At 46.4% G+C, this 72,089-nt stretch overlaps 1 protein-coding gene and 3 long non-coding RNA genes across 7 annotated transcripts; 1 reads left to right on the top strand and 3 right to left on the bottom strand.

The window, feature by feature from the left end:
* Window positions 1-44,146: 44,146 nt before the first annotated feature.
* Window positions 44,147-48,668, bottom strand: LOC109757087 (uncharacterized). Of its 4 annotated transcripts, none has more exons than XR_012182282.1 (7): window positions 48,300-48,627; window positions 48,107-48,209; window positions 47,326-47,671; window positions 46,493-46,883; window positions 46,258-46,382; window positions 45,977-46,086; window positions 44,147-44,506 (listed from the first exon to the last, which is right to left on the bottom strand). It is a non-coding gene; the product is annotated as an uncharacterized lncRNA (long non-coding RNA). The 4 variants fall into 4 exon arrangements; XR_012182284.1 differs by having other exon boundaries at window positions 46,258-46,328; XR_012182283.1 differs by lacking the exons at window positions 47,326-47,671; window positions 48,107-48,209; window positions 48,300-48,627 and adding an exon at window positions 45,164-45,246 and having other exon boundaries at window positions 46,493-47,026.
* Window positions 48,669-49,298: 630 nt separating this feature from the next.
* Window positions 49,299-50,418, bottom strand: LOC123493780 (uncharacterized). Its single transcript, XR_012182281.1, has 2 exons — window positions 50,297-50,418; window positions 49,299-50,198 (listed from the first exon to the last, which is right to left on the bottom strand). It is a non-coding gene; the product is annotated as an uncharacterized lncRNA (long non-coding RNA).
* Window positions 50,419-52,237: 1,819 nt separating this feature from the next.
* Window positions 52,238-57,388, top strand: LOC141021336 (uncharacterized). Its single transcript, XR_012182280.1, has 2 exons — window positions 52,238-52,489; window positions 57,000-57,388. It is a non-coding gene; the product is annotated as an uncharacterized lncRNA (long non-coding RNA).
* On the bottom strand, window positions 53,088-56,223 carry LOC120963034 (protein FAR1-RELATED SEQUENCE 5-like). The gene is made up of 6 exons (XM_073497288.1): window positions 55,919-56,223; window positions 55,076-55,865; window positions 54,653-54,953; window positions 54,389-54,585; window positions 53,839-53,932; window positions 53,088-53,182 (listed from the first exon to the last, which is right to left on the bottom strand). Exons 1-6 carry the CDS (start codon window positions 56,221-56,223, stop codon window positions 53,088-53,090), a joined length of 1,782 nt encoding a protein of 593 aa, XP_073353389.1.
* Window positions 57,389-72,089: the final 14,701 nt, after the last annotated feature.

Raw genomic sequence — 72,089 nt, 5'->3', positions numbered from 1 at the left:
ATGACGTGATTGACTTGACCCATTCCGTTAGCTTAGCACCCGATCGTTTAGTATGTTGCTATTGCTTTCTTCATGACTTATACATGTTCCTATGACTATGAGATTATGCAACTCCCATTTACCGGAGGAACACTTTGTGTGCTACCAAACGTCACAACGTAAATGGGTGATTATAAAGGTGCTCTACAGGTGTCTTCAAAGGTACTTGTTGGGTTGGCGTATTTCGAGATTAGGATTTGTCACTCCAATTGTCGGAGAGGTATCTCTGGGCCCACTCGGTAATGCACATCACTATAAGCCTTGCAAGCATTGTGACTAATGAGTTAGTTGCGAGATGATGTATTACGGAACGAGTAAAGAGACTTGCCGGTAACGAGATTGAACTAGGTATTAAGATACCGACGATCGAATCTCGGGCAAGTAACATACCGATGACAAAGGGAACAACGTATGTTGTTATGCGGTCTGACCGATAAAGATCTTCGTAGAATATGTGGGAGCCAATATGGGCATCCAGGTCCCGCTATTGGTTATTGACCGGAGACGTGTCTCGGTCATGTCTACATAGTTCTCGAACCCGTAGGGTCCGCACGCTTAACGTTACGATGACAGTTTTATTGAGTTTTGATGTACCGAAGGAGTTTGGAGTCCCGGATGAGATCGGGGATATGACGAGGAGTCTCGAAATGGTCGAGACGTAAAGATCGATATATTGGACGACTATATTCGGACTTCGGAAAGGTTCCGAGTGATTCGGGTATTTTTCGGAGTACCGGAGAGTTACGGGAATTCGTATTGGGCCTTAATGGGCCATACGGGAAAGGAGAGAAAGGCCTCAAAAGGTGGCCGCACCCCTCCCCATGGTCTGGTCCGAATTGGACTAGGGAAGGGGGCGCACCCTTCCTTCTTTCTCCTTCCCCCTTCCCTTCTCCTACTCCCACAAGGAAAGGAGGAGTCCTACTCCCGGTGGGAGTAGGACTCCCCCCTATGGCGCGCCTCTCCCCTTGGCCGGCTGCCTCCCCCTTGCTCCTTTATATACGGGGGCAGGGGGGCACCCCAGAGACACAACAATTGATCCTTGAGATCTTTTAGCCGTGTGCGGTGCCCCCCTCCACCAAATTACACCTCGATAATATCATTGCGGAGCTTAGGCGACAACTATGGAGTGCGAAGACATAGTTGTTTTGTAGTTTCCTTTTCTTCTTTATAGAGTCATAGGAACCACCGTACTGTTAAGTGGGGTCCAAGTGAACAAAGTCAGAGTGACTGAAGTGATGCTCAACCAAATCCTATGTCTTCGAGCGATGACAATGAGAGCAAATCTTATCCAGAGTTGGATGAGTCAGCTTTACTTGTAGCCCAAGTCAAGGTTCTGCGTGTGTTTGAAATCTGACCGTTGGAACACGTGTCAGTTCCTTAGTGACCCAGGGTCATTTCGGACAAATCAGGTCGGGTTGCCTAGTGGCTATAAATAGCCCACCCCCTACACCATAAATTGGCGGCTGCTCAGAGTTAGTGCACGGCTTTTGTCGTTTGAGAGCAACCCACCTCGAAGCTTTTGAGAGAGAGAAATCCTTGCGAGGACAAAGCCCAAACACCCAAAGCCAAAGAGTGTTAGGCATCATTGAAGTCCTTCTATCTGCGTGACCTGAAGACTTGTTACACTTGAGGACTGTGAATCCTCCAGCCGGTTAGGCGTCGCGTTCTGAGCATCCAAGAGTCATTGTGGATCGCCGGTGAACGAAGTCTGTGAGGGTTTGGAAGTCTACCTTGAAGACTTACCAGAGTGACTGGGCGAGGACTGGGTGTCTTTAGCTCAAGGGGAATAAGGTGAAGACGCAGTCTTCTGAGTTAAATCTCAGCCTCCCTAGCCAGACGTACAGTTGTCACAGCAACTGGAACTGGTCCAACAAATCCTTGTCCTCACCAAGCAATTGGTTCTATCTTCTCCCTCTCTTTATTTACAGTTTGTCTTCGTGAAGTCATTGTCTGCCTGTGTTAGCTGTTTGACTTCACTGTGTGACTTCTATTGTTGTTTGGCTTCATACTATCTTCCAACCTGATCATTACTACCTAGCTGCTATTAGTCTTCATGCTTTCACTTCATTGAATACTTGACTATCGCTTGCCTAGTGTAGTCTACCTTCCGCTGCATGTCAATAGGTTCATTTCTATTGTTTGTCTTCGAAACTCCCATGTTTTGAAGACGTTCATAAAAATCGCCTATTCACCCCCCTCTAGTCGGTAACCAGCACTTTCAAAAGTTGTGGCCGTTTCAATTTTACCGGTTCCCGCTTTTCTCTGCCTAGTGCGGGTGCCCGGGGTCACCCGAGCCCCTCCTTAGTGACCTCTCTGGCCGGCCCGGGTGCTCGGGGTTATCCAGGGCGCTCCCTCACCTCCTCTGATCACCCCGGGTGCCCGGGGTCTTGGACCCGGTGCCCGGGCTCCTCCGCCTCCTCCTCTCGGCCCCCTCCGGGCGCCCGGGGTTGGGACCCCGGGTGCCCGGCCCCCCTGCCGCTGTGCTTCCCTTGTTCGTCCGGGTGCCCGGGGTTTTCCCCTCGGGTGCCCAGAGTTTAGTGGCTTTTTCTCTGGGTTGTCCGGGTGCCCAGACCCCTTTTGTCCGGGTGTCCAGGGTACAACGGTCATATTTTTCTTGGGGGTATTTATACCCCCTTCTTCCTCCTCCAACCCAAGAAAAATCTGAGCAAGTTTTCCCCCCACCATTGTTGACCTCTTGGATCTTGCTATCTGTCAATCCCTCCATGGATTCTTGCTAGTTTTTTGGGGGAAAGAGAGAGGAGATCTAGATCCACATTTCCACCAATCGCTTTCTCCTCTATGTGAGGGGAACCCCTTGGATCTAGATCTTGGAGTTCTTGATGTTCTCCTTCTTGTTCTTACTCTCATTTCCCTCCCTAGCATTAGTTGCTTTGGTGGGATTTGGGAGAGAATGACTTGGGCACTCCGTGTGCCCTTGCCATTGCATTTGGTGCATCGGTTTGAGTTCTCCACGGTGATACATGGAAGTTACAAGTTGAGAAGCTTATTACTCTTGGGTGCTTGGTACCCTTGAGCATGTTCCTCTTGGGTGCTTGGGCGCCCTAGACGGTTGGTGGTGTTCGGAGCTCAATCATTGTGGTGTAAAGCTCCGGCCAAGCGTCGGGGTCTCCAATTAGGTTGTGGAGATCACCCCGAGCAATTTGACGGGTTCCGGTGACCGCCCCCAAGGGTTGCCAAAGTGTACGGGTTCGGTGACCGCCCCCAAGGGTTGCCATTTGTACGGGTTCGGTGACCGCCCTCAAGGGTCCCTTAGTGGAATCACGACATCTTGCATTGTGCGAGGGCGTAAGGAGATTATGGTGGCCCTGTGACGCCCTCGATTCAATTGTACACTAATCATACACGCAAATATGTACGTTCAAGATCAAGGACTCACGGGAAGATATCACAACACAACTCAAGACACAAATTATAATAATACAAGCTTTATATTACAAGCCAGGGCCTCGAGGGCTCGAATACATCAGCTTGAATACAAATGAGTCAGCGGAAGCAACAATATCTGAGTACAGACAAGAGTTAGACAAGTTTGCCTTAAGAAGGCCAGCACAAAAGCATCTACGATCGAAAAGGGGAGGCCTCCTGCCTGGGAGCCTCCTAACTACTCCTGGTCGTTGGCGATCTCCACGTAGTAGTAGGCATCGGCGGTGGCATCTGGCTCCTGGGATCCGACATCTGGTTGCATCAACCGGAAAGAAGAAGAAAGGGGAAAAAGGGGAGCAAAGCAACCGTGAGTACTCATCCAAAGTACTCTGAAGCAAGGATCTACACTACATATGCATCGGTATCAATGAAATGGGTTGTATCTGTGGACTGAACTGCAGAATTCCAGAAGAGAAGGGGGAAAGCCTAGCCTATCGAAGACTAGCATCTTCAAGCGTCTTGCAGCATCAGAAGAGATAAGAGTAGCATAAAGTAAAGTAGTGGTAGTGTTAACAACCTCGGCCAGAGATCCTTTCTCGACTCCCTGCGAGAAAGCAATCCCAGAGCCATACTATCCAATTATCACCTCAAGTATCCAGTTCTAGTTGTACCGATCGGGATACAACTCCAAGTGTCCGTTACCGTAGGACATGCTATCGATAGATGTTTTCTTCCCTGCAGGGGTGCACCAACTTACCCACCACGCTCGCTTAACTCCGGCCGGACACACTTTACTGGGTCATGCCCGGCCTCGGCCAAACAATACGCCGCAACCCGACCTAGGCTAAATAGAGAGGTCAGCACGCCGGACTAAACCTATGCCCCCAAGGGTCATGGGCCATCGCCCCAGGATCTCCTGCACGTTGCGAACGCGGCCGATGAGCAGACCTAGCTACCTCCTTAAAAAAGGTAGGTGCTTACGCAGTCCAACCCGGCGCGCGCCGCTCAGTCGCTTACGTCTATTAAGCTTCGGCTGATGCATACGACACATAACGCCCATACTATGCCCACGTGATGGTTAGTGCTATCAGGCCATAGGCCCCTCGGATCAAATATCCAAATCATAGTGGATTAGGAGCACGCGGTAACGAGCAGAGACTCACGATCGATGTGACCCCATTGCCCCGTCTCGAGGACTTGCGGCAATGGCTAAGAATGCCTGGCAACGCCTCGTAAGTAACTCGCGGGCACCTTCCAGGTCAACCCGTCTCCACATCACTCGCGGGTACCCCTCAGGGTCGACCCGCCTTTCCAAGTAACAGTTGTAAAGTCCAAGTATCCGTGTGTCCAAACATCAAGGGGAAAACCCGAGGAATCACCCTCGCTGAATTCCACTCGATGTAATCATCAAGGTGAACGTAAGAGGAACCACCCTCGAGGTTCACACTTGAGGGGTTGCACGACAGAGTCGTATCGGAAGTGGTTAAGGAGGAAATCACCCTTGATGACCACGACCGAATAACTACACTACAGAGATCTCATCAGGAGTGATGTATGAGGTTCCACCCTCGGCACTCGATGGTAACTCTGCAGAGTCGAGCAACAAAAGGGGTGTGATGTGATGTGCAGTGTCGGGCTCTGGTCGTCGATCACATTGACCGAGTCATCGATGATGAAGTAGGGGCAACAAGGACAACGTGGGGGTCACTGATGGATCACTAACCAACCAATACTAAGCAGTTTAGGATAAGCAGGTTACAAAAGCAGGCTATGCATCAGAATAGGAGCAAACAATAACAGAAGCAAAATCTAATGCAAGCATGAGAGAATGGAATGAGCGATATCGGGATGATCAAAGGGGGGGCTTGCCTAGAAGCTCTGCTGAAAAGGAAGAAGTGTCGTCGTCGACGTAGTCGATCACAGGGGCGGCATCGGTCTCGGGGTCTACCAGAGAGAAGAGGGGGGAGAAACAATAAATATAAAGCAAACAAAGCATCACAAAGCATAACATGGAAATATGCTGTGCCGGGTGTGACCTAACGTATGGCTACACGATATAGGTGAAGGGGGGATTCAACCGGGAATGTATTCCCGGTTCCGGACCTGTGTCAGATAGATGACCGGAGGGGAATGTTCCATGTTCAGATAGTTAGAGGCATTTGACAAGTAAACGGACTGTGTATCCGGATTCGTTGGATTTTTCTGAGCAACTTTCATGTAGAAAACATTTTCATCCGAGTTACGGTTTATTTACTACGAATTTCTACAGATTTTAGCATTTTCAGAAACTATTTAAAATAACAGAAATGGAATTATGACGTCAGCAAAGTGTCAGCATGACATTAGCAGGTCAACAAACCCGTTGACTGGTCAAACTGACCAGTGGGTCCAGTGGGACCCACATGTCATAGACAGAGAGCTAACAGAGTTTTAAAACTAACTAAACAGAGTTATTTAGCAGGAAGTCCCCACCTGTCATAGACTAATTAGCTAAACTAATTAGTTTTAATTATTAAACATTTTAATTAGAGGATTAAGCGGTGGGGCCCGCACGTCAGTGGCTGGGGCCTGCCCAGTCAGCATAGTTGACTAGGTCAACCGGTCAACAGGGGGCCAGGGGCCCCACTAGCAGTGACCCAGGGGGCGGTCCCAGGTGTGCCAGCTCAGCGCGGCCGGCGGCTTGACGCCGGCGCCCTCCAGGCGCGGCGGAGGACGCGGCCTGGCGTCGGAAACGCGCTACGAAGCGCCAAACCGCGCGCGACAACTTGCGTTCGAACCGTGGAAGCGTTCCGCGTCGACTGGTGGTGGTGCCGGACCAAAAGGTCGCCGGAAAAGGGACCGGCAACGAGCTACGGCAGCCGCGCGTACGGGACCTCAACGGAAACTACGCTAGGAGTCACGTGCTCGGGCTTGTTGCGCTCCTGGGAGCTCCAGGAGTTCGACGGTGGCCTCAGGCGGCGGCGACATCGACAACAGTGATGACCACAAGCTCATCGGCGGCGAGCAGAGCACGGATGCGGCGACAGCTGGCTACGGTGCGTGAAGAGGCTGAAAGGAGGGGAGCAGGATATGAGGAGCTCACCTAGCGGCACGCACGATGGCCCTTGGAAGGTTAGGAGCAGCAGGAGCGTCGGAGAGAAGGGAGATCACCGGCGACCGAGGCGGAAGGGGGCGGCTCGATCCGCCGCCTGCGGTGCTCCCCGGCTTGCGCTCGTGGACGGGGACGAGGTAGTCGACGACGGCGGAGCTGCTGGACAGGTCGGCGAGGCGAGGCGAGGTTGGTAGCCGCGAGGACGGGCGAGGCATGGCGGTGACCGCGTCGGCCTTCTCTCCAAAACAAAGGAGAGGGAGAGAGAGAAGGGGATCTGGAGAGCGAGGGGCGAGGTGAGTGGGGTGGCAGACGAGTGGGAGACGAGGGGGCCGAGGCGTCGGGGCGGTGGAGGCCTTATCCTCTCGCGGGGGTCGTCGCCGACTAGGTGGTTCGGCGGGAGCCAGCCCCTGTAGCGACACGGCTCGGGGAACAGGAGAAGGCGACCGGGGGGAAAAGTGGGCTGGCTGGGCCGGCCTGTTAGGCCAAGGCCCAGTGGGGTGGAACAGGGGAGGTTTTCTCTTTTTCCCTTTTTGCCTTTTCTTTTACTATTTCTTTTTTCAATAGCTTTTGCATTTTCTTTTAGCCACAAGTGACTTTGCAAAAATATGCCACTGGCCAAAACAATTTCAAAGAATTATTGGGCACTGCCACAAAAGATTGTGAGGCTTTTGAAATAGTTTGCAATTTTTATAAATTAAAAAGGCATTTAATTTAATTGCTTTAGCCACAGTTTTAACTAGTTTAGGGCACTTGGACATTTTGGAAAAATGTTAGTTCACCTCCAATATTAACAAGTGATTATTGGCCACAAGATGAACATTTTAGTTTTCAAGTTTGAGCATTTGAATTTCACTCAGAATTTGAAATTGAATTCAACTGGAATTTGAAATGGAATATTGATTAAAGTGACTAAGCACTGTTATAGCAAAATGATTAGCTTGATCTCAGGGATTACTGTAGCATCATTACACCGGGGTGTTACAGGCCCTAGTGGCTTCTTGAGGAGCATTGTGCCTCCACACCGCTCCAAACAGAGATTAGCATCCGCAAGGGTGTGAACTTCGGGATACATCATCGTCTCCACGTGCCGCGGTTATCTCTTACCCGAGTAATTTACTTATGCACTTTACTTTATGATAGCCATATTGTTTCTTGTCATATATCTTGCTATCACTTAGTTGTTTCTCTTGCTTAGCATAAGTTGTTAGTGCACATAGGTGAGCCTAGTTGTTGTAGGTTTTGTGCTTCACAAATTAACCGCTAGGTTTATTCCACATTTGTTCAAGCCTAAACCGTAATTATTTTAAAGTGCCTATTCACCCCCCCTCTAGGCGACATCCTCGATCTTCCAATTGGTATCAGAGCCCTGGCTCTCTTTATTAGGCTTAACGACCTAGAGAGTAAATATGTCGACTAGGGGATTAGGATTCTCTGACACTCTTAGTTTCGATGGCACAAATTTTAATGTTTGGGTAATTCGCATGCTTAATCTCTTTAGGGTCATGGACCCAAATTTAGAGCGAATTGTAGATATGGGTTTTTTCTCCTCCAAAGGATCCCCAAAGATTATCTTTAGAGGATGAGAAAACCTCTTATCTCAATGCTCAAGCTTCTAATGTGCTTGTCGATGCTTTGAGCAATGTAGTTATTTTTTAACTCATGCCGTTTCGGGATGCTCATGAGTTGTGGACAAAGCTTCAAGATAAATATGGCGTGTCCAAGTTTTGTGGGGATGATTGTTCTCCCTCCACCTCCGGCCATGTTGCTTTCTCAACTTCTTCTACTTCACCTACATGTGGATTGCCACAAGGTAATGATATGGTGAGTAGTGGTGTTCATTGCAATGATGATAGTGTGCTTATCATTGATGATTCCTCATCACTATCTTATTGCGATGCTCCATCTTTGGACTTCAACACTTCGATCTCTCTAAATGTTTCACATGCTTGTATTGATAGTCCTTGCATATCATGTAGAAATTGCTTTACTAAATCTCATGATGATATGCTTGCTATGTCTTGTTGCCATGATAAAAATGCATCTATTTCCTCGAATTGTTGTGCTAACAATGTAGAGGAAACCCAACACCCCATGAAACAATATGTGGTCTTGAATGGTGCCTCAAGGGATCCTACATCGTCATCAATTGCGTTTTGCCTTATGGCTAAGGCTTCAAAGGTATCTCCCACTTTGAATCCCAATATATCTTGTGATGATATTGATGATGACAAGAATGATGATGATGATGTTGATAGTGATGAAGAGAATGATAATGTTGCCTCCTTAAAAATTAAGGGGGAAATATTTTTAAAGCTCTTCGTAAGAATAAAATTGCTCGTTCCAACTTCATGGAAATCATGTCTATTGCTATTGAGGGCAAGAAATATATTGATGAGTTGGAATCTTGTCTTGAGGAGCATGATGTCACCATTGAGAAAATGGAAGGTCATGAGCGTGATTACGCTAACGAGATTGCGGACCTCCCCCAAGCTCTTGAACTTGAACAAACCACCAAGGAATCTCTTGAGGAGACTTTTGCTCTAGAATTATCTAGAGTGAGGGAATCTCATGATAGAGCTCTTGATGTGGCCAATGTTTTTGAAACTAAAAATGAGAAGCTTGAAGTTGCGCATGCGAAACTCCTTGAGGACTTTGGGCACCTCGAAAATGGCTCAAGGGTCATTAAGAGTGAGCTCATCAAACTCACCGAGTCTCATGCACAACTTAAAGCTTCATATTCAAATGAGCTTGTAAAGTTGCCTTCTCTTCTTGCTATTATTGATGATGCTTGTGCTAGTAACTCTCTTACTTGTGAAGCATCCATTTTGAAGGAGAATGTTGAGCTACGGGCTCAACTTGAGTTGCTATCTAGCAATTATGGGAAATTGGAAGAAAGCCATGAAAACTCTCAAGCTCTCATGATGATCTTCTAGTATCCCATAATGTGCTAAAGATAGCTCATGAGGCCATGATTTCTAAGGTAACATCTAGTGAGCCTCATGTGGATACTAGCACTACTTTTAGTCAAAATGCTATATTGCCTTGTGCTAGTCCTCGTAATTCATCCATGCATAACATTGGTACATCTTGTGATGAATTGCTTTCCTTGCCTTGTTGCTGTAACGATGAAGCTTATACTTCCTCTAGTTCTTGTGTTGAGACTAACCATGTAGATGAAATTAAAGAGCTCAAGGCCCAAGTCACTTCTTTGAATAAAGACTTGGAAAAGTGTCATGAAGGGAAGGCCACCTCAACAATATCTTGAGTGTGCAAACCCCCCCCCCCCCAATGACAAAGGTGGACTTGGATTCAAGTCCTATAAGAAGAAGAAGTCCAAGAGCAACAAGAAGAAGGGCCAAGAACAAGTCAAGAATTCGGCCAAGATTGTTTGCTTCAAGTGCAAAATTGAAGGGCATCATGTTAGATCTTTCCCATTGAAGAAAGAAGGCCATTAGTGGCAAGCAACAAGGGAAGCGGCCACAAGTTCATTCTCATGCTCAACCACAAGTTGAAGAAAGGCCTCTTCCCAAGAAGACTCAAGCTAATGCTTCTCAAGTTGAGAAGAAAGTGAAAAGTAGACGTTGCTACTTATGTCGTGAGAAAGGTCACCTCTCTTCTTCATGCACTAGTGGTAACTTATCCAACCCAATTATTATTAATGATATCTATTCTCTTGGGAAGGATAAGGTTGGCAATGTGTTTGCCAAGTTTGTTGGTACTCAAAGTGGTTTCAAGCAAAGAACCATTTGGGTTGCCAAGCTTATTGTGACTAACCTCTTAGGACCCAACTTGGTTGGGGACCAACAAGCTCAAACTTGATCAATAGGTATTGTTGGAGGGCATTGGAGACTTGGCTACAAGAATTAAGGGAACTTCATCATTCTTATTGTCTCAAGCCAAGTCAATTGGGTTATCAAGTTTCTATACTATATCCAATGTGCCTCCTTCCGGTAACTTGTACTTAAATTGTTTACATTGAAAGTTACTTGCCCCTTTGCATGTTTTGGTTTTTTTCCTAGCATGTGCTTGTATATGATGTGCTTCCAGTTTTTTTGTCTTGAGTAATCAAGTATGCGTATGTTGGTTTGAACATCTTGTACATGTGTGTCGTACGTTGAGCCTTTGTGCATCTTGTTTGTATCTTAGTTGGTTCTTGTGGGAGATTAATGGAATATCCCGTTGTGGGGGAGTGATGTGCTTTGTGCACCTCACAATCCTATAAATGTGTGTACATGAGGAATACCATCTAGTATTGATATTACAAGATTATCTAGTCGCTATGTGGTATGTCTTCTCATGAGAAATTCAAATTCTAAATAGTCCATTAATTATCTCTTGTATGATCCTCTTATTGCCCCTTGTTAAGTTTTTATTGGTATCACATTATGGGTGAGTAATATGCTATGTGCATATTACAAGCCTAGAAAATGTGTACATTTGAGATATTGTCACCTCGAATTGATATTGTAAATTGTCTTGTTCCTAGGTGGCATGTTAGCTCTACAAGTTGCAATTTGCTTGTGTTTGGTGTGAAGATGATGTTGGATATCCTTGCTATCTACCAACGGGAATTATTTCCAAATACTTCTTGTCTTTTGACAATTGGTACTCACTTATGTGTGGTAGAAATTATTGATCATCTTTACATTGGCCTTTGCTTTTATTTGCCTTATCTCTTGCCTAGGATTGTGTCAACTCCCATTGTATTCAATACCACTTGTGGATCTTGGTATTTCCTTGAGCTTGTCTAGTGTTTGTATAGATATAGTGAAAGTGGTGATCCCATCTTGTGTTTTTTGTATTCAAATGCAAATTCTCTATAATGCACAATGCTTGGGGGAGCTATCCTATTTTTCTTAGAACGCTCACCTTGTGATCCTTATAAAGTGTGTGTTGGTGGAATGCAAACCATTTCTTTTTGGTACTTTGTGCCATAATGAAATTTTGTAGAGAACTTGGTTTGTTTGGAACCATTCTCTATTTTGGGAGTTTGACATCTTTCTTTTTGCGTGTATCAATGGATATCTCATTCCTTGATGTATCTTTCTATTGATATCTTCCAAGTGATGATTTCTCCACTGGGTATCCTATTTTCACTTGGTATTTATTCTTAATTTAGTATCATTTCTTGAAAGTCTTGAGCATGCATAGTTACTTCATGTATTTTCTTTGGCATGCTTTGTTTCTTTGACCCAATATATAAGGGAAACTCCACCAAGTCTCAATTTGGATGAGATGTGCATGAAATTCATTTTCATATATACATGCATATATATATATATATTATATATATATATGGAGTTTTCCCTATGTATTGGTGTTTCTAACTCTTTGGTCCCAATGAGTTTGGGTACCATTTTGTTTGTGTTGTTGTTCTAGGAACAATTGGAGATGCATTGGATGCTCGGCTCACTCACAAGGAAGGTGGTGTCACCATGTGCTTATTGGAGTCAAGCTAGGATGCTCAACGAACTACTATCTACTACCTTCAATTGGTTTCTTCTACATCCTTCCAATGCCATCTCGTTAACAAGTATCTATTCATGCATTCTTTTCTTGCATTCAACCTTGTGTGGGTTGCATCTTGGCATGATATTCATTCCATGTTGTGTTACTTGTTTCCTTTCTCAAAGCATCTCAACATTGATCTCATGTTGCTAGTTGTGATGTTTTTGATGGTTGTGTGGTAGGAATTCATTTATATACAAGAAGACCATATCTAGCCATGTGCTATGCTTTCAAGCAAATATCTTATTGGTATATTTATGGCTTCCTTTGGATATCTTGTTCTTTCTTTTTTATAACTATTTCGTGTGTACATCCTTCTGTGTGGATTGATATCATCATGATTAATCTACCTAGAATCTTATACACTTGAGAGAAGTTACATCTCTAATTGATATCCTTATTCTTTCATGTCCACCTTTTTCGTGGTGGTTTCGTGAAAGGATTTATCGTTGAGTGCGGGTCTTATATCGTTGAATCTTGATGCACTCTTTTGTGGTGAAGATTGTTTCCCGCATACTTGTCTTGACGAGCTTTGCCATTTCGATTGGTATCCCACTTCTTGACAATGCTATCATTTTCTATCTTCACCATGGGTTGTCACAAGCCTTAGTTATTCATTTGCATTCTAGTAAGATTGTGAACCTATTTACCTTTTTTGTATGTGTGTGGGAAGGACATGTCTTGCACCTTGTATCTCATTTATTCAAGACTATGTTGATGCTTAATGCTCATCCTTATTTTAGTCTTCTCAAGTGCTTTGGCATGACTCACACACATCATTTTGGTTGAGCCTATTTCTAAGTTGCCTCTTTTATATGTTGGTCAACCATTTGTTTGTTGCAAGTGCTAGGCTTAGTTTCCTACATGCCTGCTTGCACTTGTTGTGAGGTTCTATTGGTTTTGGGGGAGCTATGATCCTATTTTGCGCACTTTGTATCCAAATACAAAAATTCTTATTTGTGCACAAATCATGGGGAGCTTCTCTAGTTTCTTTAGAACACTCCTATGCTCGTATCATAATATCTTTTATTCATGTGGCTCATAGGATCATTGGTCGAGTTGGTCCAATTAGTATGTTTTGATTGCTTGCTTTAATTGGTATCTTTTGATTGCTTGTTTCTCTCTTTGTTATGTCTTTGTGGCATATCATTCTTTAGCTATCTTTGTGCCTCAATATAGTTTGTCTTCCTCCAAGTATTTACCTTTGGATATCTATGGAAGAACACAATTTATATTGGCCTTCTAAGCTTTTTCGCCCATTTTGGCAATCGATGCCAATGGGGGAGAAGTTTCAGAGAGTTTTTGTGGAGAAGTTTACAGAGTTATTTCTTCTTGCTTTGGTTTTGTTCCTAAGGATTTGCATCTCATACACATGCATCATTGGTTGTTGCATTGCATGGTGATGCATAATTCCTTATATAAACTCTCTTGAAAGTGATTGTCATCAATTACCAAAATGGGGGAGATTGAAAGAACATGTGGTGCCCCCATGTGTGGTTTTGGTAATTGATGACATTCTCTATGGACTAATGGTTGCATTGAGTTATATTTGAAGGATTTGTCCATAGGCTTTTCTTGAGTTCCATTTGTTGGTTTCAAGGATAGTATGTGATGATCAAGGTGCTATTCAAGGAATTATCTAAAGATTGGTCATGTGAGAGGTTGAGTCAAAGAGTGAATCAAGTTGATCAACTCAGAAAGCGTGCAAGATGTACCGAGAGGGATCAAGTGATCCCATGGTATGGTAAGCATTGTCTGTTACGCTTTGTGAACTAACCCATGGTCTACGTGGGATTTCTATGTGGGGTTAGGTATGTTTCCATGGGCTTGCGTCAAGAGGAAGATATCATACAACCCATGGAGAGGATGACATCAAGTGGTGATCGTCATCAAGATTGCGGTGTGCAAGTTCAAGTGGAGCATCATGAAGAGATCACGTCTTTGATGCTTGCCATCCATTGTGGTGACAATGGACTTGTGAAGATGCGCCAAGGAGTGGCTCACCCATAGTGTAGTATGGGGGAGCAATCTACTAGTCTTCATCAAGCTAGTGCAATCAAGAAAAGTGGTCCACCTTAAGGGAGTCAAGACCGTCATCATCTAGCTCAAGTGGACTATGTGCAAGGAAAAGGTTTGTTCTTGATAGGTTTCCTATTTTACCGGTCTCATGGTGTTAGTTGGGAGACCGGGTTATAGGATCGATAGCCGTACTATCAAGGGGGGCTCTCGAGTGAGTAGCTTGATCGTATCGTTCGGTGAGAGCTCAAACCATTGCATTCTTGGCACCATCGTATTTCTTGGTTCTTGTTTGGATTTTCTCTTCGTGAGGTTTTAGAGCTTGTGGTTATCTTCGTGACAAGCTCTAGTTCATCCAAAACCGATTTCCTATGCATCTTCTTTTGCGTTTTCGGTGTTGGAGCTTTTACCGATCTTATTTGAGAAAGGGTTCTCACCATTTTATTTTGGGTATTTTCTCAATTGCTATTTCTTGATATTTCTATCAAGATTATGTTAGCCCTTGTCTTTAGCTTTCCAACAAACTTGGTTTCATCAAATTTGGAGTTCGTTTGCAAAAGTTGTGGCCGTTTCAATTTTACCGGTTCCAGCTTCTCTCTGCCTAGTGCGGGTGCCCGGGGTCCTTGACCCCCGGGTGCCCGGGGTCACCCGAGCCCCTCCTTAGTGACCTCTCTGGCCGGCCCGGGTGCCCGGGGTCTCGCCCCCTGGGTGCCCGGGGTCATCCGGGGCGCTCCCACACCTCCTCTGATCACCCCGGGTGCCCGGGCTCCTCCGCCTCCTCCTCTCGGCCCCTCCGGGTGCCCGGGGTTGGGACCCCCGGGTGCCCTGCCCCCCTGCCGCTGTGCTTCCCTTGTTCATCCGGGTGCCCGGGGTTTTCCCCTCGGGTGCCCGGAGTTTAGTGGCTTTTTCTCTGGGTTGTCCGGGTGCCCGGACACCTTTTGTCCGGGTGTCCAGGGTACAACGGTCATATTTTTCTTGGGGGTATTTATACCCCCTTCTTCCTCCTCCAACCCAAGAAAAATCTGAGCAAGTTTTGCCCCACCATTGTTGACCTCTTGGAGCTTGCTATCTGTCAATCCCTCCATGGATTCTTGCTTGTTTTTTGGGGGAAAGAGAGAGGAGATCTAGATCCACATTTCCACCAATCACTTTCTCCTCTATGTGAGGGGAACCCCTTGGATCTAGATCTTGGAGTTCTTGATGCTCTCCTTCTTGTTCTTACTCTCATTTCCCTCCCTAGCATTAGTTGCTTTGGTGGGATTTGGGAGAGAATGACTTGGGCACTCCGTGTGCCCTTGCCATTGCATTTGGTGCATCGGTTTGAGTTCTCCACGGTGATACATGGAAGTTACAAGTTGAGAAGCTTATTACTCTTGGTGCTTGGTACCCTTGAGCATGTTCCTCTTGGGTGCTTGGGCGCCGTAGACAGTTGGTGGTGTTCGGAGCTCAATCATTATGGTGTAAAGATCCGGCCAAGCGTCGGGGTCTCCAATTAGGTTGTGGAGATCACCCCGAGCAATTTGACGGGTTCCGGTGACCGCCCCCAAGGGTTGCCAAAGTGTACGGGTTCGGTGACCGCCCCCAAGGGTTGCCATTTGTACGGGTTCGGTGACCGCCCTCAAGGGTCCCTTAGTGGAATCACGACATCTTGCATTGTGCGAGGGGGTGAGGAGATTACGGTGGCCCTAGTGGCTTCTTGGGGAGCAATGTCCCTCCAAACCGCTCCAAACGGAGATTAGCATCCGCAAGGGTGTGAACTTCGGGATACATCGTCGTCTCCGCGTGCCTCCGTTATCTCTTACCCGAGCCCTTTACTTATGCACTTTACTTTGTGATAGCCATATTGTTTCTTGTCATATATCTTGCTATCACTTAGTTGTTTATCTTGCTTAGCATAAGTTATTGGTGCACATAGGCGAGCCTAGTTTTTGTAGGTTTTGTGCCTGACAAATTAACCGCTAGGTTTATTCCGCATTTGTTCAAGCCTAAACCGTAATTATTTTAAAGCGCCTATTCACCCCCCTCTAGGCGACATCCTCGATCTTTTACGCTGCCTACCTACACTCACTCTTTCAACAACGCTGCCCCGCCGATTGTTGCCAAGAGCGAGAGCTGGAGGAGGGTGAGAGCTTTTGGGGAGAACTAGTTCTGTTGACGCCAGGTAGGTTAACCGAGTGACATCTAACGCACTTCTCGTCTCGCCATTACATCATGCCACATGGCCCTAACGAATGGGCCCGCTATCAGTCTTCATGTCAAAATGTGGTTAAACGTGGTTTTAGTGCTTTCAGCAAATGACTTACTCAAAATCATTTTTTTGCAAATTATTAACAAAACAGTGCTTTTCTGATAAAACATGTGCAATTGTTATAACTTTTGGTAGTTAACTCCAAAGTCCGAGAGGCGTCTAGCAAAGTGCACCCGAAGGGAGATTCGCTGCACTAGACCTCTAATCTGAAGTGATAGTAACAACAAAAATACTAAACTTAGGGAAGAATGTCTACAAATTGGATCTACGTGATAAGGACAACTCCAACAAGCCGACCCAAATGGATGCGGAATTTGTCCGTTTAGGTGGTCATGAGATCAGGCGTCCGCCCCATGACCGCCTTTTCCTGGCCATGTCCAATGGGCCGACCCATTTGTTCCGCCCTGTCCATTTTTAATCAAATTGTCATTTTGCAACCAAATAAACAACAAAATGAAACATTGCACATTATTAAACAAACAAGTCGCATAGTTTACAACAAAAAAATTAAAAATTACATAGTTTACAACCAAATAAATTTAAAATTGTAGCTAATACATTAGATGAAAAAGAGCACATACAGTTGGGGAACGTTGCATGGAAAATAAAAAAAATTCTACGCACACGCAAGGTCTATCCATGGAGATGCATAGCTACGAGAGGGGAGAGTGTGTCTGCATACCCTCGTAGACTGTAAAGCGAAAACGTTTATCAACGCGGTTGATGTAGTCGAATGCCTTCGCGATCCAACCGATCAAGCACCGAACGTACGCCACCTCGCGTTCAGCACACGTTCAGCTCGATGACGTCCTCGCCTTCTTGATCCAGCAAGACAGGCGAAGTAGTAGATGAGTTCCGGCAGCACGACGGTGTGGTGACGATGGTGATGCAACTATCTCCGCAGGGCTTCGCCGAGCACTACGAAAATATGATCGAGGATGAACTAGAGGGAGGAGCGCCGCACACGGCTTGGGGATCATGGTGTCTGTTACCCCTCTCCCTCCACACATATATATAGGTGGAGGGGGGAGAGGAGGCAGCCCCTAGGGCGCTCCCAAGTGGTCGGCGGCTGCCTTAGAGGCCTGCCTAGCCGCGCCCCCTTCCATATATGGACATGGTGAAGCAAATATGCCCTAGAGGCAATAATAAACTTATTATTTATTTCCTTATATCATGATAAATGTTTATTATTCATGCTAGAATTGTATTAACCGGAAACATAATACTTGTGTGAATACATAGACAAACAGAGTGTCACTAGTATGCCTCTACTTGACTAGCTCGTTGAACAAAGATGGTTATGTTTCCTATCCATAGACATGAGTTGTCATTTGATTAACGGGATCACATCATTAGGAGAATGATGTGATTGACTTGACCCATTCCGTTAGCTTAGCACTCGATCATTTAGTATGTTGCTATTGCTTTCTTCATGACTTATACATGTTCCTATGACTATGAGATTATGCAACTCCCGTTTACCGGAGGAACACTTTGTGTGCTACCAAACGTCACAACGTAACTGGGTGATTATAAAGGTGCTCTACAGGTGTCTCCGAAGGTACTTGTTGGGTTGGCGTATTTCGAGATTAGGATTTGTCACTCCGATTGTCGGAGAGGTATCTCTGGGCCCACTCGGTAATGCACATCACTTAAGCCTTGCAACTAATGAGTTAGTTGTGGGATGATGTATTACGGAACGAGTAAAGAGACTTGCCGGTAACGAGATTGAACTAGGTATTGAGATACCGACGATCGAATCTCGGGCAAGTAACATACCGATGACAAAGGGAACAACGTATGTTGTTATGCGGTCTGACCGATAAAGATCTTCGTAGAATATGTGGGAGCCAATATGAGCATCCAGGTTCCGCTATTGGTTATTGACCGGAGACGTGTCTCAGTCATGTCTACATAGTTCTCGAACCCGTAGGGTCCGCACGCTTAACGTTTCGATGACAGTTATATTATGAGTTTATATGTTTTGATGTGCCGAAGGTTGTTCGGAGTCCCGGATGTGATCACAGACATGACGAGGAGTCTCGAAATGGTCGAGACATGAAGATTAATATATTGGAAACCTATATTTGTATATCGGAAGTGTTCCGGGTGAAATCGGGATTTTACTGGAGTACCGGAGGGGTTACCGGAACCCCCCCGGGGTTAATGGGCCATAGTGGGCCTTAGTGGAGAAGAGGAGAGGCGGCCAGGGCAAGGGCCGCGCGCCCCTCCCCCCTAGTCCGAATAGGACAAGGAGAGGGGGGCGGCGCCCCCTTTCCTTCTTCTCCTCCACCTCTTTCCCCCTCTTCTCCTAATCCAACAAGGAATAGGGAGGGAGTCCTACTCCCGGTGGGAGTAGGACTCCTCCTGGCGCGCCCCCTCCTGGCCGGCCGCACCTCCCCCTTTCTCCTTTATATACGGGGGCAGGGGGCACCCTAGAGACACAATTGATCGTTTGATCTTTTAGCCGTGCGCGGTGCCCCCCTCCACCATAGTCCACCTCGATAATACTGTAGCGGTGCTTAGGCGAAGCCGTGCGTCGGTAGAACATCATCATTGTCACCACGCCGTCGTGCTGACGAAACTCTCCCTCAACACTCGGCTGGATCGGAGTTCGAGGGACGTCATCAGGCTGAACGTGTGCTGAACTCGGAGGTGCCGTGCGTTCGGTACTTGATCGGTCGGATCGTGAAGACGTACGACTACATCAACCGCGTTGTGCTAACGCTTCCGCTTTCGGTCTACGAGGATACGTAGACAACACTCTCCCCTCTTGTTGCTATGCATCACCATGATCTTGCGTGTGCGTAGGAATTTTTTTGAAATTACTACGTTCCCCAACAGTGGTATCAGAGCCTGGTTTTATGCGTTGATGTTATATGCACGAGTAGAACACAAGTGAGTTGTGGGCGATATAAGTCATACTGCTTACCAGCATGTCATACTTTGGTTCGGCGGTATTGTTGGATGAAGCGGCCCGGACCGACATTACGCATACGCTTACGCGAGACTGGTTCTACCGACGTGCTTTGCACACAGGTGGCTGGCGAGTGTCAGTTTCTCCAACTTTATTTGAACCGAGTGTGGCTACGCCCGGTCCTTGCGAAGGTTAAAACATCACCAACTTGACAAACTATCGTTGTGGTTTTGATGCGTAGGTAAGAACGGTTCTTGCTAAGCCCGTAGCAGCCACGTAAAATTTGCAACAACAAAGTAGAGGACGTCTAACTTGTTTTTGCAGGGCATGTTGTGATGTGATATGGTCAAGACATGATGCTAAACTTTATTGTATGAGATGATCATGTTTTGTAACCGAGTTATTGGCAACTGGCAGGAGCCATATGGTTGTCGTTTTATTGTATGCAATGCAATCGCCCTGTAATGCTTTACTTTATCACTAAGCGGTAGCGATAGTCGTAGAAGCATAAGATTGGCGAGACGACAACGATGCTACGATGAAGATCAAGGTGTCGCGCCGGTGACGATGGTGATCATGACGGTGCTTCGGAGATGGAGATCACAAGCACAAGATGATGATGGCCATATCATATAACTTATATTGATTGCATGTGATGTTTATCTTTTATGCATCTTATCTTGCTTTGATTGACGGTAGCATTATAAGATGATCCCTCACTAAATTATCAAAGTATAAGTGTTCTCCCTGAGTATGCACCGTTGCGAAAGTTCTTCGTGCTGAGACACCACGTGATGATCGGGTGTGATAGGCTCTACGTTCAAATACAACGGGTGCAAAACAGTTGCACATGCGAAATACTCAGGTTAAGCTTGACGAGCCTAGCATATAACACATATGGCCTCGGAACACGGAGACCGAAAGGTCGAGCGTGAATCATATAGTAGATATGATCAACATAGTGATGTTCACCGTTGAAACTACTCCATCTCACGTGATGATCGGACATGGTTTAGTTGATATGGATCACGTGATCACTTAGAGGATTAGAGGGATGTCTATCTAAGTGGGAGTTCTTAAGTAATATGATTAATTGAACTTAAATTTATCATGAACTTAGTACCTGATAGTATCTTGCTTGTCTATGTTGATTATAGATAGATGACCCGTGCTGTTGTTCCGTCGAATTTTAATGCGTTCATTGAGAAAGCAAAGTTGAAAGATGATGGTAGCAATTACACGGACTGGGTCCGTAACTTGAGGATTATCCTCATTGCTGCACAGAAGAATTACGTCCTGGAAGCACCGCTGGGTGCCAGGCCTGCTGCTGATGCAACTGACGACGTTAAGAACGTCTGGCAAAGCAAAGCTGATGACTACTCGATAGTTCAATGTGCCATGCTTTACGGCTTAGAACCGGGACTTCAACGACGTTTTGAACGTCATGGAGCATATGAGATGTTCCAGGAGTTGAAGTTAATATTTCAAGCAAATGCCCAGATTGAGAGATATGAAGTCTCCAATAAGTTCTACAGCTGCAAGATGGAGGAGAATAGTTCTGTCAGTGAGCATATACTCAAAATGTCTGGGTATAATAATCACTTGATTCAACTGGGAGTTAATCTTCCGGATGATAGCGTCATTGACAGAATTCTCCAATCACTGCCACCAAGCTACAAGAGCTTCGTGATGAACTATAACATGCAAGGGATGGATAAGACGATTCCCGAGCTCTTCGCAATGCTAAAGGCTGCGGAGGTAGAAATCAAAAAGGAGCATCAAGTGTTGATGGTCAATAAGACCACCAGTTTCAAGAAAAAGGGCAAAGGGAAGAAGAAAGAGAACTTCAAGAAGAACAGCAAGCAAGTTGCTGTTCAGGAGAAGAAACCCAAGTCTGGACCTAAGCCTGAGTGCTTCTACTGCAAGCAGACTGGTCACTGGAGCGGAACTGCCCCAAGTATTTGGCGGATAAGAAGGATGGCAAGGTGAACAAAGGTATATGTGATATACATGTTATTGATGTGTACCTTACTAATGCTCGCAGTAGCACCTGGGTATTTGATACTGGTTCTGTTGATAATATTTGCAACTCGAAACAGGGGCTACGGATTAAGCGAAGATTGGCTAAGGACGAGGTGACGATGCGCGTGGGAAATGGTTCCAAAGTCGATGTGATCGCGGTCGGCACGCTACCTCTACATCTACCTTCGGGATTAGTTTTAGACCTAAATAATTGTTATTTGGTGCCAGCGTTAAGCATGAACATTATATCTGGATCTTGTTTGATGCGAGACGGTTATTCATTTAAATCAGAGAATAATGGTTGTTCTATTTATATGAGTAATATATTTTATGGTCATGCACCCTTGAAGAGTGGTCTATTTTTGTTGAATCTCGATAGTAGTGATACACATATTCATAATATTGAAGCCAAAAGATGCAGAGTTGATAATGATAGTGCAACTTATTTGTGGCACTGACGTTTAGGTCATATCGGTGTAAAGCGCATGAAGAAACTCCATACTGATGGACTTTTGGAACCACTTGATTATGAATCACTTGGTACTTGCGAACCATGCCTCATGGGCAAGATGACTAAAACGCCGTTCTCCGGAACTATGGAGAGAGTAACAGATTTGTTGGAAATCATACATACAGATGTATGTGGTCCGATGAATATTGAGGCTCGTGGCGGATATCGTTATTTTCTCACCTTCATAGATGATTTGAGCAGATATGGGTATATCTACTTAATGAAACATAAGTCTGAAACATTTGAAAAGTTCAAAGAATTTCATAGTGAAGTTGAAAATCATCATAACAAGAAAATAAAGTTTCTACGATCTGATCGTGGAGGAGAATATTTGAGTTATGAGTTTGGTCTTCATTTGAAACAATGCAGAATAGTTTCGGAACTCACGCCACCCGGAACACCACAGCGTAATGGTGTGTCCGAACGTCGTAATCGTACTCTACTAGATATGATGCGATCTATGATGTCTCTTACTGATTTACCGCTATCGTTTTGGGCTTATGCTTTAGAGACGGCCGCATTCACGTTAAATAGGGCACCATCAAAATCCGTTGAGACGACGCCTTATGAACTGTGGTTTGGCAAGAAACCAAAGTTGTCGTTTCTTAAAGTTTGGGGCTGCGATGCTTATGTGAAAAAGCTTCAAGCTGATAAGCTCGAACCCAAATCGGAGAAATGTGTCTTCATAGGATACCCAAAGGAGACTGTTGGGTACACCTTCTATCACAGATCTGAAGGCAAGACTTTTGTTGCTAAATTCGGAATCTTTCTGGAGAAGGAGTTTCTCTCGAAAGAAGTGAGTGGGAGGAAAGTAGAACTTGATGAGGTAATTGTACCTGCTCCCTTATTGGAAAGTAGTTCACAGAAACCGGTTTCTGCGATGCCTACACCAATTAGTGAGGAAGTTAATGATGATGATCATGGAACTTCAGATCAAGTTGTTACTGAACCTCGTAGGTCAACCAGAGTAAGATCCGCACCAGAGTGGTACGGTAATCCTGTTCTGGAAGTTATGTTACTAGACCATGACGAACCTACGAACTATGAAGAAGCAATGGTGAGCCCAGATTCCGCGAAATGGCTTGAGGCCATGATATCTGAGATGGGATCCATGTATGAGAACAAAGTGTGGACTTTGGTTGACTTGCCCGATGATCGGCAAGCAATTGAGAATAAATGGATCTTCAAGAAGAAGACTGACGCTGATGGTAATGTTACTGTCTATAAAGCTCGACTTGTTGCAAAAGGTTTTCGACAAGTTCAAGGGATTGACTACGATGAGACCTTCTCACCCGTAGCGATGCTTAAGTCTGTCCGAATCATGTTAGCAATTGCCGCATTTTATGATTATGAAATTTGGCAAATGGATGTCAAAACTGCATTCCTGAATGGATTTCTGGATGAAGAGTTGTATATGATGCAACTGGAAGGTTTTGTCGATCCAAAGGGAGCTAACAAAGTGTGCAAGCTCCAGCGATCTATTTATGGATTGGTGCAAGCCTCTCGGAGTTGGAATAAACGCTTTGATAGTGTGATCAAAGCATTTGGTTTTCTACAGACTTTTGGAGAAGCCTGTATTTACAAGAAAGTGAGTGGGAGCTCTATAGCATTTCTAATATTATATGTGGATGACATATTGCTGATTGGAAATGATATAGAATTTCTGAATAGCATAAAGGGATACTTGAATAAGAGTTTTTCAATGAAAGACCTCGGTGAAGTTGCGTATATATTGGGCATCAAGATCTATAGAGATAGATCAAGACGCTTAATTGGACTTTCACAAAGCACATACCTTGACAAAGTTTTGAAGAAGTTCAAAATGGATCAAGCAAAGAAAGGGTTCTTGCCTGTGTTACAAGGTGTGAAGTTGAGTAAGACTCAATGCCCGACCACTGCAGCAGATAGAGAGAAAATGAAAGATGTTCCCTATGCTTCAGCCATAGGCTCTATCATGTATGCAATGTTGTGTACCAGGCCTGATGTGTGCCTTGCTATAAGTCTAGCAGGGAGGTACCAAAGTAATCCAGGAGTGGATCACTGGACAGCGGTCAAGAACATCCTGAAATACCTGAAAAGGACTAAGGATATGTTTCTCGTTTATGGAGGTGACAAAGAGCTCATTGTAAATGGTTACATTGATGCAAGCTTTGACACTGATCCGGACGATTCTAAATCGCAAACCGGATACGTGTTTACATTGAACAGTGGAACTGTCAGTTGGTGCAGTTCTAAACAAAGCATCGTGGCGGGATCTACGTGTGAAGCGGAATATATAGCTGCTTCGGAAGCAGCAAATGAAGGAGTCTGGATGAAGGAGTTCATATCCGACCTAGGTGTCATACCTAGTGCATCGGGTCCAATGAAAATCTTTTGTGACAATACTGGTGCAATTGCCTTGGCGAAGGAATCCAGATTTCACAAGAGAACCAAACACATCAAGAGACGCTTCAATTCCATCCGGGATTTAGTCCAGGTGGGAGACATAGAAATTTGCAAGATACATACGGATCTGAATGTTGCAGACCCATTGACTAAGCCTCTTCCACGAGCAAAACATGATCAGCACCAAGGCTCCATGGGTGTTAGAATCATTACTGTGTAATCTAGATTATTGACTCTAGTGCAAGTGGGAGACTGAAGGAAATATGCCCTAGAGGCAATAATAAAGTTATTATTTATTTCCTTATATCATGATAAATGTTTATTATTCATGCTAGAATTGTATTAACCGGAAACATAATACTTGTGTGAATACATAGACAAACAGAGTGTCACTAGTATGCCTCTACTTGACTAGCTCGTTGATCAAAGATGGTTATGTTTCCTAGCCATAGACATGAGTTGTCATTTGATTAACGGGATCACATCATTAGGAGAATGATGTGATTGACTTGACCCATTCCGTTCGCTTAGCACTCGATCGTTTAGTATGTTGCTATTGCTTTCTTCATGACTTATACATGTTCCTATGACTATGAGATTATGCAACTCCCGTTTACCGGAGGAACACTTTGTGTGCTACCAAACGTCACAACGTAACTGGGTGATTATAAAGGTGCTCTACAGGTGTCTCCGAAGGTACTTGTTGGGTTGGCGTATTTCGAGATTAGGATTTGTCACGCCGATTGTCGGAGAGGTATCTCTGGGCCCACTCGGTAATGCACATCACTTAAGCCTTGCAAGCATTGCAACTAATGAGTTAGTTGCAGGATGATGTATTACAGAACGAGTAAAGAGACTTGCCGGTAACGATATTGAACTAGGTATTGAGATACCGACGATCGAATCTCGGGCAAGTAACATACCGATGACAAAGGGAACAACGTATGTTGTTATGCGGTCTGACCGATAAAGATCTTCGTAGAATATGTGGGAGCCAATATGAGCATCCAGGTTCCGCTATTGGTTATTGACCGGAGACGTGTCTCAGTCATGTCTACATAGTTCTCGAACCCGTAGGGTCCGCACGCTTAACGTTTCGATGACAGTTATATTATGAGTTTATATGTTTTGATGTACCGAAGGTTGTTCGGAGTCCCGGATGTGATCACGAACATGATGAGGAGTCTCTAAATGGTCGAGACATGAAGATTGATATATTGGAAGCCTATATTTGGATATCGGAAGTGTTCCGGGTGAAATCAGGATTTCACTGGAGTACCGGAGGGGTTACCGGAACCCCCGGGGGGTTAATGGGCCATAGTGGGCCTGAAGGAAATATGCCCTAGAGGCAATAATAAAGTTATTATTTATTTCCTTATATCATGATAAATGTTTATTATTCATGCTAGAAATTGTATTAACCGGAAACATGATACATGTGTGAATACATAGACAAACAGAGTGTCACTAGTATGCCTCTACTTGACTAGCTCGTTAATCAAAGATGGTTATGTTTCCTAGCCATAGACATGAGTTGTCATTTGATTAACGGGATCACATCATTAGGAGAATGATGTGATTGACTTGACCCATTCAGTTAGCTTAGCACTCGATCCTTTAGTATGTTGCTATTGCTTTCTTCATGACTTATACAAGTTCCTATGACTATGAGATTATGCAACTCCCGTTTACCGGAGGAACACTTTGTGTGCTACCAAACGTCACAACGTAACTGGGTGATTATAAAGGTGCTCTACAGGTGTCTCCAAAGGTACTTGTTGGGTTGGCGTATTTCGAGATTAGGATTTGTCACTCCGATTGTCGGAGAGGTATCTCTGGGCCCACTCAGTAATACACATCACTATAAGCCTTGCAAGCATTGTAACTAATGAGTTAGTTGCGGGATGATGTATTACGGAACGAGTAAAGAGACTTGCCGGTAACGAGATTGAACTAGGTATCGAGATACCGACGATCGAATCTCGGGCAAGTAACATACCGATGACAAAGGGAACAACGTATGTTGTTATGCGGTCTGACCGATAAAGATCTTCGTAGAATATGTGGGAACCAATATGAGCATCCAGGTTCCGCTATTGGTTATTGACCGGAGAGGTGTCTCGGTCATGTCTACATAGTTCTCGAACCCGTAGGGTCCGCACACTTAACGTTACGATGACGGTTATATTATGAGTTTATGTGTTTTGATGTACCGAAGGAGTTCGGAGTCCCGGATGAGATCGGGGACATGACGAGGAGTCTCGAAATGGCCGAGACGTAAAGATCGATATATTGGACGACTATATTCGTGTTGGGAATCGTAGCATAATTTTAAAATTTTCCTACGCTCACCAAGATGCATCTATGGAGTATACTAGCAACGAGGGGAAAGGAGTGCATCTACATACCCTTGTAGATCGCGAGCGGAAGCGTTCCAATGAACGTGGATGACGGAGTCGTACTCGCCGTGATCCAAATCACCGATGACCGAGTGCCGAACGGACGGCACCTCCGCGTTCAACACACGTACGGTGCAGCGACGTCTCCTCCTTCTTGATCCAGCAAGGGGGAAGGAGAGGTTGATGGAGATTCAGCAGCACGACGGCGTGGTGGTGGATGTAGCGGGATGCCGGCAGGGCTTCGCCGAGCATATACGAGAGAGAGAGGTGTTGCAGGGGGAGAGGGAGGCGCCCAAGGCTGTGATCTTGCTGCCCTCCCTCCCCCCTTTATATAGGCCCCCTTGGGAGGGGGGGCGCCGGCCAAACCCATCTAGGGTGGGGGGCGGCGGCCAGGGGGGTGCCTTGCCCCCCAAGGCAAGTGGGAACCCCCCCACCCTAGGGTTCCCAACCCTAGGCGCATGGGGGGAGGCCCATGGGGGGGCGCCCAGCCCACTAGGGGCTGGTTCCCTTCCCACTTCAGCCCACGGGGCCCTCCGGGATAGGTGGCCCCACCCGGTGGACCCCCGGGACCCTTCCGGTGGTCCCGGTACAATACCGGTAACCCCCGAAACTTTCCCGGTGGCCGAAACTTGACTTCCTATATATAATTCTTCACCACCGGCTATTCCGGAACTCCTCGTGACGTCCGGGATCTCATCTGCGACTCCGAACAACTTTCGGGTTTCCGCATACACATATCTCTACAACCCTAGTGTCACCGAACCTTAAGTGTGTAGGCCCTACGGGTTCGGGAGACATGCAGACATGACCGAGATGCCTCTCCGGTCAATAACCAACAGCGGGATCTGGATACCCATGTTGGCTCCCACATGTTCCACGATGATCTCATCGGATGAACCACGATGTCGAGGATTCAATCAATCCCGTATACAATTCCCTTTGTCAATCGGTATGTTACTTGCCCGAGATTCGATCGTCGGTATCCCAATACCTTGTTCAATCTCGTTACCGGCAAGTCCCAACGGATTTCGACGGAGCCCTATTTAAAGTGAATGCGGCAGTCTCTAAAGCATAGCCCCAAAATGAGAGCGGTAAATCGGTAAGAGACATCATAGATCGCACCATATCCAATAGAGTGCGATTACGACGTTCGGACACACCATTTCTCTGAGGTGTTCCAGGCGGCGTGAGTTGTGAAACTATTCCACATTTCCTTAAGTGTGTACCATACTCGTGACTTAAATATTCTCCACCACGATCTGATCGTAAGAATTTTATTTTTCTGTCACGTTGATTCTCAACCTCACTCTGAAATTCCTTGAACTTTTCAAAGGTTTCAGACTTGTGTTTCATTAGGTAGACATACCCATATCTACTTAAATCATCAGTGAGAGTGAGAACATAACGATATCCTCCGCGAGCCTCAACACTCATTGGACCGCACACATCGGTATGTATGATTTCCAATAAGTTGGTTGCTCGCTCCATTGTTCCGGAGAACGGAGTCTTGGTCATCTTACCCATGAGGCATGGTTCGCACGTGTCAAATGATTCGTAATCAAGAGACTCCAAAAGTCCATCTGCATGGAGCTTCTTCATGCGCTTGACACCAATGTGACCAAGGCGGCAGTGCCACAAGTATGTGGGACTATCGTTATCAACTTTACATCTTTTGGTATTCACACTATGAATATGTGTAACATCACGTTCGAGATTCATCAAGAATAAACCATTAACCAGCGGGGCATGACCATAAAACATATCTCTCAAATAAATAGAACAACCATTATTCTCGGATTTAAATGAGTAGCCATCTCGAATTAAACGAGATCCAGATACAATGTTCATGCTCAAAGCTGGCACTAAATAACAATTATTGAGGTTTAAAACTAATCCCGTGGGTAGATGCAGAGGTAGCGTGCCGACGGCGATCACATCGACCTTGGAACCATTCCCGACGCGCATCGTCACCTCGTCCTTCGCTAGTCTCCGTTTATTCCGTAGTTCCTGTTTTGAGTTACAAATATGAGCAACCGCACCGGTATCAAATACCCAGGAGCTACTACGAGTACTGGTAAGGTACACATCAATTACATGTATATCACATATACCTTTGGTGTTGCCGGCCTTCTTGTCCGCTAAGTACTTGGGGCAGTTCCGCTTCCAGTGACCACTTCCCTTGCAATAAAAGCACTCAATTTCAGGCTTGGGTCCATTCTTCGACTTCTTCCCAGTAACTTGCTTACCGGGCGCGGCAACTCCCTTGCCGTCCTTCTTGAAGCTCTTCTTACCCTTGCCCTTCTTGAACTTAGTGGTTTTATTCACCATCAACACTTGATGTTCTTTTCTGATCTCCCCTTCCGCTGATTTCAGCATTGAATATACTTCAGGAATGGTCTTTTCCATCCCCTGCATATTGTAGTTCATCACAAAGCTCTTGTAGCTTGGTGGAAGCGATTGGAGGATTCTGTCAATGACCGCGTCATCCGGGAGATTAACTCCCAGCTGGGATAAGCGGTTGTGTAACCCAGACATTCTGAGTATGTGCTCACTAACAGAACTATTCTCCTCCATTTTACAGCTGAAGAACTTGTCGGAGACTTCATATCTCTCGACCCGGGCATGAGCTTGAAAAACCAGTTTCAGCTCCTCGAACATCTCATATGCTCCATCTTTCTCAAAACGCTTTTGGAGACCCGGTTCTAAGCTGTAAAGCATGCCGCACTGAACGAGGGAGTAATCATCAGCACGTGATTGCCAAGCGTTCATAACGTCTTGGTTTTCTGGGATTGGTGCTTTACCTAGCGGTGCTTCTAGGACATAATCTTTCTTGGCTACTATGAGGATGATCCTCAGGTTCCGGACCCAGTCCGTATAGTTGCTCCCATCATCTTTCAGCTTGGTTTTCTCTAGGAACGCGTTGAAATTGAGGACAACGTTGCCCATTAGATCTACAAGACATAGTGTAAAGATTTTAGACTAAGTTCATGATAATTAAGTTCATATAATCAAATTATTTAATGAACTCCCACTCAGATAGACATCCCTCTAGTCATCTAAGTGAAACATGATCCGAGTTAACTAGGCCGTGTCCGATCATCACGTGAGACGGACTAGTCAAGATCGGTGAACATCTCCATGTTGATCGTATCTTCTCTACGACTCATGCTCGACCTTTCGGTCCTCCGTGTTCCGAGGCCATGTCTGTACATGCTAGGCTCGTCAAGTCAACCTAAGTGTATTGTGTGTGTTCCGAGGCCATGTCTGTACATGCTAGGCTCGTCAACACCCGTTGTATGCGAACGTTAGAATCTATCACACCCGATCATCACGTGGTGCTTCGAAACAACGAACCTTCGCAACGGTGCACAGTTAGGGTGAACACTTTCTTGAAATTATCATAAGGGATCATCTTACTTACTACCATAGTTCTAAGCAAATAAGATGCAAAAACATGATAAACACCACATGCAATCAAATGGTGACATGATATGGCCAATATCATCATGCTCCTTTGATCTCCATCTTCGGGGCACCATGATCATCTTCGTCACCGGCATGACACCATGATCTCCATCATCATGATCTCCATCATTGTGTCTTCATGAAGTCGTCACGCCAACGATTACTTCTACTTCTATGGCTAACGCGTTTAGCAACAAAGTAAAGTAATTTACATGGCGTTTATTCAATGACACGCAGGTCATGGAAAATAATAAAGACAACTCCTATGGCTCCTGCCGGTTGTCATACTCATCGACATGCAAGTCGTGATTCCTATTACAAGAATATGATCAATCTCATACATCACATATATCATTCATCACATCTTCTGGCCATATCATATCACATAACACATGCTGCGAAAACAAGTTAGACGTCCTCTAATTGTTGTTGCAAGTTTTTACGTGGTTTGTAGGTTTCTAGCAAGAACGTTTCTTACCTACGTATGACGACAACGTGATTTGCCAATTTCTATTTACCCTTCATAAGGACCCTTTTCATCGAATCCGTTCCGACTAAAGTAGGAGAGACAGACACCCGCTAGCCACCTTATGCAACTAGTGCATGTCAGTCGGTGGAACCTGTCTCACGTAAGCGTACGTGTAAGGTCGGTCCGGGCCGCTTCATCCTACAATGCCGCCGAAACAAGAAACGACTAGTAGCGGCAAGAAGAATTGGCAACATCAACGCCCACAACTTCATTGTGTTCTACTCGTGCATAGTAACTACGCATAGGCCTGGCTCATGATGCCACTGTTGGGAATCGTAGCATAATTTTAAAATTTTCCTACACTCACCAAGATGCATCTATGGAGTATACTAGCAACGAGGGGAAAGGAGTGCATCTACATACCCTTGTAGATCGCGAGCGGAAGCGTTCCAATGAACGTGGATGACGGAGTCGTACTCGCCGTGATCCAAATCACCGATGACCGAGTGCCGAACGGACGGCACCTCCGCGTTCAACACACGTATGGTGCAGCGACGTCTCCTCTTCTTGATCCAGCAAGGGGGAAGGAGAGGTTGATGGAGATCCAGCAGCACGACGGCGTGGTGGTGGATGTAGCGGGATGCCGGCAGGGCTTCGCCGAGCATATACGAGAGAGAGAGGTGTTGCAGGGGGAGAGGGAGGCACCCAAGGCTGTGATCTTGCTGCCCTCCCTCTCCCCCCCTTTATATAGGCCCCCTTGGGAGGGGGGGGGCGCCGGCCAAACCCATCTAGGGTGGGGGGCGGCGGCCAGGGGGGTGCCTTGCCCCCCAAGGCAAGTGGGAACCCCCCCACCCTAGGGTTCCCAACCCTAGGCGCATGGGGGGAGGCCCATGGGGGGGCGCCCAGCCCACTAGGGGCTGGTTCCCTTCCCACTTCAGCCCACGGGGCCCTCCGGGATAGGTGGCCCCACCCGGTGGACCCCCGGGACCCTTCCGGTGGTCCCGGTACAATACCGGTAACCCCCGAAACTTTCCCGGTGGCCGAAACTTGACTTCCTATATATAATTCTTTACCTCCGGACCATTCCGGAACTCCTCGTGATGTCCGGGATCTCATCCGGGACTCCGAACAACTTTCGGGTTTCCGCATACACATATCTCTACAACCCTAGCATCACCGAACCTTAAGTGTGTAGACCCTACGGGTTCGGGAGACATGCAGACATGACCGAGACGCCTCTCCGGTCAATAACCAACAGCGGGATCTGGATACCCATGTTGGCTCCCACATGTTCCACGATGATCTCATCGGATGAACCACGATGTCGAGGATTCAATCAATCCCGTATACAATTCCCTTTGTCAATCGGTATGTTACTTGCCCGAGATTCGATCGTCGGTATCCCAATACCTTGTTCAATCTCGTTACCGGCAAGTCTCTTTACTCGTACCGCAATGCATGATCCCGTGACTAACGCCTTAGTCACATAGAGCTCAATATGATGATGCATTACCGAGTGGGCCCAGAGATACCTCTCCGTCATACGGAGTGACAAATCCCAGTCTCGATCCGTGCCAACCCAACAGATACTTTCGGAGATACCTGTAGTGCACCTTTATAGTCACCCAGTTACGTTGTGACGTTTGGCACACCCAAAGAACTCCTACGGTATCCGGGAGTTACACGATCTCATGGTCTAAGGAAAAGATACTTGACATTGGAAAAGCTTCTAGCAAACGAAACTACACGATCTTTTATGCTATGCTTAGGATTGGGTCTTGTCCATCACATCATTCTCCTAATGATGTGATCCCGTTATCAATGACATCCAATGTCCATAGTCAGGAAACCATGACTATCCGTTGATCAACGAGCTAGTCAACTAGAGGCTTACTAGGGACACGTTGTGGTCTATGTATTCACACATGTATTACGATTTCCGGACAATACAATTATAGCATGAACAATAGACCATTACCATGAACAAAGAAATATAATAATAACCATTTATTATTGCCTCTAGGGCATATTTCCAACAGTCTCCCACTTGCACTAGAGTCAATAATCTAGTTACATTGTGATGATTCGAACACCCATTGCGTCCTGGTGTTGATCATGTTTTGCTCTAGGGAGAGGTTTAGTCAACGGATCTGCTACATTCAGGTCCGTATGTACTTTACAAACATCTATGTCTCCATTTTGAACACTTTCACGAATGGAGTTGAAGCGACGCTTGATATGCCTGGTCTTCCTGTGAAACCTGGGCTCCTTCGCAAGGGCAATAGCTCCAGTGTTGTCACAGAATAGAGTCATCGGGCCCGACGCATTGGGAATCACCCCTAGGTCGGTAATGAACTCCTTCATCCAGACTGCTTCCTGTGCTGCCTCCGAGGCTGCCATGTACTCCGCTTCACATGTAGATCCCGCCACGACGCTTTGCTTGCAACTGCACCAGCTTACCGCTCCTCCATTACAAAATATACACGTATCCGGTTTGTGACTTCGAGTCATCCAGATCTGTGTCGAAGCTAGCGTCGACGTAACCCTTTATGACGAGCTCTTCGTCACCTCCATAAACGAGAAACATATCCTTAGTCCTCTTCAGGTACTTCAGGATATTCTTGACCGCTGTCCAGTGTTCCATGCTGGGATTACTTTGGTACCTTCCTACCAAACTTACGGCAAGGTTTACATCAGGTCTGGTACACAGCATGGCATACATAATAGACCCTATGGCCGAGGCATAGGGGATGACACTCATATTTTCTATATCTTCTGCCGTGGTCGGGCATTGAGCCGTGCTCAATTGCACACCTTGCAATACAGGCAAGAACCCCTTCTTGGACTGATCCATATTGAACTTCTTCAATATCTTGTCAAGGTATGTACTCTGTGAAAGACCAATGAGGCGTCTTGATCTATCTCTATAGATCTTGATGCCTAATATATAAGCAGCTTCTCCAAGGTCCTTCATTGAAAAACACTTATTCAAATAGGCCTTAATACTTTCCAAGAATTCTATATCATTTCCCATCAATAGTATGTCATCCACATATAATATGAGAAATGCTACAGAGCTCCCACTCACTTTCTTGTAAACACAGGCTTCTCCATAAGTCTGTGTAAACCCAAACGCTTTGATCATCTCATCAAAGCGAATGTTCCAACTCTGAGATGCTTGCACCAGCCCATATATTGAGCGCTGGAGCTTGCATACTTTGTTAGCATTCTTAGGATCGACAAAACCTTCCGGCTGCATCATATACAACTCTTCCTTAAGGAAGCCGTTAAGGAATGCCGTTTTGACGTCCATCTGCCATATCTCATAATCATAGTATGCGGCAATTGCTAACATGATTCGGACTGACTTCGGCTTCGCTACGGGTGAGAAAGTCTCATCGTAGTCAACCCCTTGAACTTGTCGATAACCCTTAGCGACAAGTCGAGCTTTGTAGATGGTCACATTACCATCCGCGTCCGTCTTCTTCTTAAAGATCCATTTGTTTTCTATGGCTCGCCGATCATCGGGCAAGTCAGTCAAAGTCCATACTTCGTTTTCATACATGGATCCTATCTCGGATTTCATGGCTTCAAGCCATTTGTCGGAATCCGGGCCCGCCATCGCTTCTTCATAGTTCGAAGGTTCACCGTTGTCTAACAACATGATTTCCAGGACAGGGTTGCCGTACCACTCTGGTGCGGAACGTGTCCTTGTGGACCTACAAAGTGCAGTAGTAACTTGATCCGAAGCTTCATGATCATCATCATTAACTTCCTCCCCAGTCGGTGTAGGCACCACAGGAACATTTTCCCGCGCTGCGCTACTTTCCGGTTCGGAAGGGGTGACTATCACCTCATCAAGTTCCACTTTCCTCCCACTCAATTCTTTCGAGAGAAACTCCTTCTCTAGAAAGGACCCATTCTTGGCAACGAAGATCTTGCCTTCGGATCTGAGGTAGAAGGTGTACCCAATAGTTTCCTTAGGGTATCCTATGAAGACGCATTTCTCCGACTTGGGTTCGAGCTTTTCAGGTTGAAGTTTCTTGACATAAGCATCGCATCCCCAAACTTTTAGAAACGACAGCTTAGGTTTCTTTCCAAACCATAATTCATACGGTGTCGTCTCAACGGATTTCGACGGAGCCCTATTTAAAGTGAATGCGGCAGTCTCTAAAGCATAGCCCCAAAATGAGAGCGGTAAATCGGTAAGAGACATCATAGATCGCACCATATCCAATAGAGTGCGATTACGACGTTCGGACACACCATTTCTCTGAGGTGTTCCAGGCGGCGTGAGTTGTGAAACTATTCCACATTTCCTTAAGTGTGTACCAAACTCGTGACTTAAATATTCTCCACCATGATCTGATCGTAAGAATTTTATTTTTCTGTCACGTTGATTCTCAACCTCACTCTGAAATTCCTTGAACTTTTCAAAGGTTTCAGACTTGTGTTTCATTAGGTAGACATACCCATATCTACTTAAATCATCAGTGAGAGTGAGAACATAACGATATCCTCCGCGAGCCTCAACACTCATTGGACCGCACACATCGGTATGTATGATTTCCAATAAGTTGGTTGCTCGCTCCATTGTTCCGGAGAACGGAGTCTTGGTCATCTTACCCATGAGGCATGGTTCGCACGTGTCAAATGATTCGTAATCAAGAGACTCCAAAAGTCCATCTGCATGGAGCTTCTTCATGCGCTTGACACCAATGTGACCAAGGCGGCAGTGCCACAAGTATGTGGGACTATCGTTATCAACTTTACATCTTTTGGTATTCACACTATGAATATGTGTAACATCACGTTCGAGATTCATCAAGAATAAACCATTAACCAGCGGGGCATGACCATAAAACATATCTCTCAAATAAATAGAACAACCATTATTCTCGGATTTAAATGAGTAGCCATCTCGAATTAAACGAGATCCAGATACAATGTTCATGCTCAAAGCTGGCACTAAATAACAATTATTGAGGTTTAAAACTAATCCCGTGGGTAGATGCAGAGGTAGCGTGCCGACGGCGATCACATCGACCTTGGAACCATTCCCGACGCGCATCGTCACCTCGTCCTTCGCTAGTCTCCGTTTATTCCGTAGTTCCTGTTTTGAGTTACAAATATGAGCAACCGCACCGGTATCAAATACCCAGGAGCTACTACGAGTACTGGTAAGGTACACATCAATTACATGTATATCACATATACCTTTGGTGTTGCCGGCCTTCTTGTCCGCTAAGTACTTGGGGCAGTTCCGCTTCCAGTGACCACTTCCCTTGCAATAAAAGCACTCAATTTCAGGCTTGGGTCCATTCTTCGACTTCTTCCCAGTAACTTGCTTACCGGGCGCGGCAACTCCCTTGCCGTCCTTCTTGAAGCTCTTCTTACCCTTGCCCTTCTTGAACTTAGTGGTTTTATTCACCATCAACACTTGATGTTCTTTTCTGATCTCCCCTTCCGCTGATTTCAGCATTGAATATACTTCAGGAATGGTCTTTTCCATCCCATGCATATTGTAGTTCATCACAAAGCTCTTGTAGCTTGGTGGAAGCGACTGGAGGATTCTGTCAATGACCGCGTCATCCGGGAGATTAACTCCCAGCTGGGATAAGCGGTTGTGTAACCCAGACATTCTGAGTATGTGCTCACTAACAGAACTATTCTCCTCCATTTTACAGCTGAAGAACTTGTCGGAGACTTCATATCTCTCGACCCGGGCATGAGCTTGAAAAACCAGTTTCAGCTCCTCGAACATCTCATATGCTCCATCTTTCTCAAAACGCTTTTGGAGACCCGGTTCTAAGCTGTAAAGCATGCCGCACTGAACGAGGGAGTAATCATCAGCACGTGATTGCCAAGCGTTCATAACGTCTTGGTTTTCTGGGATTGGTGCTTTACCTAGCGGTGCTTCTAGGACATAATCTTTCTTGGCTACTATGAGGATGATCCTCAGGTTCCGGACCCAGTCCGTATAGTTGCTCCCATCATCTTTCAGCTTGGTTTTCTCTAGGAACGCGTTGAAATTGAGGACAACGTTGGCCATTAGATCTACAAGGCATAGTGTAAAGATTTTAGACTAAGTTCATGATAATTAAGTTCATATAATCAAATTATTTAATGAACTCCCACTCAGATAGACATCCCTCTAGTCATCTAAGTGAAACATGATCCGAGTTAACTAGGCCGTGTCCGATCATCACGTGAGACGGACTAGTCAAGATCGGTGAACATCTCCATGTTGATCGTATCTTCTCTACGACTCATGCTCGACCTTTCGGTCCTCCGTGTTCCGAGGCCATGTCTGTACATGCTAGGCTCGTCAAGTCAACCTAAGTGTATTGTGTGTGTTCCGAGGCCATGTCTGTACATGCTAGGCTCGTCAACACCCGTTGTATGCGAACGTTAGAATCTATCACACCCGATCATCACGTGGTGCTTCGAAACAACGAACCTTCGCAACGGTGCACAGTTAGGGTGAACACTTTCTTGAAATTATCATAAGGGATCATCTTACTTACTACCGTAGTTCTAAGCAAATAAGATGCAAAAACATGATAAACATCACATGCAATCAAATGGTGACATGATATGGCCAATATCATCATGCTCCTTTGATCTCCATCTTCGGGGCACCATGATCATCTTCGTCACCGGCATGACACCATGATCTCCATCATCATGATCTCCATCATTGTGTCTTCATGAAGTCGTCACGCCAACGATTACTTCTACTTCTATGGCTAACGCGTTTAGCAACAAAGTAAAGTAATTTACATGGCGTTTATTCAATGACACGCAGGTCATGGAAAATAATAAAGACAACTCCTATGGCTCCTGCCGGTTGTCATACTCATCGACATGCAAGTCGTGATTCCTATTACAAGAATATGATCAATCTCATACATCACATATATCATTCATCACATCTTCTGGCCATATCATATCACATAACACATGCTGCGAAAACAAGTTAGACGTCCTCTAATTGTTGTTGCAAGTTTTTACGTGGTTTGTAGGTTTCTAGCAAGAACGTTTCTTACCTACGTATGACCACAACGTGATTTGCCAATTTCTATTTACCCTTCATAAGGACCCTTTTCATCGAATCCGTTCCGACTAAAGTAGGAGAGACAGACACCCGCTAGCCACCTTATGCAACTAGTGCATGTCAGTCGGTGGAACCTGTCTCACGTAAGCGTACGTGTAAGGTCGGTCCGGGCCGCTTCATCCTACAATGCCGCCGAAACAAGAAACGACTAGTAGCGGCAAGAAGAATTGGCAACATCAACGCCCACAACTTCATTGTGTTCTACTCGTGCATAGTAACTACGCATAGGCCTGGCTCATGATGCCACTGTTGGGAATCGTAGCATAATTTTAAAATTTTCCTACGCTCACCAAGATGCATCTATGGAGTATACTAGCAACGAGGGGAAAGGAGTGCATCTACATACCCTTGTAGATCGCGAGCGGAAGCGTTCCAATGAACGTGGATGACGGAGTCGTACTCGCCGTGATCCAAATCACCGATGACCGAGTGCCGAACGGACGGCACCTCCGCGTTCAACACACGTATGGTGCAGCGACGTCTCCTCTTCTTGATCCAGCAAGGGGGAAGGAGAGGTTGATGGAGATCCAGCAGCACGACGGCGTGGTGGTGGATGTAGCGCGATGCCGGCAGGGCTTCGCCGAGCATATACGAGAGAGAGAGGTGTTGCAGGGGGAGAGGGAGGCACCCAAGGCTGTGATCTTGCTGCCCTCCCTCCCCCCCCCCCTTTATATAGGCCCCCTTGGGAGGGGGGCACCGGCCAAACCCATCTAGGGTGGGGGGCGGCGGCCAGGGGGGTGCCTTGCCCCCCAAGGCAAGTGGGAACCCCCCCACCCTAGGGTTCCCAACCCTAGGCGCATGGGGGGAGGCCCATGGGGGGGCGCCCAGCCCACTAGGGGCTGGTTCCCTTCCCACTTCAGCCCACGGGGCCCTCCGGGATAGGTGGCCCCACCCGGTGGACCCCCGGGACCCTTCCGGTGGTCCCGGTACAATACCGGTAACCCCCGAAACTTTCCCGGTGGCCGAAACTTGACTTCCTATATATAATTCTTTACCTCCGGACCATTCCGGAACTCCTCGTGACGTCCGGGATCTCATCCGGGACTCCGAACAACTTTCGGGTTTCCGCATACACATATCTCTACAACCCTAGCGTCACCAAACCTTAAGTGTGTAGACCCTACGGGTTCGGGAGACATGCAGACATGACCGAGACGCCTCTCCGGTCAATAACCAACAGCGGGATCTGGATACCCATGTTGGCTCCCACATGTTCCACGATGATCTCATCGGATGAACCACGATGTCGAGGATTCAATCAATCCCGTATACAATTCCCTTTGTCAATCGGTATGTTACTTGCCCGAGATTCGATCGTCGGTATCCCAATACCTTGTTCAATCTCGTTACCGGCAAGTCTCTTTACTCGTACCGCAATGCATGATCCCGTGACTAACGCCTTAGTCACATAGAGCTCAATATGATGATGCATTACCGAGTGGGCCCAGAGATACCTCTCCGTCATACGGAGTGACAAATCCCAGTCTCGATCCGTGCCAACCCAACAGATACTTTCGGAGATACCTGTAGTGCACCTTTATAGTCACCCAGTTACGTTGTGACGTTTGGCACACCCAAAGAACTCCTACGGTATCCGGGAGTTACACGATCTCATGGTCTAAGGAAAAGATACTTGACATTGGAAAAGCTTCTAGCAAACGAAACTACACGATCTTTTATGCTATGCTTAGGATTGGGTCTTGTCCATCACATCATTCTCCTAATGATGTGATCCCGTTATCAATGACATCCAATGTCCATAGTCAGGAAACCATGACTATCCGTTGATCAACGAGCTAGTCAACTAGAGGCTTACTAGGGACACGTTGTGGTCTATGTATTCACACATGTATTACGATTTCCGGACAATACAATTATAGCATGAACAATAGACAATTACCATGAACAAAGAAATATAATAATAACCATTTATTATTGCCTCTAGGGCATATTTCCAACAATTCGGACTTCGGAAAGGTTCCGAGTGATTCGGGTATTTTTCGGAGTACCGGAGAGTTACGGGAATTCGTATTGGGCCTTAATGAGCCATACGGGAAAAGAGAGAAAAGCCCCAAAGGGTGGCCGCACCCCTCCCCATGGACTAGTCCGAATTGGACTAGGGAGGGGGGCGCCCCCTTCCTTCTTTCTCCTTCTCCCTTCCCTTCTCCTATTCCAACAAGGAAAGGAGGAGTCCTACTCCCGATGGGAGTAGGACTCCCCCCTTGGCGCGCCCTCCTCCTTGGCCGGTGGCCTCCCCCTTGCTCCTTTATATACGGGGGCAGGGGGCACCCCATAGACAACAATTGATCTATTGATCTCTTAGCCGTGTGCGGTGCCCCCCTCCACCATATTACACCTCGATAATATCGTAGCGGTGCTTAGGCGAAGCCCTGCGTCGGTAGAACATCATCATCGTCACCACACCGTCGTGCTGACGAAACTCTCCCTCAACACTCGGCTGGATCGGAGTTCGAGGGACGTCATCGAGCTGAACGTGTGCTGAACTCGGAGGTGCCGTACGTTCGGTACTTGATCGGTCGGATCGTGAAGACGTACGACTACATCAACCGTGTTGTGTTAACGCTTCCGCTTTCGGTCTACGAGGGTACGTGGACAACACTCTCCCCTCTCGTTGCTATGCATCACCATGATCTTGCGTGTGCGTAGGATTTTTTTTGAAATTACCACGTTCCCGAACAGGGCCTTAGTGGAGAAGAGGAGAGGCGGCCAGGGCAAGGGCCGCGCGCCCCTTCCCCCTAGTCCGAATAGGACAAGGAGAGGGGGGCGGCGCCCCCCCCCCTTTCCTTCTTCTCCTCCACCTCTTTCCCCCTCTTCTCCTAATCCAACAAGGAATAGGGAGGGAGTCCTACTCTCGGTGGGTGTAGGACTCCTCCTGGCACGCCCCCTCCTGGCCGGCCGCACCTCCCCCCTTGCTCCTTTATATATGGGGGCAGGGGGCACCCTAGAGACACAACAATTGATCGTTTGATCTTTTAGCCGTGTGCAGTGCCCCCTCCACCATAGTCCACCTCGATAATACTGTAGCGGTGCTTAGGCGAAGCCCTGCGTCGGTAGAACATCATCATCGTCACCACGCCGTCGTGCTGACGAAACTCTCCCTCAACACTCGGCTGGATCGGAGTTCGAGGGACGTCATCGGGCTGAACGTGTGCTGAACTCGGAGGTGCCGTGCGTTCGGTACTTGATCGGTCGGATCGTGAAGACGTACGACTACATCAACCGCGTTGTGCTAACGCTTCCACTTTTGGTCTACGAGGGTACGTAGACAACACTCTCCCCTCTCGTTGCTATGCATCACCATGATCTTGCGTGTGCGTAGGATTTTTTTTGAAATTACTACGTTCCCCAACAGTGGTATCAGAGCCTGGTTTTATGCGTTGATGTTATATGCATGAGTAGAACACAAGTGAGTTGTGGGCGATATAAGTCATACTGCTTACCAGCATGTCATACTTTGGTTCGGCGGTATTGTTGGATGAAGCGGCCCAGACCGACAATACGCGTACGCTTACGCGAGACTGGTTCTACCGACGTGCTTTGCACACAGGTAGCTGGCGGGTGTCAGTTTCTCCAACTTTAGTTGAACCGAGTGTGGCTACGCCCGGTCCTTGCGAAGGTTAAAACAGCACCAACTTGATAAATTATCGTTGTGGTTTTGATGCGTAGGTAAGAACGGTTCTTGCTAAGCCCGTAGCAGCCACATAAAATTTGCAACAACAAAGTAGAGGACATCTAACTTGTTTTTGCAGGGCATGTTGTGATGTGATATTGGTTCCTACATATTGGTTCCTACATATTCTACAAAGTAGAGGACCTGGATGCCCATATTGGTTCCTACATATTCTATGAAGATCTTTATCGGTCGAACCTTTATGACAACATACGTAATTCCCTTTGTCTGTCGGTATGTTACTTTGCCGAGATTCGATCTTCGGTATCTTCATACCCAGTTCAATCTCTTTACCGGCAAGTCTCTTTACTTGTTCCATAATACATCATCTCGTAACTAACTCCTTAGTCACTTTGCTTCCAAGCTTCTTGTGATGATGTATTACCGAGAGGGCCCAGAGATACCTCTCCGTTACACAGAGTGACAAATCCCAATCTCGATCTATGCCAACTCAACAGACACCTTCGGAGATACCTATAGAGCATCTTTATGATCATCCAGTTACGTTGTGACGTTTGATAGCACAGAAGGTATTCCTCCGGTATCTGGGAGTTGCATGATCTCATGGTCGAAGGAATATGCATTTGACATTTAGAAAGTTGTAGCAATAAACTGAATGATCATATGCTACGCTAACGGTTGGGTCTTGTCCATCACATCATTCTCCTAATGATGTGATCCCGTTATCAAGTGACAGCTCATGCCTATGGTTAGGAAACCTTAACCATCTTTGATCAAAGAGCTAGTCTAGTAGAGGCTTACTAGGGACACGGTAGTTGTTTATGTATTCACACATGTATTTAAGTTTCCGGTCAATACAATTCTAGCATGAATAATAAACCTTTATCATGAATAAGGAAATATAATAATAACAACTTTATTATTGCCTCTAGGGCATATTTCCATCACATACAACTATTGGTTTCCTATATGAGTCCACATATGCTCAACTAAATCATCTTGAAGTCGAATGTGGGTTACCCGATCACGCATTTCATGATGAAATTGAATGAATTGTGCATACGTTGTTGCTCAACTGTGCATATGATGATGAACATATGATATAATTGTAAAAAAAACTCAGTCGAGCTACCCGCCATGATCCTCCAGAGTGATGAATCTGTACCTCACTAGACATCAGCGGGCGTGGACGAGTCTCGGCGGTGAAGGGGCCCGTCCTTGGCCCGTTTAGGTATCAGGGTCGTCGAACGCCGCGTCCTTTGGTGGTGACTGTGGAGGTGGCGGTGGTGAGCCGAGGACGTCGACGACCCTGGGCAGCAAGCTACGCCATTGGCGGCAAGAAGCGGCCACAACAATGGCGGTGGGGGAGTCGATGGATGAGGCGGGGTGGGGGCGTCGATGGATGCTGCCGCGGCAGCTAGGGCAGGTGGCGAAGTGGCCGGAAGCCGGGCGGCGGCGGCGAGGATGAGAAGGCCGGGGAGGGCGAACACAGTTGGGTGGGAATGATCTGTGTGCCACCGACCGACAAGCCAGGGGAGGACGTCCCGACGCCGTGTCCCCACGGACGCAAATCCAACCCAAATTTGGGCTGAAAATGGGTCCAGGCGAACAACAAAAACAGACATCCATCTATTTGCATCGACGCATTGGGACGTGTTTTTTGTTCGCACGTATCCAAACGGACGTGGACGGACTAAATGCATCGGCCCCTTGAGTTGCCCTAAGGTGTCCTCTTCTCCACTAACCTCAACTCGATTTTCACTGTTGGGGCATCTCCAATGCTAGTCCCTAAACAGACACTGCAAATGTCATTTTTTTCCGTCCGAACATGAGGCGGGAGGGAGCCATCCAATTCTTAATCACATAAAAATCTCTATTTGTCCGTTGGGAGAAGAGTAAGGGGACAGGGGATCATGCATGCGGTGGATGTGTATGTGATGTGCGGTTGGAAGGAGAGAGAGAAAATATAGGAGGAGTACGTGAGTTTTTTTCCTTTGTCAAGTGGATGTCTGGACACTTATAATCTCTCTCCCTCAAATAGGTTTTGATTTACGGAAAAAAGATATTTGGGCGGTCACGTTATAAATGTTAACAAAAATTGCGAACCAACATGTGGTTGAATGGTTAGATGGATTGTGGTATCCGCAGTCCACCAGGGTTCAAATTCCGGTGCTCGCATTTATCCTGGATTTATTTCAGGAATTCCGACGATACGCGTTTAGTGGGAGGAGATGTTCCCGTTGACTACGAGACGCCTACAGTGATTTCGTAAAATCTCAAGATGATATGTCGACTCAGTCTCTCGGAGGTGCTTATAAAGGTGGTGTCTGTGTGCGCGTTCATAAGAGTGAGTGTATGCGTGTATATATGAGTGCTTGCGTCTGTACTGCATTGAAAAAATAACAAAAATTGTATGTGCACCACAATCGGAATATATGCCGGAGTTTTGAGGGTCTCATCGGAGATGGCCTTAGGCAACTACGTCGAGCCTTCAAAGAACCTCGGTGACCGGTGTTGGGTGTGATCCGCTGTCCGCCGAAGATTCTGTCAAATTCGCCGAAGAAAGCAACGATGGGAGTGGAGACTCGCTGAGGCGATCAGAGAACGTGCGTGATCAGGGCCTCGAGAAACCAAGTTACAGCGCGTCCTATACGATTGACACCGCGCATGTAACGCAACAGAGCCTTTGCTCGCCGTGACCACTGACCAGCACACTGTTAGGAGCGCCCACTCCCAGCAATTTCCTACGCAGCAGTACAGGCTAGACAAAGAACACGTGAGCACTGAATTATGTGCATGACCCCGCGCCGTGCCCAAGCCATCGTCCCTACGAACCTCTCTGAATTATTATTACTAGCAAAAGGGCCCGTGTGTTGCACCGGGTGAACGAAATCACATGCCCCTAACCCAATAAGAATCAATCTTAGAAATAGTCATGTAATAAGAGTCAATCGGTACACCCACCAAAGCTTCTGATCATGGTGTTTTAAACATAGTGGTACACTTAATTCAGAAGCCGCAACAACTATCAAGAAGGCAACCATCTCGTATGAGGTCTTCCACTGTGTTACAGGTGTCAAATTGTCTAAAAGGTTGCCACCTCACAACCGATGCCAAATGAAAAAGTTATTATACCGGCTTCACATCATATGGCACCGCCCAGTCTAAAAGAAGGAACCCAGGTTTAGATAAAACGCTATATAAAATCATCACTGGAGCATCTGGAGCGAGTTCTTCGTCCGCCGAAAATTCCCTTTGTTCTCCAAAACAATTCTTTCTGTGGCTGAAACCACCACCCCATCATATTTTTATGTTTAGTTTAGCACACATAGTTTAGTAGTACAACAAAGAGAAAAGCACAAATGTATTTAGAACTGAAAGTAAATATAAAAAGCATGACCATACTGTTGGAGATTATTAATCCAAGTCATATAGAAAATAGAAGTGTTGAAGCAGACTGTACACAAAGTTGCAAACCCATCCGGATGAAGTAGTCTATAAGTAGTTACGGATTGTAACGAGCTGACGTTAAAACTGAAACCAGAGCAGACACACAATTTCTCTCTAAAAAGAAAAAAAATATGATTATTATAGCCGACTACATGACTTTATAAAAAGAGAAGTGAAAAGAAAATCAAGTTACAGGTGAATAAATTACAACTACAGATTTAACAGTACCTGCGCTGCGTGTAAGGTCAAATTGATTCAATTGATACTAACATTCAGCATTTCTTATGAAAATGTCTAACACTTATAGCCCGAAAGCTGAAAAATTCTTTGCATATTGTTTTATTTTCTGGCGCTTATACATGTATGGGTGGGTGCCTTAGTTCAGGATTTAACTAAGTAAACATCTTAATGTTGAAACTTTTGGTGAAATCTTATCACAAAGAGGAATACTTATGCAAATTTCATCAGTGTAAAGTGCCTTACTGCTGACCTTTCCGCTATGATTGCAAGAATCAATTTGCCACCAAAAAGAAAACCCCAGAGGCATATGTATTTAGACGATGCTGATGTGCACTGTATAATGGTAGAATAAAAATCATCTCAAAATTAGGTTCAACAATACATTAATTAGGTTTCTTTTAGGAGCAATTACCTACTCACGTCCATGTTCACAGTAGTGGAAAAAAGGAATATAATTTCTACGAAAGCAAACTACTATGCTTCCTGTACTAACCTTGGGCATTGCTCGAATGTTTTAGCGTCTGCTTATTATTCTTAGTTGCAAAATGCAACCAAAAGTGCAGTATTTAGAAGCAACGGGCGTAACTTGCAACAAAAATAACTATCTGTATAGTAAATGGCCTAGTTCACTAATCAGGTAGAAACTGTTCAGGCAGGTTGTCCTTGAAGTTCTCCATGTCGTGAGCATAACTTCATTGGTTGAAAAAACTGATGGTACACTTAAAATTAACAACCAACACTATGCTAGTATAAAAAAACAGTAAGTCTATCTGTTTCACACCAATGTTTCTTCCAACGAAGGATCACTCCATTGCTATACCAAACTGAGGCTCTTTCTCTTTGCTCTACAGAATAACGAAAAGGGCTCTACGCCCCGCTTTATAAATAAAGCATCACACCACACAATCTTCCAAGGATGCTATACAGAATAAAGCATTACCTTACGAACAATTTTAGAGGAGGACACTGACCAACAAATATTGCAGTTAAAAATTTCAAGTTGTGACCTCTGGCACTCCCCGGCTTGGTTGTGATGGTTGTGCACAAGAGAAGACCAAATTACCTGTAGTAGATCGGACAGATCATGTGAAATATTTTCTTCTTTCTCGAGCCAGAGTGGTTTCGGGGGGCTGGTTTTAAGCTTTCCAATACTCCTTTTATCTCCTCTTTGTACTACACACACATGAATCAAGAAATCAAAATCAATTGAAATTGGAGGAAGCAATGATATTGGTATGTAAAATAATGACAGTTTATGTGCCTTAGATTGAAAAACAACATAAAGCCTTGAGTAGCCCATATGTTCGAATATTATGGAAAGAGGCACCCTCATGCTTGCATTACCTCATAGTGTTGTTTTTATACTCATTCAGAAAGTTGGCTGGAATAACTGTCCAAAAAGATCCAAATTTCTCCTGAAACATAATGGAAACACTGCTGGCACCCTGATCTTTACTGGAAAAAAAATTCTGAAACAACATTTTAATAGGGTCACCTCCATCATTTCCTAACGGATATATGGGCAGCTCATCCGCTTAAAATGTATAGGAATTCTAGAGAACAAAGCAAGTATCTATACCTGAAGGTGTGTATGAAACTAAGAAATTCTTCAAGTTCGTGTATTTGGAGATGGTTGTTGGTATGTTAGACTGTCAGGCCATCCAAGTTCATCAGCTTCAGAACCCCCTTTTAAGTCACATCTGCAAGTGTTGGATGCCATGATGAAAGAGTGACATTCCATGGAACATGCCAGCGGAAAATTGTGTTGGACGGTGCTCGTCAAAGATGACGACGAAGCAGCGACGCCGCCGACCCTCGATCATCTTCTTGCATAGTCACGAACAACCATGACTCTGCCCATGATGAATAATTGTTTTTTGACGTGAAGTCAACAATGAAAAGTTGGGACTGCAGGAACCATGCTGAATCCATTTTCAAGTGTCTTCTATAATATACAGGCACCAATTTAGCTGCAAAGTTCTCAAATAGACATTTACAAGAAACATGGTAAAAATATTATTAATATATCAAGCTGAAAACATAACTTCATATGGAATAGAAAGTTTCCGGAAAATACTGATCCATTGACTATTTGTTGAATGTGCACTAAATCATAATGCATATTCAAGTGTTGATAAAATACAATATTCAAGTGTAGATAACGTCAGTACATATTTTGATTTACTGAGAGCTTAAGGCAAGTGGCATTCTTTTAAAACTAAAAATACTAATACCATGCCATTTTAGATGCAGTAGTTTTATGCATCAGTACCAACACTCCAGAACAAAACAAAACGCAATCTGTTTTAGAAACAAAACTACAGAACACCCCAGGTAGTAAAATAAGTTGGCTAAGTAAATGTGAAATAAATAAGTAAATGAGAAATAAAAAGACAACAATTTTCGACATACTTGACATCGACAGCACTACGAAATGTCACCTCACTGTCACCATTGTCTATTGTCTTACTGGAACCGTCGAGCTCGGAGCATAGACGGATGGGGACGTCGACCGGGGAGACTCACGGTGGCCGTTGGGACCATGCTGGTGGCGGCGGCGCATCCCGTAACTCTAGAGAGGGACGGGGTATCGAGAGCGAGCGAGACGGGATTTTGGAATTAGGCATCGACGACATTAATAGATGGCTTCTAAATATCATGATAGAGACGGAGATAGAGATAATTGAGAAAGAGGCGTCCCCAGTAGCTAGCTCAACCAATGTCGAACCCTGTCGTCGCTTGTCGATGCCTCAAACACCTGCAACATGCAGCAGAAAAATCTGAGAAGGAAGCGCAGTGTTGGCTACCGTCGCCGGGGGGGGGGGAGGGTGGGATGCAACAGAGCACGGATCAATTAACATACCAAAAAATGAGCTCAAACAGTAGCAAGTTGGTGAGCACGGGAGGCACATGGACCTCAAACAGTACCATTTTTTTTCATCTTTCAGTAGCAGCTCCCTAATTCAAGATTGAACAATTCAACTAACAACTGCAGTTCAGTCAGGCATCAATTCAACTTACAAATTTATGGTTAACCTTGCTGTTCAATTCAAGGAACAATCAACACATAACAGTATAAACAAAATTGACCTCAAACAGTAGCCAATTGAGCCCAAACAGCCTGTAAATCCTAACCAAGAGCAATGCCTCAGTGGCCACGAACAAGAGCAGAGTGAGGAGGGGGCGAAATCACCTGAAGACAGAAAGGAGGAAGCTCCATGGGTGTTGCGTCCCGAGCTGCAGCAAGGCAAGGTCGACCCCTCCTTCCTCAAACATCCAATCCTTGCCCTACACATCTACCATGGAGTATCAAACCAGATATTAGAGAGAGGAAGGGGGGGGGGGGGGGGGGGGGGGGGTTGAGATAGGGGAGGGGATGAACTCACCCCATGGCCACCGGGAGGAGGAGCATCATCCTAGAGAAGGAGCTGCGTGTGGGGGCGTGGTGGGCGTCGGAGAGGAGCGGCCAGAGGCGCCGGAGCCATGCCAGTATGGAGGCGCCCGAAACCCTAGCCATGGTGAGGGGGCCTCGCCGCCGCCGCCCCCATGCGTCTCCTGGACTTGGGAGGGGAGGAAGGTTGCCGGGGAGGTCGAGGCTCGAGGGAGAGGGAGGAGTTGGAGAGATGGAGACCGCTGCTCCCGGCGTGGAATTTGGCCGCGGACTCCACGAGGAAGGCGGCGGCGCCGCCGGCAGGGGTGCGCCCGCTCGTGCCTGGGGAGGATGAAGGGGATCTTGCGTGCGGATGATGAAGGGTGATGCGTTTTTTGAAGGACCGCGGGGTGAATATACAAAACTATAGGGAGTTTAATGCAAAATCGAAACGTTTTTCCAGATTCACTAAAATAGGGACTGCGGGTTCAGTTATCAAAAACTACACGGGTTTTTCTGTAAAAACTCCACGACGGTCAATCCGTTCTTCATTATTGGAGAAAGACTTGCAAAGCAAGCTGGCCATGTTTAGCTAGGTGTAAACCTCCAGTTCTAACATCAAACGAGAATCGCATGGAGACCTTGAAAACGATTGGGTCGGTTGTGGGGAGCGTGTGAGCACCTGATTAGCACCAACAACCTGGTGCCATTATTTGCCATCGACCTGAATTATATGTACCTATAATGGTCCTGTTGCCATGGTCGATAGCCGTGCTGATGCCTTCGTAATGCCGCGGTTTGGCCCTGGTTTATTAAAGCTGTGACTCGTGCGAAACGAGCCGGATGGTTGGGTGCACACTCAACCTGCACTGTACTCCAACCGTTTTTTCGAAACGGAGGCAAAAATTTTGCCTCATCGATTAATTAAGAAGAAGAGAATTGTCCAGTTAATTTAAGAAAAACTGGGCGAAAACCTACACAAATAGAGCACGGATTAACTACTCGCACGGCAAGAAATCCCCCAACCGCACAGTCGGCCCTTGCCAAACTCTCCGAATGCACAACATCCACAAACCCTGACACTACTACTACGCCAAGTCAATCCCAACAAGAACACCACGACACAAGACACCATGCACCTCCCAATCCAAGAGGACAAGCCGAGAGACCGAAGATCATCCATAAAGCAACCAGAGACGCCTTGCCTATGACACCACTCTTGTCTTTGCCCATTTTCTTTTGTTTGCCCCTTATTGGCGTTCCCGTCAGGAGGCAAGCAATCGACCTGCCCAAACCAGGTCTAGCAACCTCCACGCTAGCGAGCAAGTCACAAAGTTCCTTCGCAAACAGAGCATTTGAATTTGGAGTTGGAGTAGGTGCCAACACACTTGGCTCAATGGCCATGCCACTCACAGTCATCACCTGCTCGATGGTTGCATATGAGGGAAGGGCAACAACATCTGAAACTCCGCGCTCGATGACTAACGCCTGACGCCCAATGGACTTGGGCGAGCGAGAGATCGCACCGTCCAAATCACTACTCTCCTCAGCATCAACTATCTGGCTCGACTCCAGGAGTGATGTTGGTGGCAAAGCCACACTCGAGATCTCGGGAGGGTCTACCTGCAGTTGCTCGACGCACAAAGGCAAAACCGGGCTCCCACACAACTCCGAAGCTCGGGCATGATCTGTGACACCGGAGTCACAATCACATCATTGTCAAGTCCCTCAGAGGCTAATGGCGGTGAGCTGGCCCTAGCACGAGGGGAGAAACGACCATGGAGCTCGTCTCCCTTCTCAGCGTCGAAGTTGCCATCGGGCACAACCAAAGGGCGCAACACAGGCGGCGCCAGGGAGAGCCCGCCCAGTGCAGCCTCAGCTCGCTCCATGAAGCTCTTCATCCGCAACATCCAACCTTTCATAGAATCAACGACATCACGCAGAGGCTGGACCGTTTTCTCAAGTTGAAAGGAAGCCATACCAAGGAGCTCAGAGCGCAGCAGCTCGGCCTACCTCTCCAAAGTGGGCCGCATCGAGATATCCGTCGGGGCCATTGAGCCAGCAGGAGCAGAAACGATCGATGCCCAAGAATCACAACAAAATGTCTTCGGGAGGGGTGGGGCTTCTTTCTGGACCTTGTATGGAGATGGAGCTTGTTGGTGCTTGACGGGGAGGCGGGGCAGTGGCGACACAGTAGCTCTTCCCAAGGAGCTAAGGGGATGCCAGGCATTGCGGCACTCACGCGATCGATGACCGTTCTCAAGGCATCGATAACATCTAAAAGGATCTCGACAATCCGCTGCACAGTGTCCAGGAAAGAGACATCTGCAACATCTACCATGAAGCCAAGCGGGGACGGGACGGGGAGCCAAAGCAGGGGCTTGTGACGCCTGGAGTTGCACATCGCGCCGCGGGAGCACCTTCTGCCAACCTCCGCATGTATCCGCATCACACGCCACGTCCTGCCGAGCAGCCGAAATCGAGGATTTGGTAGCCGGCGGTGGCGTCTGTGGGGCTAGCTCATTATCATCGTCGTCGTCTTCTTCACCGTCAGTAAAGGAGCTCCACAAAACAGGTAGCTCTGAGTCAAGACCCGTCGCAGTATGGTAGAAGCCGAGGACAGCGCCGTTTCCACAGGAGCCGTGGACAGCGCTTCAGCAGCAGGAGTTGTGGCTGTGGGTGGCGCTTCAGCAGCAGGGGTTGTGGGCGGCGCTTCAGCAGCACCAGCCGGGGGTGTCGGCGAGGCTTCCACAAGAGTCAAGTAGGACGTAGCAGCACCGGCAGGAGTCGGGGATGGCGCGCCCACAGTAGCAGTCGAGGTTGATGGTGCATCGCTGACAGAAGCAGCGTCAGCAGAGGCAGGGGACGAGAGACACCCAAGCGGCGGAGGCGGTGAGGACCCGGCCTGGGGAAGCCCCGAGCTATGCACCGTCGGAAATGCAGCCACAACCAGCCTCGGAGGCAGCCCAACGCGGGACAAATGGCCACCAGCGGCCGGGGCAGCCTTGCGGGAGGCCAGGGCAACCGCGGCCAGCACTGCGGCGGAGGTGGCTGACCCTGACGGAGCAGCCGGCATCGTGGATGCAGGCGCTGGCAGCTTGCTCGGTGACGGCGGGACGACGCTCAGCCTGAAGCCTGCGGGCAGCAACGTGCCAGCCGGGACGCAGGGCGGCGGTGGGGAGGCCGCCGCCGGCGAGGGCCTTGGGGAGCGCTCGGCGGACTGAGCTCCCTCCATGGCCGATGCCGCGGACGCTGGCTTGGAGCACGGTCGTGGAGGCATGGCGTCAGATGGAGCAAAGCTTCGCAGGAGAGAGAGAGGAGGTGGAGGGGATCCCGGATCCAGTCTCAGCTGAAGCATGGGAGGCCGGAGGCGGTAGATCGGGCGGCGCCGCCGCGAGCGCGAGAGCCTCTCATGTCCCTGTTTCGCGGTGGCTTTTCACTCCAACTGTTTCATCGTAAAGTCGAATGGGATAGACTTGCCACATGGACGCGGCTTGCCTGCGGCCTAGGCGTGCGACCATCAGTGCGACGCAGCCATCGCACGGCTGTGCGTGAGCCCCCTCCCGCTGCGGATTTTCTCTCAAAAAAATAGAATACAGATCCTAATACTGATTGCCGTCTGTATGGATACATCCCTTATCCACATCCCTTTCCTTGGTCGGAACTCAAGCTCAGCTCAAGCTTTCCATGTCCTCTGCTGCTCCTGCTCCTCGAGCCTCCAAGCACTTCCTGCCCATTGACCGGATCTCGTCGCGCTGCCGTGCAGCTTCTACTCGGGCGTGCGCACTCACGCATCTCACCCCATCCCGGTTCCCGGGTGGCCGCCGCCCGCGTGCGCCTGCTGAATCAGCATCCCGGCTCGGCTGGCCGCCGCCGTGGTCCGCCTACTAAATCAGCATCCCCGGCTCGGCTGGCCTCCGTCGTGGTCCGCCTGCTCGACCTAGTCGCACAGCAGTTCGGTGGGGACGGGATCCTCCGCGGCGCCGTCCTCGCTGGTCTGAGATGCGGAGCCTAGCGGGAGCATGTGGGACGACCACGCAAGAGGTTGGCGTGTCCTTGGCGGGTGCTCGGGCTTGTGGAGGAGGGGCCGAGTATCGAGGGGAAGGACGTTGAGAATCAACATCAACGCCATCAATTTGGTAGTCAGAGAGGAAGAACAAAGGGACTGCAGCTCATACATGCAGTATTATCTCCGCATACACACAGGTAATTTCCTCTTCTTCTTGTGCCATTCAGTCTCACGCGTGTTAAATTCAGAGAAGGAGAGCTATTAGCAATTCCATTACTCTGCTTTCATTCAGTTAAGATGCATGTTAAATTCAGAGAAGGGAGAGCTAGTAGCAATTCCAGTACTTTGCTTTCATCCAGTTAAATTAAGATTCCTTACATGCTAAATTCGGACTGATTGTCAATTTGTTTTCTCCTCGCTCTATGCCTCTAAGCATGACATTTAGATAGATGGTTCAGTTACATATATTATGCATAATTGAAATGGATCATTGGGATCCCGGTCATCTTAACTTAAAATGAGAGAAGGATAGGTTAGAGGCTCATATGAGCACGATGCTTGTGGAAAATTGTTCATAGCTAATTCTATGAATTAGTACACAATTAAAAAAAATGTGAACTAGTATATTTGATTGGGGACGCTTAGTAGCATTCAGTTGATGGTACATACAAGTTCTAACAAAAATTATTTGCAACTTTGAAGTCAAAACACACATGAGATAAACTTCGCGACAACAAAATAGATCATGTTGGCTTCGGTTGATTGAGGAAGGCTTGGTTTTGTCCTGTCGTCATACTAGAGGTAGAGGTTCCAATGGTCCTTTGCACTGAGGGATTCTGCGTCGAGTGTTGCTGCTGTAAATAGGTAGACATGTGATCTGTCAGATGACCCTGGGGAGAAAGGTAGCAATTTCAGTTTCATTGAAGTTGAGAAATTGGAAAACTTGGAAGTATGGAATGTTATACCACTGGAGTATAGTGTGGGTCTTGGGTCTGTGGTGGCATCAGGATGGTGTGACCAACTGATGGCTGCATTGTAGCATTTACAATAGATGTCGCTTTCGGTTGAAGAAGGAAGCCTTGATTTCCTCCTGTCATCGAACTATAGTTAGAGGCTCCAATGGCTTCTATCAGGCAGGGATTTAGAGCAGAGTTCTTCTGTTGTAAAAAGGTGTACTTGTGGTTTGTCGGATGACTCTGTGCACAACGTAGGAACTTTCAGTTTAAATGAAGTTTAAAAAGGTGGAAAACTCGAAAGGGTGGAATGTTATACCACTAGAGTATTGTGTGGTGCTTGGGTTTGTGGTTGCATCGGAAAGCTCGGACCAGTTGATGGTTGCATTCTAGCATTTAGGATAGGTGTTGGTTGAGCAGAGTTATGCTGTTGTATATAGGTGGACATGTGGTTTGTCGGATGACCCTGTGCACAAAGTAGCAACTATCAGTTTCGGTGAAGTTTAAAACTGGAAAACTCAAAAGGGTGGAATGTTGTACCACTGGAGTGTTGTGTGGTGCTTGGGTTTGTGGTTGCATGGGGAAGCTCGGACCAGTTGATGGCTGCATTGTAGCATTTTGGATAGGTGTTGGCTGAGCAGAGTTCTGCTGTTGTAAATAGGTGGACATGTGGTCTGTCGGATGACCCTGTGCACAAAGTAGCAAAGTTCAGTTTCAATGAAGTTTAAAAGAATCGTAAACTTGAAAGAGTGGACTGCTTCTACCACTGTTGTGTTGTATGGTTGGAATGCCGCCAACAGTTGTTGGGTATGCGGTGGCATCGGGATGGTATTATCAATTGATGGTTGCATTGAAGCATTTAGGATAGTGTTGTAGTGTAATTGATATGCACCCATTTGGCTACCGAAAAATTCCGAAGGACCCTGTTGAAAATGATAGAGAAAGGTCAATACAATTGAGTGTTTTACAAGAAAAAGCAACAGCGTTATACCATTGAGAGTCCATGAGGTTGTAGTTGTATAATATCTTTTTTGTTCTTTCTATTCTTTGAAGTTGGTTTCTCCAAAGGGGCCTATCAAAAATGATATGAAAGGTCAATAATGTTGAAGGTTTTATAAGACACAAAGCAATGAAGTATAATACCTTTGAGGTGCCATGAGGCTCTAGTTGTACAATATCATCTGTGTTCCTTTTCTTCTTTGAAGTTGCTTTCTCAAATCCACCAACGGGCCTTTTTGATCCTTTGATAGTCTTCTCCTTGACCTTCATACCTTTTGGCTTTGCAAGCCCATCATTGTGTTTTGAAATTCTGCTACAGGGGATGTTCACTCCTGCTGCCACTGTAATGGTAAATATCAGTCTTTGTTCGTCAATAGTCTAGGAAATTATTATTAGTATAATATGCACCTTCTTTAGTACACGAGTCTCCCAAATCTGGATCAGCTCTAATCTTCAAGCATTTATCCACATCTTGTGCTAATTGCTCTGCAAATTTAGCAGCCTTGTTGTATGAGTCTTCTGACTCAGCGGCACGAGCAGCTATTTTCAAGAACATTCTGCACAGTTCCTTGTAGCGATTGGACATTCTTGCTTTTAGGTTCTCATGCGGGTTGCATTTGCTTGTTATATCTAGAACTTTGGCATCAATTGTCCATCTTTTCAATATATATTTTCCGGGGATATGCTTGATATTATTAATATCAAGTACCTTTAAGCAATGAGAGCAAGGGATTCCAGAAAACTCAAACCTTTTGCAGCTGCAACTAACCTTTTCTTCTTTTGGAATGAATCTAACAACATGCTCCGTTGTGTGCCATGAAATTTTACTACATAAATCTTTAACTCTGTGTCACTTTCATCACAAAGCAATGTGTCGTAGTTCAGAGTCCGAAGCACTTGATCTTGAAATATCTTGAATATTGCTGGAGCATATGTAGCTGCAGCTTGTGTTAGCATATAGCTTGATTCAGCCTTCAACTTTGGAGTAGTTTGTGTTGCTTTAAAGTCGTACTTCACCTCTTCACATCTTTTATCTGAAACTAGCCGTTCAAAATGCTCAAAGAAAGTAAGCATGTCATATTTAACACTAATGTACCTCTTTAGTTCATTGTTCATGCTTTCACTTCGTTGGGTAGTGCTCATGTGGGCAGAGAACGTATTTTTACCATATACTAGTGCCCACTGTTCTTTCTTCTCAAATAGCCTTTGCAACCATGCATTGTCACCTAGTTCATACTTGTCAATCATTTTATTCCATGCACTTACAAATTCATCTTCCTCTTCTATATCATATATACAATGTTGAAAATCAACATTGAATTTCTTATATTCATCAACAACTCCAGCGAGATGCTTGCAAGCATTTTGATTCATATGCCACACACAAATTCTATGGTGAGAATGAGGGAACACTTTACGGATTGCCTTTGCCATTGCTGCATTTTCATCGGTGAGAATTGTACGTGGATGTTTCCCAGACATAACTTTTAGGAAAGTTCTGAAAAGCCAAGCAAAACTTGCAGCAGTTTCATCATAGAAAAGTGCGGCGCCAAAGACAACAGTTTTTTGATGATTATTCACCCCAACAATCAAACCAAATGGGCGTCCATCATCTTGTTTCCTGTATGTGGTGTCAAAGCATATAACATCGCCGAATAATGCGTAGTCTGATACCATTTTCGAGTCATCTCATCTTCATCAACTTGAATTGAATAGAAGAAGTTGACATCTTCTGAGACCTTCTTCTCCATGTACTCTAATACTCCCCCTGTGTCACCATTCTTTGCTTTTATTGTTCTCTTTGAGTACAAACAAATTTTCAAATCATCACGTATAAAGCCAAGGTTTTCACTTCCACATGCTTCCTTGGCCATCAAATCGAATGTTGCTTTATTTGAAATGCCTGCTGACTTTGCAACCTCAGCATTTGCTATATGTGCTTCTGTTACTTCTCTCTGGGATCTCAAGTACTGGGCCATGATTCCATGAGCAAGAGTGTGGTTATGTGATGCCTCGAATTCATACACACAATAAAAACCATTTTTAAGCCTTATCTTCATACGAGCATTACAACCACATCGCGTTTCAGGCCTACTGTAACTGAATGTGTCCTCTCTTTTATCTTCTTGCTGGTGGCCTGTGAGTTGTAGTGATTATCTTAGAGCATAAATAAGAGGTTAGAATCAAAACAAATTAGAAATGACATTTACCTTGACGAGAGCATGTAAATGTGCGTTGCTGCAATACAGAAGAGTTCTTCACTTTATGGCCACTACTTCTTCTGATGCTGAAACCGATAGTTTCAGCATACTTGTTATAAAATAAATAAGCTTCCTCTTCAGACAAAAATGTCATGCCAAGCTTTGGTACCCTTTCATCACTGTGATCTGCCGTGGTTTGTTGCGAATCCTGTATCAATTAGGATTCAATTTAGTTAATCCACAGACATGGCAAATGGCAATCATATTTTCCTACCACAAGTTTTGATCAACCGATTCATGAATCATATTTATCCGTCTTGCAATCATATTTGTCTTGGGAAACATGCAGTGCATTGAGGGATCAATACTGTAGTAGTCTTAAGGTTTAGAGGAGAAATCAAGATGGACTCTGCAATCCTTGTTCTATTTTATACGGTTTGTGCAAGAACGTCTTCTCATCCAATTAAATGTGAAATCGGGGTACTGTACATGCTCCTACTTTGTTTTTCCAAATGCAACAGAACTAACTTCTTGTCGTTGTTTCACATCTGCAGATTGTGGTCACTAGTCATGGTTTCCTGTACAAGTTCTAAAACGGTACAGTAGGAGAATTTGCCGGTGATTCATCATGAAGAACAGAGTGCGATTTCTTACTTTTGGTGACTGAGAATCATCTGGAGCATCCTGGTTCCCCGGACCACTTCTTGGAGAAGCCACCAGGGACGTGAGACTCGAAGAAGACATCAGGGACGGGATTCCTTGGCTGCCCAATTTAAGAGGAGAATTTACCTGTGCTTCCCTGGTCAAGCCGCCATTGATTGTTCTGCCGAGGTTGTAGGTCTCTCTCGCCTTTAGGAGTATATTTTGGCGCGCTTTTCTGCATATGCGGATCTGTTTCGCGGGCATTTTATGGATATGTTTCACAAGCGATGAGTTTTTTTTTACTTGATTTTTGTTTAGTCTTAATGATGCGAGAGTATTAGGGAACGAAATAGGTATCACGGGACGTCCGGTATCATGATCTGTATTCTGTTTCTTTTTTCGAGAGAAAATCCGCAGCGGGAGGGAGCTCACGCACAGCCGTGCAATGGCTGCGTCGCACCGATGGTCGCACGCCAAGGCCGCAGGCAAGCCGCGTCCTTGCCACATGGGTCTCAATATCCCTTGGCATGTACAGCGATGAAAATCGCTCCGTAACGACTAACGACAGGTGTGTGCAACCAGCGGTTTTTCCATCAAGGATCTGTTCAAGTTTCCCCGTAATTCTAGGGCCTATACAGACAACTAACTAGATAAGGGCATGTACGTGTCCAGTCAGCCGTCTGTAGCACACGTCACATAGGATTTTTGTCTAGCTGGAGCGGAGAGAACGAGGAGATAGAAGAAAGGCGTCTGCAATTCAGCCGACAGTCGGTAGCCTAGAAAATTCGCTAGTTATCGACGGCCTCTTTGCCGTTGTATGCCCGGGCGTCTGTAGTTTCCGTTTCCGAGCCGAACCGTTCAATCCCGCCTCTCCACAAATCCAATCCAGGGAACACGTTTTGCCTTTCTACGTCGCCACCTACTCCGACGAGACTTGCACGCTTGGGGGCCGCCGGACTGCCGGGATCGATGGATAGACGCCTCACGTGGCGAATGAATGTGCTGCGGCGACCAAAATAATCGATCAAGGGGATCGCTAGCTAGATAGGCTTCCTACGAATTGATTAGATTCACGTACGTGTATACGTGCTCCTCGATCTGCAGCGACGTCGGCGGTGCGGCTATGCAGAACTGCGATTGCACAACACACACCTTCCTAGGATGCATCAGGATGGACTGCCGAGCAGACGCCGTGGTCAAGCTCTTCACGTTCTGGAAGGAGGTGGATAACTGGAATAAATTTCACCAATTCTCGTAATTTTAGAGGTCTATAGACAGCAAAAAGAGACTGTCCATTGTAGAGGGCGTTTTTACTAAGGGCTGTAGATGACGTGGATGGTTGTTATAGACAGTAGGTGTCTAAACTAATGTACATGCCCTAATGCATTGTATAAGATGTCTGTACCGCGGGACAAGCAAAGAGACTTGGACTCCCATGTCGCTCTCGCGGGCGGCTCGGGAGAAACCCCAGCCGACGCCGACAGCCACCCTCGCCTCCCCCTCCTCCTCCCGCCGCCGCCGGAGGGCGTCCCTGGGCAAAGCCCTCGGCGCCGGCGGCGGCGGGGACGGCTCTCCCTCCTCTTCTCCAGGCGTGGCGGCGCGGGACGCTGGCCGGCGACGGGGACTCGCGGGCGGGCGCGGGTGGTCGGGGGCGCGCACCGGCAATGGTCGCGCAATGCGCCGGCGCGAGCGGCGCGGAGGCGTGGGCAGCTGGATCTCCAAGGATCCGACGCCGCTCTGCCCAGGGGAGCTCCAGATCCAGCTCCCTTCGGACGGCGGCCCGTTTCCCTTGGCCGGCGGTCCCCGCGGCCGCGACTGGGGGCTGGTGGCGTAGGCGGGTGTGGTGGTCAGCACAGCGTGGTGGAGCAGGCCGTGGCAGTGACCCTGGTGACTGCCATGCCTGGTCTGGGTGCCTCTCTTCGCCCAGATCTGGACCCCTCTGGGGCGGTGGCTCCCACGGCTGGTGCACTCCATGGTTGCGGCTGGGGGGTCGGTGGTGGCTGCTGTCGGCGGGGTAGGTGTGTGGTGGTGTGGTGTTGTGGCCGGCGGTAAGGGGCTGGGTGCAGGTGGCAGCCGAGACAGAACCAACTCTGTCTATGCAGGTGCTCGAGGTGAGCGGCTGTGTTTGCGGATGACTCTTGCTGGACCAAGCGGGGACGCTCGCCGTGGACTGGCAGGAGAGGGGAAGGTCTAGCGCTGCCGGACTCGGGGGCCGGCGTTTGCGGAGTCGGCCGGGCTGGGATGCTTCGGGCGAAAGCCTATTGTCGACCTCGTCGGCAACGATGATGACGACGTCTCCTGGCGCCGTGTCCCTTCGTGAAGGCATCATTGGGGAGCTACCGTTGCCGGCTATTTCTTTGTGCTTCGGGCGAAAGTCTCAGATCCTTCTCTGAATCGGACGACGACGACATCTTCAATGTTGTTTCCCCCTTGGGGGCGTCGTTTCAGGAGCCAGGGATCCGTGGTTGGTCGTCTGATGTCTGGGCTGGAGTGTTGGTTCAGGTTGCTGGTTTGTAGGGCGGTGGCGGTGGAGGTGCTCTGTGGCGGCGACCAGTACCTTGGTCATCCTATGCTGATGGTTGACCTCTCTTTTTGGGGCTTGTGGCGGTGGTGAGGTCTCGGTGTTCGGCACCCTTCGATGGCTTTTGAGGTTTGGTGGCCTGCGGAGTGCTATGGTTCTCTCTATTTGTGATGGTGGCCGTGGTGTGGCTCAGAGGAGGTGTAGGGCTATCTCGGCAGAAAATTGCCCTTCGGCACGGTCTGTGGCTTTCTCTGCCGCGATGTTCCTAGGCAGCAGGATGCTCTTCGATGGTGGCTACGATCTCCTAGCTCTTCAAGGTGCAGAGATCGCATGGTAGCAGGCAACTTCTTCTCCACGTCTTCTCGGTGGCGGATGTCCTTTTGACGGATCCAACAAAGCTAGTTCCTGCTCTTCTCGGTCCACCGGTGGTGATGGATGCTAAGTTCTTGGTGTTGGCTGCTTGTCGTAGCTCTCCTCTGGTTCTTTTTCTGTTGTTCCTTATTCCATCTTCTATTCTGTTGTTCTTGGTTCCTTCTCCTATATGTCGGGTGATATCTGTTGTAACCGTCGTGTTGTATCTCAATCTTATCTATAATGAAAATGGTTCAGGCTGGCGTAAGCCTGCCGTAGCACCGTCAAAAAGATGTCTGTACCGCAGACTAAATCTGACATGGATCGAGGCTATAGACTGAAGCCGTCTAAACTGTTGCACGTGCCCTAAGTTACCTCCTGATGCATGGAGGTAGTTTCTGCAATCGTGGCTTCATGTCAAGGAGTGGGTCGGTTGTAAGCTGTGGTGTGGTTGGACGTATTCGCATGTGAACGTGGTACTCCTAGGCTGGTCGTTAGACAAATCTATAAATCGATGGATATTATTTAAATTCATTAATATTTTGTAATTCTTGAACATTTCTAAAATTCAAAGAACTTCTTTTGAAATCCAAGAACCTTTTCTAAATTCATGAACATTTTTAATTCCGGAAGTATTTTTGAATTTTGGGAACATTTTCTGAAATTCGTGAACATTTTCTAAATTTACAAATATTTTTAAAATTCATCATTCTTTTCGTTCATTTTTCTCCAATTCATATTTATTATATTTTACAATGTTAAAAAAGTGAACATTTTAAAATTCATGATTCATTTAGTTCATTTTTTCAAATTCATAAACATTTTCTTATCTTGTCCAATGTTTAAGAAATTGAAGATATTTTATTTTTTTTCAAAACATTTTAAACTTTCTCTCTACTTCTTTTTAGTTTGCCTTTCTATTTTTTTCTTTCACTTCTCTGGATGGGGCAAGACCAAATAGTGCGACCTACTAGCCAGCTGAAGCGAGCATCATGGGGCATGCTGAATAAGACCTCCCACGTGTGTGGGTTATTTCGATGCTGAGGGAGGGGTGATCTAGTTTTTTGCTTTGTGCATTTGTGAGGGGGTGGTGCCAGCTTGTTGGTTCTTCGTCGAACGATCAGGTCACCAGTTTCGTCGTCGGACTCCTCGGGGAGTGGATTCATGATGGAAGACCAACGTTGTGCTGGCACTTGTGAGAGCTAGAACAGAAATACTAGGCGCTGGAGAGCCAAGCCAACATGAGCATATGTTCAAGAGTCGTCGTAGCTAGGCCTTGTGGCAATAAATCTAACACTACTAGGGATAAGCCTAGTAGTGGCGCGGGTAGAACGCTAGTAGTAGTGCGGGTCCCGTGCTACTACTAGCGCGCCACAACTAACTTGCTAGTGGTAGCGTGGGGTACGACCCCACACACTGTTACTTACGTTAGTAGCAGCGTGGGGTTTGACCCGCGCTACTACTAACTTGCTGCAACGTCGTACTTAACCCGTGCCACTACTAAATATGTGTATTTCTTTTGCGTATTTATACTATACTTTTACAATAATTATACAGATTTTTATACAGTCCAATATATACATACATCATTGATACAACAATGTCTCATCATCATCATAGTGATATAACAATGTCTTATCATCATCGTAATTGTATAACAATCATTATCGTAGTGATATAACAACTCATCATCATCATAATGATATAACAATGTATCATCATCATAAGTTAACCAATAGCTAATTGTTATCATCGTAGGTAAATAACTTTCGAGCACATAGTAGTCATTACCCTAGATCATGCAAGTACTAGGACCTACTCCTCTCTCTTAGGGATAATGGAATAAACCAGAAAAACCCCTCCATCTCCATGACGGATCACAGAGATCCACCAGTCTCCAATTTGTGATTTGCGCTCATTCACTATTTGCCTCCATCCTTCAATTTTGAGGTATCCATCTGGTTGGCATTCATTCGAGTATCTATAATTGAAACTAGTCTTCAAAGGGAAAATAATTGTCATCTCACCTTCAACATCCACCAGCGCAGGCACAACAATATTTGGGAGCTTTTGTTGAAGAACATAATAGTAACATAGATAGCAATGTAGTTAACTTAAGAAGAATGTATGAAAAAGATGGACTAGTGACACGATAGTAAAAATCTTACCATGATATTTCTATGAATGTTCGCATCGCTCAACTTGTTGACCAGTGGCACGTATCCTGTAGTATTTCAGCTAGCTCCATAAATGCTCTTAAACGATAGAACATCATTAACAAAGGAGATAAGATAATTCTTCTCCTTCCAAGTTAGCTCTGAGCCAGCACAAGGATGATAGAAAATAAGTTGTCAATATAATTAAACAAGTTAAGTTAACACACGGATCACTATTCAGCACGGGTTAACTTTCGGTCTGTCGAGTCTCCCTTAAGCAACTCTCAATCTTTGGTGGTGTATATTTTGACCGTCGATGATGATCGCTTCCGCTTCTTCTCTGGGTGCATTATCAAGGTCTAGCACAAATAGAAGAGGGGGGAGCGACCCCCACAACAACAGTCGGAATTCTTCCTTCAAGAACATCAATCTATCACACAGGGAGCCCTATCAGACTGAAAGTCAACCCTAAGTGTCGTGGAATTGTCACGGCAGATGTCCTAGTGTGAGGACTTAGTCGTGGAGCCATCGCAACGAAGTTAGCTTAAAGGGGTTAAACAGGACAAAGGACACAAGGAGTTTATACTGGTTCAGCCCCTTGCGGTGAAGGTAAAGGCCTAATCCAGTTTGAGGTGGTATTGCTAGAGTTTCGATGACCAGGGAGCGAATACGCTTAACCTGGCTCTCGATCTGTTGTTTCTTGTCCCTAAGCCGCCGCCGGGTCATCCCTTTATATACACAGGTTGACGCCCCGCGGTTCACAGAATCCCGGCCGGCTCATAAACGTGCCCGGCTCGGTATCTATTCTTCCTATCTTACAATACAAGTCATACGCCTATGGCGGTTTACGTCTGTGGGCCCTAACCTGCCTCTAGGCTTTGGGCCTTCTTATTAAGTCTCCTTCATAAGTCGCCATCTTCTATGTCTTCATGGGCTTCAATACTGGTAATCATCATGAGTATAATCCGGCCCCTCCTGGGCGGTTTATACTCAACAGTTATATCCCCAACATTAGGCCCCAAGTTGATTTGAACTTGTTCACATCAATCTTCAACACTTACAAAAAGCCCTCCTTCATTACCTTCGCGAAACTTATAACTTGCCATGACGTCATCTTCTGGAATCATGATAACCCGCCGTGATGTCACCTGCCATTAACTTTACACAGATCCGTTTTTTGACCTCCTCGATTCTCGCGCTTGCCACTTATCCATTCGCCTTATAAATAGGACCGGGGGTCCCTTCCACTCCCCCCCCGTGCCTCTTCGTCTCATCGTCTTCCTTGCGACGCCCTAGCGCTCGAGCTCAGCCGCCGCCGTCAAGCTTCACCTCTGCTTCGACGTTGGCCGCTGCATCAACCTGTTCGAACCAGACTCTAATCGCGCGCCTCCGCCATTCAACAGCCTCTGTAAGTTCTTCCTCCTCCCCTCCGCAGGTCTGACTAGGGTTCACACGAGCTCATGGAGGTTCGGCGCTGTTCTTCGCCTGTTCTTCACCGTAGCATAAATGACGGATTCAAATTTGATATATTCCTGTGCGGTAGTAACAATAGCCCTTCTTTTTCCATCAGATCATCTCTTTTATGTAGAAAACCCAATCTGGAACTTCATAAACTGTTCAAGTACTAATATTTAGGTCTGAATATATTTTCTTTTTCTGACACGCGGTAGATCCGAAATTGCGATATCCATCTGTGGAAACTGTTTTTCATCACTTAGTCATTTTCCAACTTCAGATCTATACTTTCAATATCTGTGTAGGCAATTTAACTCAGAAAATAATAACCCGCCAGGTACCATTAGCCCGCTCTTAAACCGCCAATTACTCATTTCTGCAACTTGATAGCGCCAATCTTCGGTTTAGCCTTTTTGCATGCTTCACCACTTTCTGCTTTTTAACCTTTAACGGATTAACCATGAATCTTAAACTGGCATAAACCTTTCTTCCAGGTTATTGAACAAATGGCCAAATCCTTTTATTCCTGCAACTGGGTTCAATCCCGGGTTACAGAAGAAAGACTGAACGGGTGTGTTCTTACTGGCGCTTTAGCCAAAAAGGAAGTCATCCACTGGAGAGTCCCTGGTTCTGAATGTCCTCCTGAGCCCAAGGAAGGAGAAGTGATCGTTTTTGTTGACCATCTGAGTCGAGGATTTAGCCCTCCCGGATCAAAAAATATCTGTGACGTGCTTCATTTCCTGCAACTCCACCCTCAAGATATTGGACCTAACTCTGTATCCAACATTTGCAACTTTCAAGTGTTCTGTGAAGCTTATCTGCAAGAAGAGCCCACGGTTGAATTGTTCAAAGACTTCTACTACTTAAACCGCCGCACATAATTTGTGGACGGGCCCAACACTAAACTTGGCGGGGTATCCATCCCAAAGAGGAAAGTGACAGCTTCCCTCATGCCAACCATCATAGCCATCCCAAAGACTGGAATCAAACTTGGTTCTATTGCCGAGATACATCTCTAGTTGGTGAGAATCCTCTGTCGGGTTATCGTGCTCACCGGCTTAGCAGTACACATCCACTCCCCCAAAGACTCAGCGCAAAGGAACGAGCCAAATATGCGCCACAACTCTCAAAGCTCAGAGCCTTTGTGGCAAACGGTTTAACAGGCGTTGATTTCGTCCATTGCTGGGTGTCCTGGAGTATTTTACCCTTAAGCCGTTGCCCCGGTTTAATGTGTGAATATACAGGGGACTTGAAAGATCCTCAACGCCACATTGACATTCAGCTGACTGACGCTGAAGTTACTGAAGCTGTCAAGAAAATGCTGGATATACCGGTGGCCGAGTGCAGCAAAACAGGACTTAGTCCCTTCTGTGCTACAAATAAACCGCCAGCTGTAAGAATTGCTCAACTCCTGCTTACTCCATATTCTTAATACTCCCTTATGATCTTTTCAACCTTTAACAGGGTGATGATCCATTCTGGAAAAAGAAGCTGCAGGATAAACCGGCCAAAACAGCTCGCCCCAAGACCAAGGTCCACAAGAATCCTGCCAAGAAGAAAACCGCCGAATCCACCGATTTAAACATTGACGATGATGATGATAATCATGAGTCAGAGGTAGAACTTGATTCACTTGGCTCCTTTTTCATACATCTCATTGACAATGGTTATTATCAGGATGACGCTGAGGCTAGCCATGTTGGTGACGTAGAGGTAATTATTCTTTCCTCCGGCTCAGATCCTCTGCCAACACAGAAAACCCATCAAGCATGCCGGAAATTAAGATTTTCTCACCCTCTAGCTCACTTGGATCCAAACTTTCTTTTGAAGAAACAGAAACATGAAGCTCGCCGCACAACCCGGCATAGTGGCAACGTGATCACCTCTGCCGGTTTACCAAACACTCCACTTCGCAAACGTCGTCCGGAGGTCTTACATATTTTTGACATACTTTACCCCAGGGCAGGTTATTTTCGACAACCTCTTAACCCGTCTGATTCAAATTATCAGGGGACTTCTCATTCTTCCTCTGGCGAGTCAACAGGAACACAAATTCCAACCCTCAAAACGGTTCCTGGGTGAGCATATTAATTGACCCTTCATATCTTATACTTGATCTTTATACTGACCTGATGTACACTTGTTATTTTCAGGACCAAAGCCAGAGCGAGTAAAAAGGCTAAAGTGAATAATCTGGCTGATGACCCTATTCCATCTGAACCGGAAAGGACCCCTGAACCATCTAATCCAAATGTTGAAAACATTCCTGATGACCCGCCACCGCAAGATCACGAAACTAAAGTTGAACATATGGAAGTTGATCCAATGATTCAGTCTAATAAACCGCGAAGCCCAACTAAAGTTGTAGATGACAAAGCTGACGACGTTGTGGTTACTGGCTTTGGTTACACATCCCCTGGCAACCCCATTGCTCTGTCAAAACACAGTGCCAAAGAAGAAATCTCTGTTGTTGACAAGGGCAAGTGGAAAGCGACTTGGAAAGCTATGCCCACCTCAGCGCCCAAGATATCCATTCTGGGTTTTTAAACCGTTTGTACGCAAGCCGTGACTATGAAGCCGGTTTAGTGAACATGATGAAGGAGCGGCATGAGGTAACTGTTGTTTATCCTGCACAAATATTCTTCCCTTAGCCGCCAAAATTATTGGACATGATAGAATGTTCTGTAAATTTCCAAAAGTCATATAGATCAATTCCCGTAGCCCCCAAGGGCCGGTTTATACTGTCAATATGAACCGGGACTTGTAGAATAACAACTCTTCAATTTTGCGTGTGTAGCCCCCAAGGGCCGGTTTATACTTTCACGGTAAACCGGAACTTGAGTATAATAACTCATCAAGTTCACCCGTGTAGCCCCCAAGGGCCGACTTAACAAATGTGTTAAGTTGGGACTAATTATGTTGTAAGGCTCAAAAAATGCTTGTTTAGAACCTTGATAAACCGGTTGTCCACCAAGCTGACCAGTGGAAGAAAAAATCCATAGTTCTAACTGGAGCAAACATGCATTAGCCCCCAAGTGCCAAGAATAATACTTGCATTGAGCTTGGGACTTGTAATTTTTTTGAGAAGAAGCAATAGACATTAGCCCCCAAGTGCCAAGTATATTACTTGTTATGTGCTTGGGACTTCGAATATGCACTGTCAACTCATAAATTGCATGTCTCTTGCAGGCTGAGCTTGTCAAGAAGGAATCCCAAATCGCTGACCTTCAAGAAAATATCATATCTCAACAAGCAGAAACTTCCAAGGCCAAGGATGAACTGACCAGTGCCATCGCAGCAATGGAAAAACTGAAAGAGAGCTTCAAAAACGAGCGGGCAAGTTGGGATGTAGAAAAGACAACTATGTTAAAGAGGGCTGAGGACGCTAAGGCAACCCTTAATCCGGTGGCAGAGGAGCTGACTGGCTTGAAACAACAAATAAATGCCATGACTGCTACCTTTTTGGTAAATAGCTTCTTCGTAATCTTTAAACATGTATTATCCAATAAACTGCCGATTTACCGGTGTTTGTGATGATGCAGGATCTCGCATTCTCATCTTGGCTCGGATATGCGGGAAAAACTGAAGGCTGCCTATACACTTATAGAGCAACTATATACCGGCGCACAAAGGATCATCTGCACAGCTTCCCATAACAATCCGGCCCCAACTTTGATCAAGGAAACATTGGAAAGGCTGTCGATGATGCCTGCCCGGTTCGAAGAACTAAAGAGATCAGCTGCAAGGGCATGTGCTCTTACCGCACTAACTCAGGACAAAGCATGGATACCTGATCTTGATCCGGCTGATGTGGGAAACGGCTATCCGAGCATAAAAGAGGATGGGTCAGACTTTGATAACGATGACCTCAGAGCCTTGACGAGGGAAGTGCGCCCATTGGCTAGCAAATTGGCTGAAGAGACCGATCTTTCACATTATCAGTCGATTTATGATGCCAACAACAAGAGAGTTAATGCGCCAACCTATGATGCTCCAAATCTTATCCCTCCAATCCGTAAGCATACCTATGCCCCTGATGTTGATCCATCCACACTTATAAGTGATGAAGCTGTATTCAAAGCCTTAACTGGGATCGATTGGACAACCATTGACTTCCAGCCACTGGGTAGAGAAGAGGAAGATGAGCCGGCGCTGGATGATCCTTCACCTTCAAGTCAGCCCGGACAAGATTCATAAACCGGTGGCCGGTTTATTATCTGCTTTCTGCAAGACTTGTTGAAAAACAATTATTCTGTTGGGCACCGAACACCTTGTAATAGGCTAGCTTAAACTCTTGATCTACTATGCCATCGTGCATATTTACTTTGCATGACACTGCTAATCCGCTGTGTTAAAATATGACATGTATGCGCATGATATTAGCAATTGTGAATCTGTTCTTGCATACAGTAGATTAAAAAATGTCCTGGCGGTTTACCGCTAGACGGGTTATAATGCCCAATAGAAAACCATGGGAAACTAACGTAGTTTATAACCAAGGCTGGACTTAAGAATAACCATATATAATTGAAATATATCATACCTGTGATATTTGATCACACTGTTAGCTTACCAATCCAGTGTAGTAAGGGTGATAACCCAAATTTGAGCACTGGTGATTATCATATATTCCCAACTTATGAACAAAGCCAGGCTGGGTTAATAAACACCGGATATTATCTTATTTCATACTTGGCGACTTATGGCCAAAAACCAGGCCGGGTTAATAAACACCGGATCTTAACTTATCATGTACTGATGACTTATAGTCGAAAGCCGAGCGGGGTTAATAAACACCAGTGAATTGTGATGATAAAACCTTATAAATTTATCAAATAAATCTTAAAAGATCTGTCAAATAAAAACAAGCGAAAACAAGGCTTTTCATGGGCTGCCAGGCCGAAAATCGAGTGCTTTCACGGGCTGCACAGGCCACTGAGTTAAACCATTTTACAAACCTTATAAGATGGTCCTCACACAACCAATCATCGTTTTAACTTTGACAAGTTCAGGGTCTACATAAGATTGACTTGTCAAACGTTCAGCGGGTCATTCCAGGAATACCTAGGCGGAGTGGCTTACTTAAAAAGGCAGGATAACCCAGGGTTTTAGGTGAATACACCTGGCTTCCAAGCCTGGCTTTTAAGCCTATCACAAGGGTTATAGCAACTCTTGTTCTTTAGAACAAAAGAGCCCCAAGCAATATTTCTGAGCTATGCTCAATGGGCACCTATGTTTGAGTCATGCTTTTGCAAAAGACTCTCTCTTTGGTCCATTTACCCTGGGTAACAAGCCCCCAAGTTTTTTTTATGTGTGGCCTATAAGCCGGATCAAAGGGAATTGTAACTTTGCTCTATAAAGCAGAAGCCCCCAAGTGACCAAAAACTCGTTGTTTTAAAGAGAAAACGACAGAGGCCCTGCTTTAACAGGGATGCCGACTTTATTATATTGATCATAATATATACATTGTCAAAATATGTACATCAAAAGAGTCGGTGGCTCAGGTGTAGTAAGGCCGAAGATGAGCAATATTTCAGGGCCGGTGGGTCTCCTCCTCCGACTTATGTGAGTCTTTGTGCTCTCGAACATCGATAAGGTGGTATGACCCGTTGTTCAGATTCTTGCTGACCACAAAGGGTCCTTCCCAAGGTGGGGATAACTTGTGCATATCAGTCTGATCCTGGATGAGCCAGAGCACTAGATCGCCTTCTTGGAAAGTTCTGGTTTTAACCCGGCGGCTGTGGTAATGGCGCAGATCTTGCTGGTAAATTGTCGAACGAGCCGCGGAGATATCACGCTCCTCATCTAATAGGTCCAGTGTGTCCTGACGTGCTTTTTCATTGTCCGCTTCAACATAAGCCCCCCACACGGGGCGAGTCATGACGGATGTCACTAGGGAGAACCGCCTCTGCTCCGTAAACCATGAAGAAAGGCGTGTAACCCGTAGACCTATTGGGGGTGGTATTAATGCTCCATAACACGGAAGGTAACTCCTCCACCTAACAACCCGGCGTCCTTTGCAAGGGAACCATAAGCCGGGGCTTGATGCCTCTCAAGATCTCTTGATTGGCTCTCTCAGCTTGACCATTAGATTGGGGGTGAGCCACTGATGATACATCAAGCCGGATATGCTCACGTTGACAGAATTCTTTCATAGCACCCTTGGAGAGATTAGTGCCATTGTCTGTTATAATGCTGTGTGGAAAGCCAAAATGGAAGATCACCTTCTTCATGAATTGAACCGCCATTGCTGCATCACACTTACTACCGGCTCTACCTCTACCCACTTAGTGAACTTATCAACGGCCACCAAAAGGTGGGTCTTCTTATCCTTGGACCTCTTAAAAGGCCCAACCATATGAAGCCCCCAAACTGCAAACAGCCAAGTAATTGGAATCATCCTCAATTCTTGAGCCGGTACATGGGCTCGTCGTGAAAATTTCTGACATCCGTCACATTTACTGACCAGATCCTCAGCATCAGCATGAGCCGTCAGCCAATAAAATCCATGACGAAAAGCCTTGGCCACAAGAGACTTAGAACCAGCATGGTGGCCATAATCCCCTTCATGAATCTCGCACAGAATCTCACAGCCTTCTTCAGGTGAAACACAATGTTGAAACGCCCCTATGACACTGCGATGATGTAACTCCCCATTGACAATAGTCATTGACTTGGATCGCCGGGTTATTTGCCTGGCCAAAGTTTCATCCTCGGGTAACTCGCCCCAGGTCATATAAGCCAAATATGGAACCGTCCAATCAGGATTACATGAAGAGCTGCCACCAACTGAGCTTCCGGGTCAGGAATAGCCAAATCCTCCTCTATAGGTAACTTGACCGACGGGTTATGCAAAACGTCAAGAAAGAAATTAGGCAGCACCGGTTTACGTTGAGAACCCAACCGGCTTAAGGCATCAACCGCTTCATTCTTCCGCCTATCGATATGCTCAACCTGATAACCCTTGAAGTGACCAGCAATAATATCCACTTCTCGTCGATAAGCCGCCATGATTGGATCCTTGGAATCCCAAGTACCAGAAACTTGTTGAGCCACCAAATCTGAGTCGCCAAAACACCTTACCCGGCTTAAGTTCATCTCCTTAGCCATCCGAAGACCGTGGAGCAAGGCCTCATATTCAGCTGCATTGTTAGTGCAAGGGAACATCAAACGAAGAACATAACAGAATTTATCACCTCGAGGGGAAGCGAGCACGACTCTAGCCCCCGAGCCCTCCAATTGTCTGGACCCATCAAAGTGAATAGTCCAATATGTGTTATCTGGCTTTTCCTCGGGCATCTGCAGCTCTGTCCAGTCATTGATGAAATCCACCAGTGCCTGAGACTTGATGGCCGTGCGAGGCACATATTTCAAACCATGAGGCCCAAGCTCAATGGCCCACTTGGCTATCCGACCTGTGGCTTTTCTGTTCTGAATAATATCCCCTAAAGGAGCAGAACTAACCACAGTGATAGGATGACCCAAAAAATACTGCTTAAGCTTCCGACTGGCCATGAACACCCCATATACAAGTTTCTGCCAATGCAGATATTTCTGTTTGGACTCAATAAGCACCTCATTGATGTAGTAAACCGGCCGTTGAACCGGATATTCCTTGCCTTCTTCCTTCTGTTCCACCACAACAGCCATGCTGACAGCCCGGGCATTAGCAGCCACTGTCGGTGTCAAAACCGGCGGATCTCGGGTAGGGGGTCCCGAACTGTGCGTCTAGGCGATGGTAACAGGAGATGGGGGACACGATGTTTACCCAGGTTCGTGCCCTCTCTATGGAGGTAATACCCTACTTCATGCTTGATTGATCTTGATGAATATGAGTACTACAAGAGTTGATCTACCACGAGATTGTAATGACTAAACCCTAGAAGTCTAGCCTATGTGTATATGGTAATGAATGTGTCCTATCTGGACTACGCTCTCCGGTTTATATAGACACCGGAGAGATCTAGGGTTACATGGGGTCGGTTACATAAGGAGGAATCTTCACAGTTGGTTGCCTAGCCTGCCTTCCACGCCAAGTAAAGTCCAATCCGGACACGGGTATAGTCTTCGGCCTTCGTATCTTCACAGCCCATCAGTCCGGCCCAATGAATAACAGGCCGAACGCCCGAGGACCCCTTAGTCCAGGACTCCCTCAGTAGCCCCTGAACCTAGCTTCAATGACGAGGAGTCCGGCGCGCAGATTGTCTTCGGCATTGCAAGGCGGGTTCTCCTTTCTCCGAACTCCAAGATAGTCTTCAGATGCGACGATAGTATCCGGACCTGCCATGTACCACACACAACCACAGAGAGAATATATATTTCACACGAGCTCTATCCACTGACAGCTTTTGAGTAGCATGACGCCACACCTGCCTAGTCCTTTTTTCGAACCGCTAGCCAGCCCGCCGTCCATGTCTTGAGATGCGGTTTTATTGGCACGTCTTGTCAAAGCGGAGATCGTGTCCCCTTATTGCGGGATTTCCATTAATACGGGCGCGGGTAACCCAACTGCGCCATTT

Source organism: Aegilops tauschii, chromosome 4 (assembly GCF_002575655.3).
Source record: "Aegilops tauschii subsp. strangulata cultivar AL8/78 chromosome 4, Aet v6.0, whole genome shotgun sequence".
Taxonomy (NCBI): domain Eukaryota; kingdom Viridiplantae; phylum Streptophyta; class Magnoliopsida; order Poales; family Poaceae; genus Aegilops; species Aegilops tauschii.
The sequence above is the reverse complement of the archived record's forward strand: the minus strand, read 5'-3'. Positions and strand labels throughout refer to the sequence as shown.

Coding starts and splice junctions, on each gene's coding strand:
- LOC120963034 (XM_073497288.1), bottom strand. CDS start 56,223: ATGGCCCAGTACTTGAGATCCCAGAGAGAAGTAACAGAAGCACATATA. Junction 55,866..55,918: donor GATGAGATGACTCGAAAATG/GTATCAGACTAC, acceptor CACCACATACAG/GAAACAAGATGATGGACGCC. Junction 53,183..53,838: donor TACAATGCAGCCATCAACTG/GTCCGAGCTTCC, acceptor CTTTCTCCCCAG/GGTCATCTGACAGATCACAT.